This window comes from Cetorhinus maximus, chromosome 5 (assembly GCF_964194155.1).
Source record: "Cetorhinus maximus chromosome 5, sCetMax3.hap1.1, whole genome shotgun sequence".
In the NCBI taxonomy this organism is placed as follows: domain Eukaryota; kingdom Metazoa; phylum Chordata; class Chondrichthyes; order Lamniformes; family Cetorhinidae; genus Cetorhinus; species Cetorhinus maximus.
Window position 1 is genome coordinate 75,884,064 of NC_135883.1, and position 72,089 is coordinate 75,956,152.

Below are 72,089 nucleotides of genomic sequence, written 5' to 3' on the forward strand. Positions count from 1 at the left end.
CTATTTGGTTGCAAACGTTGGGGTCCTGAAGCCCACAGGAAAATCTGAGATAGAGGTTTAAATTTCAAATTCAATGTATTAGAGAAATGAAAGTTCAGCAATACCATAGAATAGGTAAAACAGATTTCACTTGATTACAGAATTGCTAATCATTGCTTTTCTGAAATACAAAAATAATAACATTTGTAAGCTCTCTTAATATCGCTGAACTAGGGTCAGCATTCAGTTTTGTATGAGAGAATCGTTTTTAAATTAAAGTCAGTGAGTAAGGCAGGAACTTCAACTGGTAACTAACTAAAGCAAAGGAAACAGAATGCAGCCATTAAGGGAAGTAAGACAAAATAGCGAGAGACATTATGTGGAATCGTCCCAGATTTGCAGATTAATTATCCATTCCCAGGAAACACGCCATTTCCATGGTGGGCAGGCTCTCATTTGCCCGCCACGCCATCACCTCGCCGCTTCATCACGCCGGGTGCTATATTTAAAGTGCAGCTGCACGCACACCTCTCAGTGCTTCCAGCCCACGACTGCTGCACAGAAGATATGGCCCTGGAAGGCAGCCCCCAGGTTCAATGACGCGTTCCTTGAGTGCCTTTTGGACGCAGTGGATGCCCGCCATGATGTCCCCCATCCCCACTTTGGCTACAGGATGGGCAGCAACATCACTAATCTGGCATGGGAGGCGGTGGCAGAGGTGGTCAGTGCCAGCGCCCTGCAAAAGAGGACAGCCACCCAGTGCTGCAAGAGGATGAATGATCTCCTCCATTCTGCCAGGGTAATTCACTCTTCTCATCACTCTCAACTCACACACTCACAAACCCATCACATATCCACAGGGATCTCACTCACTGCTAGTTCAAGGGACATCACCATTCACTTTCTCACACACACCTTCGTTGTCCTCATCCCATCCATGGGACCACTCACCACCTGCACAGGCTAGGCATACTTATCATCTGGCCTGGCAGGTGTCCTGCTTACACTTTCTCCATCTCTATTCATGCAGGACAAGCTGGCACATAACAAGAGGGAGATGTCGCAGACTGGTGGAGGAATGCCTGAAATCAAGGCCCTCACGGACTTTGAAAACAGAGCCATCCAGCTGGCCAGCGAGGATCTGGACTTGTCCTGTGCTGAGGGTGAGGTCGGTGCTGCTCTACCAAATGAGGATCCAGCAGTGCAACATCCATCAGACAACCATTCTGTGAGTGATGTGTCCTTTTCACAGGCTACTGCCATGCACTAATTATTTCTCCTTGCTTTCACCGGCACATCTGGGAAACAGCCGACAGAGTCCACAAGCCAGGGCCTCCAATCAAGCCCTGGGGGACTCTCAGAAGAGGAACCCGCTGAAACCCTCCCTAAAGTCCCATCACAGCGCTCACCCACACCCTCCACCAGCGCAGAGACACATACCTCGGCCAGACCTAGCTTTAGAGTAGCCTCAGGGTCACAATCCGGTGAGTACATTGTACTTTCTAATCCATAACAGACAGCAACAGGGACTTCCCAGGCCTCTGGCACTTGGAAGACTGTTGGGTGCCAGAAATTTGCTGAGTCTGAGTCAGATGAGGAGCCTTTGGACTGGGTCATTTCACAGTTGCTGGAGCTGCAAAGACAAGCTCGGGAACATCAGGAAGGAAGGGATGTCCACTGCACTCCTCAGATTGCAAGGCATGATGGAGGAGTCCATTTGCTTTCAGGGTGAGGTGATAGCACCGGCATTCCAATGCATTGAGGTCAACACTGGTAGGATGGCAGCTACCATGGACCTTGGTCAAGGACGTTTCTCTTGCACTGCTGCGCGGGCACAACTCCATCTCCGACCCATAGTTAGCCTCCAACAGTGTGTATGCGCAAGGGGTCCAGGGCAGCCCAATTTCACTCTAGCTACCCCTCCTCCTCCAGGAGTTAGCCACAGGCACCCATAGGGGGTAGGATCAGCAGGTGTACCCCCAGGGGCCATTCATCCAGGTGACTCTGGGAGTGTCCGGCCCATCTGAATCCCCTCTTCCTGTGAACTCAGCAGCAGCAGCTCCATAGGCCGAGGAGGGTGCCACTGCCACGCAGCAGGACCCCGAAAGCAGGCCGGGGCCCTCCAGGTCTCAGCCCTCTGGAGGACGCCCACCAAGGTCAGCATAGATAGGCCATAGCAATCAGCAGGCTGCCTCCATCTCCGCTGTGGATGTCCAGGGAGAACGAAGGCAGGGTTTGGAACTTTAAGAAGATGTAGTTGCAAGGGTGTTAATCACTTGTACATAATATTCACCATTGTCAATAAACTCCCAAGAATGTCTCCCTGCCTATGGCTCCTTGTTCTGATGAGCAGTGTTCGTGTCACTCAGATGTTAAAACTTTCTGCAGAAGATAAAGGCAGGTGTCTCAGTCCAGGGGTTCTCCCCTATGCTTTTTGCAACTTTCAGACCAAAGTGATGGTCCAGCCTCACACTCCCTGGACACATTACTGATGCCTGCAACTCGATGGTGCTTGTCATTGCTGCCAGAATATTGTGGGCAGGCGTCACAGAGTTCCATCATTCTCCCTGTGTGCTCTCAGCACCTTTAAGGTGGGGCTGGCGCCCATCTCTTCAGCACCTATGACCATTGATGCTGTGCTCCTGAAAGGGTCAGGTGCTAAAGGTGGCGAAAGGATCAGATGCGTCTAAAGTTTCATGGCTGCATCTCAATGATATGATCCTGATCACAGAGCGTAAATGAGCTGTCCTTGACCAGACAGGAGCCAGACTTTTTCAGAGGCTATGTGAAGATCTATGGAGCGTCCTCATTGCATGTCGTCATCATCCTCCTGCAATCAAGTGACTATTAGGGCCTCCACTGTGTCTCCAAGACAGGAGCATTACCACAGAGAGTATGTGTGCTGCCATAAGCCAGACTGGAGTCAAACTTTCACAAATGCAATGTGAGGCTCTATGGTGTCTCCTCACTGCATGACTGCATGTTGTCATCCTCCTCCACAAATCAAGCAGCTATGAGGGCCTCCCGAGTGCACCTGCCTTGTCTGGCCAGTGCGAGGGCCTCGTCGCCATCATCATCACCTTTGAGGACCTCTTCACCCTCATCACCATTGACATCCTCCTCATTCGACTTAATACAAGGTGACTTAATACAAGGTTTCCCTAATGTGTTGCCGCTTCCCTGTCCCTGATCCCACCGTGCTTGTGCAATATCGTCAACCACAGGGCAGCACTTACCCACCCCCCCACCTCCAACATGCCTCAGCTGTGAAGTCCAACAGGCGACTCTCGCCAGCGCTCTGCAACGTTACTGTGTACTCAACCCTGTGTTCCCTTGAAAGTGCAGCCTGCCAAGTGCACACATTTCATATGCTGTTGTGAAACACATTGGCGAGCAATCACTCCGTTGTGGGCAAACAATCCAGTGAGGGGGGGATGACTCCGGCGGGCTTGCCTTATAATGATGTGCAGATGTTTTACAATGAGATTCCTGATGTCCGATGGCTGAAAACATGGTCTACATCGATGGGCTGAGCAGACGATCACAAACTGGTTTCACGATGTTGTGAAGCTAACTTTTAGCCTCGTCACCATAATGTCCGCTCACGCTGTCGGACACGCCCAACGCCAGAGGGCATGGATGACTCCGCATATCGAGTAGGGTGCCCAGTATTCTTTGCTAGTATCATTCCTTCTGTACATACATGACCTATATTTGCAGTTTCAATGCAAGGTTGATACCAAGCTATGGGGGTTCTGGACTCACTGGAATGCTACAAAAATCACTCAGAGGGCTTTGATGTTGGGCTGTTTACAAGTAAATAAAGTTCGATGCGGACAAATACACTTACTGAATTTGGAATTGAAATGAATTGACACATGCACTTGAAACAGAATTTGTCAAGGGGCAAACTGGGAGAGGGCTGAGGGTTATTAATTGACTCATGAAGTGGCAAAACTTTAAACATGTAGCATGCTGGATTATATTGTAAAAGCAGTAGAGTTCAGGTTACTGGAAGAAGTGCAGTGCTCTGGTTAGATTGCTTCTGGAGGACTGAGTAATGTTCCAGTCAACAAGACCATCGATCCCCAGAGGTGGTGTAAAGAAAAGCACTGAGGTGATCCCTGGTGATAAAGATATGTCTTATGAGGAATCACTGGATAAGCCAGTGCTCTTCTGTCTGGAAAAGAGACAGCTCAGAAAGGACTTTACAGAAACACACAGAAGACTTAACAAAATAGAAGAAATAAAACCAGAATGATAATTTCAGATATGATAGGGACAAGAACACAGGTTCAGGACTGTGAAATAAAAATTTTAGGCAGACGCAAGGAAACATTTATTTATTCTTTATGCAAGTGATGATCAACTGTTGGAATGGTTGACAAGAAGCACGGTTGAAACCAATAGGCTGGACTTACTTAAGAAGATACTGCAATAAGCAATAAAAAAGATATTCTAGAAAAAGAGTAATGTTGGTACTGTGAGATCATTCGGGGTAAAATGGGCATAAGGAGATTTGTCCACTGAACTCATCCAGAAACCTTGGGCTGAATAATACACGTTGAACACGAACCCAGAAGGGTGGGGTTGGGGGGGCGGTGGGGGCATTCAGACTTCCGAGCGTGCTGCCCAAAGACACCAAATAAAGCATCAATTGGGCCAGTTCAGAGTGCTGGGTGGGTTCTGGGCTGCAGAATGGATGGGTTCTGGGCTGCAGGCTGAGAGGATTCTGCCCAATCAGGGCAGTAGGGTGGGATATCCAGCATTGGAGCTCATCGGCCCTGACCCGGATCAAGGTCACAGCACATAGATTAACGGGCCACTCTGGCCTTGGCAGAAATTGGCAGGTATGATGTGGTGGGTATCACGGAGACATGGCTGCAAGGGGATCAGGACTGGGAGCTAAATATCCAAGGCTTTACATCCTATCAAAAAGATAGGCAGGTTGGCAGAGGGGGTGGGGTTGCTTTGTTAGTAAGAAATGAAATTAAATCGATAGCAAGAAATGACGTAGGGTCAGATGATGTAGAATCTGTGTGGGTAGAGTTGAGGAACCGCAAAGGTAAAAAAACCATAATGGGGGTTATGTACAGGCCTCCGGACAGTAGTCAGGATGTGGGGCACAAGATACACCAGGAGATAGAAAAGGTGTGTAAGAAAGGCAAGGTTACAGTGATGATGGGGGATTTCAATATGCAGGTAGACTGGGAAAATCAGGTTGGTAGTGGATCCCAAGAAAAGGAATTTGTAGAATGTCTACGAGATGGCTTTTTGGAGCAACTTGTGGTGGAGCCCACTAGGGAACAGGCAATTCTAGATTTAGTGATGTGTAATGAGGCAGATTTGATAAGGGAGCTTAAGGTGAAGGAACCCTTAGGAGGAAGTGACCATAATATGATAGAATTTACCCTGCAATTTGAGAGGAAAAAGCTGGAATCAGATGTAACGGCATTACAGTTGAATAAAGGCAACTACAGAGGCATGAGGGAGGAGCTGGCCAGAATTGACTGGGAGATGAGCCTAGCAGGAAAGACAGTGAAACAGCAATAGCAGGAGTTTCTGGGAGTAATTTGGGAGACACAGCAAAAATTCATCCCTAGGAAGAAGAAGCATACTAAAGGGAGGACAAGGCAACCATGGCTGACAAGGGAAGTCAGGGACAGCATAAAAGCTAAAGAGAAAGCACACAATGCGGCGAAGAGCAGTGGGAAACCAGGGGATTGGGAAGCCTACAAAGACCAACAGAGGACAACTAAAAAAGAAATAAGGAGGGAGAAGATTAAATATGAGGGTAAACTAGCCAGTAATATAAAAGAAGATTGCAAGAGATTTTTTAGATATATAAAGGGTAAGAGAGAGGCAAAAGTGGAGATTGGGCCACTGGAAAATGACGCTGGAGAAGTATTAGTGGGGAACAAAGAAATGGCGGAGGAACTGAATAGGTACCTTGCGTCAGTCTTCACGATGGAAGACACGAATAACATCTCCAAAGTTCAAGAGAGTCGGGGGGCAGAGGTGAGTATGGTGGCCATTACCAAGGAGAAGGTGCTAGGAAAAGTGAAAGGTCTGAAGGTGGATAAATCACCTGGGCCAGATGTTCTGAAGGAGATAGCTGAAGAGATAGTGGAGGCGTTAGTGGTGATCTTTGAGGAATCACTCGAGTCAGGGAGGGTCCCAGAGGACTGGAAAATTGCTAATGTAACCACCCTGTTTAAGAAGGGAGTCAGGGAAAAGACGGGAAATTACAGGCCGATTAGCCTGACCTCGGTCGTTGGTAAGATTTTAGAGTCCATTATTAAGGATAAGATTTCAGAATACTTGGAAGTGCATGATAAAATAGGGCAAAGTCAGCATGGTTTCATCAAGCGGAGGTCATGCCTGACAAATCTGTTAGAATTCTTTGAGGAGGTAACGAGTAGGTTAGACAAAGGAGGGCCAATGGATGTTATCTAGTTGGACTTCCAGAAGGCCTTTGACAAGGTGCCGCACAGGAGGCTGCTCAGTAAGATAAGAGCCCATGGTGTTAGAGGCAAGGTACTAGCATGGATAGAAGATTGGTTGTTTGGCAGGAGGCAGAGAGTGGGGACAAGGTGGTCCTTCTCAGGATGGCGGCCGGTGACTAGTGGAGTTCCGCAGGGGTCAGTGTTGGGACCACAACTTTTCACTTTATACATTAATGATCTAGATGAAGGAACTGAGGGCATCCTGGCTAAGTTTGCAGATGATACAAAGATAGGTGGAGGGATAGGTAGTATTGAGGAGGCTGGGAGGCTGCAGAAGGATTTGGACAGATTAGGAGAATGGGCAAAGAAGTGGCAGATGGAATACAACGTGGGCAAGTGTGAGGTCATGCACTTTGGTAGGAAGAATAGAGGCATAGAATATTTTCTAAATGGGGAGAGAATTTAGAAGTCTGGAGTGCAAAGGGACTTGGGAGTCCTAGTCCAGGATTCTCTTAAGGTTAACTTGCAGGTTGAGTCGGTAGTTAGGAAGGCAAATGCAATGTTGGCATTTATTTCGCGAGGACTCGAATATAAAAGCAGGGACATGCTGCTGAGGCTTTATAAGGCTCTGGTCAGATCACATTTAGAATATTGTGAGCAATTTTGGGCCCCGTATCTCAGGAAGGATGTGCTGGCCCTGGAGAGGGTCCAGAGGAGGTTCACGAGAACGATCCCAGGAATGAAAGACTTAACATATGAGGATCATTTGAGGACTCTGGGTCTATACTTGATGGAGTTTAGAAGGATGAGGGGGGATCTGATTGAAACTTACAGAACACTGAAAGGCCTGGATAGAGTGGACGTGGGGAAGATGTTTCCATTAGTAGGAGAGACTAGGACCTGCGGGCACAGCCTCAGAGTAAAGGGAAGACCTTTTAGAACAGAGATGAGGAGAAACTTCTTTAGCCAGAGAGTGGTGAATCTATGGAATTAATTGCCACAGAAGGCTGTGGAGGCCAGGTCATTGAGTGTATTTAAGACCGAGATAGATAGGTTCTTGATTGGTAAGGGGATCAAAGGTTATGGGGAGAAGGCGGGAGAATGGGGTTGAAAAATTTATCAGCCATGATTGAATGGCGGAGCAGACTCGATGGGCCAAATGGCCTAATTTCTGCTCCTACGTCTTATGGTCTTATGGCCTCTTTAGCAGCGCAATGCAGAAATAGACCTCTCTGCATGAGGTCTCAGGCTCTTAAATCATGAATTTATGTCAGTATACATCTACTTCTTCGACGAAGCACTTCTAGCAGCCAAAGGACACTAAACAGCCAAGGTTTAACTCTGCCCTCAGACAACCCACCACTGCCTGATGGAAAAATGGGAAATATAGCTGGCATAAATCCCATTCTGAAAGTGCTTTATTCCATTCTGCACATTTTATGGCAGTTGATTGCCTGTTTAATGAGTATAACTAGCCTATTAACTTTAATCTGCATTGTGCAGATGGGATCTCCATTTCCAGACCCACCCGCTAACTATATTATTCCCGGCTGATGTGATGACACTGGGAAAGTGCCCTGATGTCTTCACACCCAAAAATAAACACATTGGCACGTGTGTGTTTTACTCCCATTTTCGGAGTGTATTATTCAGGCCCTTGAAACAGTATTGCCAGATAGGGCTAGATTTTACAAATTAAATTAAAATGAGTGGACAAATCATACAGGCTTCCCGAATACCCACATCCAAATTCCAAATCCATGTTCCCAGTGTACAAAGCTCTGCACTGGGAGCACTAATACATAAAATCTACCTCATATTGAATCAAAATTAAATTTATGCTCTTCACATTAGAAGCTAAATAAATAAAGAAGTTCAATATTTCTGTTGAAGTAGTACAAGTATGAAGCATAATTCAGTTCTTCATGCATAACAGAAAATATGCATACTTTGAAAGCTAGGAACAAAACTTGGTGCTCAGGTACTTAGGTGCCAGCTTTACCTCAATAAAATGTAATATATACTTCATTGAAGAACGGTGTGAAAGGAAAAATAAACGTGGCAGCCAAAGTACCCCGAATAAGCTTGGCATGTCTGCAGTGCTGTGTAATTCCCTGAAAGCTGAAATACATAGTAGTGAATTAGAGTAGGCATTATACAGTTCAAGGTCATTACATACATACACATATTTCTTAGAAAAATTGAGTTAGCCTGTCTTCCCTTGGATATTGACAGAATTACACAATGTCAACTGTGACCTGCAGGCCCCCGCTGTATTAGAGCAACTTAGTTAGATATCCCCAGCTACAACAAACCTTTTAAAAAAAATCTAATTTCATAGCTGCTGCAGTCAAATCCTGCTTCTCAAGCTACATTTATCTTTGTACTGTTACCAGAATTAATACAGATTTTGTTAGTCATGAGATCTGTTAAAGAGGTAATTCTGCCTTCACTTGAGCAGAATTGCATCAGAAACTGCACATAAATGGGTTTTTTTTGTCACACTTCCAGCAAAGTCCTGGCAATGGAATGGGTGCAGCTCCAAGGAAATAATCAGCCTAAATAATAAAATAAATATAACTTTTGATTTAGAAAGTGGAAATCATTTATCTTCAAAAACATCAACAACTCTCAAATTTTGTATTTGGAATGTTTTCAACCTTATTTTTCTATTATATAGACACTGATGAAAGTTTTCAGTATAGCAACACTTCCAATGCACAAATCTTACTTCCTGTTATCATGAATTTTCTTAACTTTTTTATGTCAGTGTTTATTAATACAACATTAAGGAAAAACTGTGGGTAGGTCTTTCTCTTCACTGCCTGGTGGAACAGATCTCACACTCTTTATAGGACCCATTTGGTTATCATGCCATTGAAATCCATGGAATGAAAATCAGGCAGGTTCTATAAAGGGGGTGCGATCAGTGCCAGATTAGCGGACAGACAATGACGAGGAATATCTACCCCTTATGTCAAAATCCTGTCATATTTTAGTTGCATCTTTCTGAGCAACAGGTATCATTGTTGCTTCCATCCCCAAACCTCCAATATGGAAGCAGAGAAGGTGAGGTGTCAAACTGCCTGGTGAAAACTAATTTTAAAATAATCTTTTAAAATCAATGCCTAGAAGATTTAAAAACCCCTACCCGATTCTCGGGCCTTGTTTTTTAAAAACTCATTCATGGGATGTGGGCTTTTCTGGCTGAGCCAGCATTTATTGCCCATCCCTAGTTGCTCTTAAGAAGGTGGTGGTGAACTGCATTCTTGAACCGCTGCAGTCCATGTGGTGTAGGTACACCCACACTGCTGTTTGTTAGGAAGGGAGTTCCAGGATTTTGACCCAGCGACAGTGGATGAACATCGGTATGTTTCTAAGTCAGGATGGTGAGTGACTTGGAGATGAACTTCCAGATGGTGGTGTTTCCATTTATCTGCTGCCCTTGTCCTTCTAGATGGTACTGGTTATTGGTTTGGAAGGTGTTGTCTAAGGAGCCTTGGTGAATTCCTGCAGTGCATCTTGTAGATGGTACACACTGCTGCTAATGTACATCAGTGGTGGAGAGGGTGAATGTTTGTGGATACCATGCCAATCAAGTGGGCTGCTTTGTCCTGAACAGTGTCAAGCTCCTTGAGTGTTATAGGAGCTGCACTCATTCAGGCAAGTGGGGAGTACTTCATCACACTCCTGACTTGTGCCTTGTAGATGGTGGACAGGTTTTGGGGAGTCAGGAGCTGAGTTACTTGTTGCAGGATTCCTAACCTCTGACCTACTCTTATAGCCACAGTGTTATATGGCTAGTCAAGTTTCTGGTTGAGGGAAACACCCAGGATATTGATAGTAGGGAATTCAGTAACGGCAATGCCATTGAACATCAGGGGGCGATGGTTAGATTCTCTCTTGTTGGAGATAGTCATTGTCTGACACTTGTGTGGCATGAATGTTACTTGCCACTTGTCAGCCCAAGCCTGGATATTGTCCAGGTCTTGCTGCATTTGGACATGGACTGCTTCAGTATCTAAGGAGTTGCAAATGGTACCGAACATTATGCAATCATCAGCGAACATCCCCACTTCTGACCTTATGATGGAAGGAAGGTCATTGATGAACCAGCTGAAGTTGGTTGGGCTGAGGAACTCCTGCTGAGATGACTGACCTCCAACAATCGCAACCATCTTCCTTTGTGCTAGGTATGACACCAATAAGGAGAGCTTTCCCCTGATTCCTATTGACTCCAGTTTTGCTCGGGCTCCTTGATGCCACATTCAATCAAATGCTGCCTTGATATCAAGGGCAGTCACTCTCAACTCACCTCGGCAGTTCAGCCCTATTGTCCATGTTTGAACCAAGTCTGTAATGATATCAGGAGCTGAGTAATCCTGGAACCCAAATTGGGAGTCAGTGAGCAGGTTATGGCTAAGCAAGTGCTGCTTGATAGCACTGTTGATGACCTCTTTCATTACTTTAATGATGATGGAGAGTCGACTGATAATTGGCCTGGCTGGATTTGTCCTGCTTTTTGTGTACAGGACATACCTGGGCAATTTTCCATATAGCCGGGTAGTTGCCAGTGTTGTAGCTGCACTGGAACAACTTGGCTCGGGGAGCCGCAAGTTCTAGAGCACAAGTCTTCTGTATTATTGCCAGAATATTGTTAGGGCCCATAGCCTTTGCAGTATCCAGTGCCTCCAGCCATTTCTTGATATCACACGGAGTGAATTGAATTGGTGAAGTTGGCATCTGTGATGCTGTGGACTTCTGGAGGAGGCTGATATGGATCATCCACTCAGCACTTCTGGCTTAAGATTGTAGCAAATGCTTCATCCTTATCTTTTCCGCTGATGTGCTGGGCTCCTCCATCATTGAGTTTGAGGATAGTAGTGGAGCCTCCTCCTCCAGTGAGTTGTTTAATTGTCCGTCACCATTCATGACTGGATGTGGCAGGGCTGTAGAGCTTTGACTGATCCATTGGTCGTGGGATTGCTTATCCCTGTCTATCACTTGCTGTGTATGCTTTTTGGCATGCAAGTAGTCCTGTGTTATAGCTTCACTAGGATGACACCTCATTTTCATGTAAGTCTTGGTGCTGATCCTGGCATGCCCTCCTGTACTCTTCATTGAACCAGGGCTGACCCCCTGGCTTGATGGTAATGGTAGAGTAGGGGATATGCCAGCCATGAGGTTACAGATTGTGTTCGAGTACAATCCTGCTGCTGCTGATGGCCCACAGTGCCCCATGGATGCCCAGTCTTGAGTTGCTTGATCTGTTTGAAATCTATCCCATTTAGCACGGTGGTAGTGACACACAACACGATGGAGGGTATCCTTAATGTGAAGGCAAGACTTTGTCTCCACAACTACTGTGTTGTGGTCACTCCTACTAACTCTGTCATGGGCAGATGCAGGTTGGTGAGGAAGAGGTCAAGTATATTTTTCCCTCCCTTGTCTTCATTGCAGTATTTTTTCATCCCTCTCTCCATCTGTCTTTATGCAGGACAAGATCTTCCACAAAAAAAAGGACAGAGCAAAAACCGGAGGGGGGACCCCAGAGTTGAGGACACCCTCCCCCACAAGGAACAGGACACATAGCTGGCTGGAAGGGACAGAGATCATTCATGCACAGATGGTGGGTTCGGCTTCTGCCAATAAGCCAGTGAGGGTGCATGCAGCATACATCAGCCACATGAGGACAATGACTATGAGTGACTTTTAATGTTGGAGTCTGCCTAGTGAGTCACTAATTATCTCTTTGCTCTATTCCAGCTATCAGCAAGAAAAAGTGAAGGACATTTTCCAGCAAGTGACTCAGCCCCAGCCCCCAGACCAGCTCAGATGAAGATGCAGAACACCTACCTGATGAAGACCCGTCACTGTGTTCACCTACATGCTCCACCAGTGCAGATACATGCACCTCGGTGGGATGTAGCCCTAAAGTAGGCTTGGGTTCACACCTCACATAGAAGGCAGAGGCAGTGTCGGCCAAGATCTCTGACACTTGGAGGATGGCTGGAGACCTGGCCCTGCTGAGACAGAGTCCGATGATGGGCCTCTGTACTGGGCCCTGAGGGAAATATTGGAGATGCAAAGACAGGCAGAGGAAAACCAGGCAGAGTTATCAGAGGTTGTCACCAACTAGAACGAAGGATGGAGGAGTCCGTCCACCTTCTGTCTGATGTTGTGTCTCCGACATGCGAGTACATCAAAGTCCCCATGGAAATAGTGGTGGCCACCTTGGAGGCCCAGGCCCAGTTTCTGCTGGATTTGCTCTCAGACCGTGCTCTAGCCATGGGTGTGTTCCAGCAGTAGCTAGGCAAGAGGGCACCTCATCCTCCTTCCAAGTGCCCCTTCTTCTCAAGCAGTCATGGAGGGGCCCTTGGGTACCTAGAGAGAGGAAGAGCACCAGCCAAACACTCCAATGGCATCCGGGTGGATGCTCCAAATCCCCTTTGCCTCTAACCCCATCAACTCCAGCAGGTCAGGCCGAGGAGGGTAAACCAGCCCCAGAGCAGGGGGCCCTTGGCAGGCTGGGGCCCTTAGCAGGCTGGGGCCCTCCAGCCCTCAGGCTACCAGAGGACACTCGCCAAAAACATCTCAGACAACAGGGCATATTGTTATGACACTGCAGTTAGTAAAGGCTGAGTTGTTTAAATCCCAGAGGGAAACTTGAACAACTGTCATAACTTATATTTTCAATTGGAATATTTGAGATGCAGGTTTGAATTCAGGAATAAAACCACCAAGCCTCAAGAGGTTTTTTTATATAAAACTAAATTAAACATTTATTAATTTAACAACAAATTAAACACATACATATTCAACATAATAACTTTTAAACAAATCCCCAAATTAATCACTCCCAGGTAAATCTTCACCAAGACAACAATAACCCATAAAACAGGATATTACGCTTGGTGTGTGGGCGTGTACCCAACAAGCCTGAGCATAAAATGATGCGGGACGATGTCGGGCATGTGTCCCGACATCATAGCGCAGTCTTGCGATATTTCGTTAGGCGGGCGCGCGCCAGAGTCGGCTGTGTGCCCACCGATAATTAACAGGCCTATTAAGGCCATTAACAATCTAATTAAATTCAAATTTACGCTGCCCGTCCAGCCTTACAGTTGGCAGGCAGGTGAAAAGGTCAAGCGGCCTTTACGTTTTTTAGGAAACCTCATCCACAAGTGGGATGAGGTTTCCTGCAGCAAATAAACATTAAATAAAAACTTTATTTTTGAATTAAAAACCTGTCCCAGCTCATGTGACTCTGTCATGACATGTTTTATTAAATTTTTATTCTCCTCATTTTTGTTTTACACAGCTCCGTGCCTCAGGGAGATTGAAGTGCTCTTTCTCGTGCATGCGTGAAATGTGCGCTAGGCCCGGCCCGGCCCTCCTCCCTCCCCCCGCCTGCACAGGCAGCGCTCAGCGCAGCTGCTTGTGATCCACGCAGGGTGGGCACTATTTGTCCCGCTCATGTGAAATCACAGTGCGGAGCTGATCGCGGGTGGCGCTCGGCTTCCCGACTGCTCCTGCCTATCCCCGCCAAGCACCCCCGCCAAGGGCAAAAATCCTGCCCATAGACTTTAAACAGACATCAGGCAAAGCACATTTGACCTTACAAATTCAAAATGAGGTTCCTTGTAATTTGGTTCCTTTGCAGACACAGTTGTAGGATTGCAGGTTGGTTAGATCTTCGACGCCCCTGCCTTATACACACAAACTCCTTTCTGTTTATACCTAGCTTCCCCTTTGAATTTTCCATTGTATTACTAGGTTTTTAAATTTTACTTCTCCTAACAATATTCCTTTCATTCCACCAATTTTATTAGTAATAGAAACATATGGCTTGGCATGTCCCAGCTAGATGCAAGATTTTGCCCATTCTTTTGAATGGTTTATTTTACAAATGCAAATTTGCACTTGACCTTTTAACGTCCTTACGATTATCTAATTAACATCTCAAAACTACTATACATCGAAGAACCCAGGCTAACTGGCTTCAATCCAATTAAGACACACACAGACGCACACATAGGGCAGAATTTTGCTCTTGGCAGGGGGGCTTGGTGGGGGCGGGCGGGGGCAGTTGGGAAGTTGACCACCACCCGTGATCAGGGCCGGACCGCGATTTCACGCTGGCAAGCTAATTAAGGCTTATGCGGGCAGTGGAGGAGCGTGAGTGGGGAACTTCGCGCATGTGCGCGAGTGCACGCTTAAAAACCTCCCTGAGGCACAGAGCTGCCTCAGGGAATTGAACAGTTTTTAAAAAAAAACGAATATTTTAAAAACGTTATAAAATATGCCCCCTTGTATGACACTGTCACATGATCAGGGACATGTTATAAATGAAATGTAAAATATTTTGTTTGATTTTTATTTGCTGTTGGAAACCTCATCCTGCCCATGGATGAGGTTTCCTAAAAAGTGCAAAGGCTGCTTGGCCTCTCCTCCTGCCCGCCAACCATAAGGTTGGATAGGCAGCGAAAAGTTTAAGTTAGTTATCTTTTTAATGGCCTTAATAGGCCTTTTAATTATCGGCAGGCGTGCTGCCAATTCCCGCACGCCTGCCGACCAAAATATTGTGCGACTGCGCATTGACGTTGGGACGCTCACCTTATGTCAACGTGCGTCATTTTATGCGCGAGCAGGTCAGGTGCATGCCCGCCTGCTGAGGTAAACATTTTGCCCATAGACATTCACAAAGACACCGAACCTACCACAATTCCAATTTAACAATAATTTCCAATAACATTATAGACACTAATACCTCTTTATGACAATAGCAGTCAACAGGCTGCCTTCACCTATGCTGTGGGTGTCAGGGCAGCACCTAGACATAGCAGTAGGGTTATAAAACAAGTAAGTTTTGAATGCACAATGGTGGCATGGGCATTCAATCACACTATATGCTCTTCACTATTATAAATATATTTTGCATTTATCCCTCTCCTAGTTTCAGGTAATCAATGGCTAATTGATGTGAAGCAAGGTCCCACGTTTATTCCAAGGTCCAAAATGTTCCACCCCCACCCCCCCTAGCTCCCATCTGGATCCTCAGTTCCATTAACTCTCACTCAATCTCATCACAGTGATTAAACTTTATTTCCACTTCTGTGACATGAACAAAGGCACTTCATATGTGACAATGATGGCTGAATAATACACCTGTGACCCTTGGATTCCAGGCAGACACTATTTAGCCTCAGGGGAATTGCTCATCAAGGTTAGTGATTATCCTGATGCTGTCGCACTGACGTCTGTAGTCTATGGATGGCACAAGTATTTGTCGTGACGAATGTTAGAATTGTTTGTCCAAAGCCTACTTTGCAATGGTGTTTATTTTATGACAGTGAATGTTTGGTAAAAGTAATATTCACCATCAAGCACCATAGGCTTTCATGCCTCGAGGCAATTTGTTATTGTCTCTGCGTTTAAGACTGAACATTATTTGTTTCTCAGTACCCACTCTCCCCATGCATAATGTTGAGCGATGGAAGTTGATTTCACTTGGTGACATTAGAAATGTTTGCTAGAGGGGAGTGAGTGTGTGAGGTCAGAGGTGTGTGCTCATCCTGATGAAGCTGTTTCTTTATCTGTGAAGATTTTACTTTGCTCCTGAACACTGCCTAGCAGTGCTTTATGGGATCCTTCCATAAAGGCACAGTACATAACTCGATATGGAATTCATTGCACTCATTGACTTAGGGTAGATAGAAAGGATTGACCTTTGACAACGTCAAGGACAGTAATGCTACGAAAGCAATGCTTTGGCGCATCTTCTGAATCCTCAGCAGGACCTATGAAGGGAAGAAGTTGTCATTGACTGCTATGTCAATACTCACTGGGCCGCATTTCTCCCAAGTGCCAAGTTATTGCAAGACAAAAACTTGGCAGGCTTTCGATGAATGCTGGGTCATGAGTGTTTGTAAATAATTAAACTATGGTCCTGCTGAACCACTCTCTGTAAGAACAACACAAACATAACTCACAGCTTTGGGTGTGTGATTTGTAACAGATCACTGTGTCCTGATGTCTGAAGGCATATTGGGGCTCAAGAGCAAGGTGAGGCCTCTGCATTATTCATCCATGAGAGCTGATGAGTGGAGAGATGGTGCTGTCAGGATGCTGCTCCCTGTTGAGATGGTCAAGAGCTAACCATTGACGAATGTTTTTCTTGTTAGTGACGCCTTGTTAAGCTGCTGTCATACTGACATGAGTGTATCCATGTGTGCAGTGGTGTTTCCGCTGCTTGAAGGCCGCCATGCCCACTGACTTGTTGATGCCATGGTTTGTGTAGTTGCCTAAGGAGGTGTGCTAATGGAGTGCTAATCACGTTCCGCAGCAGCCGATATTCCCTAGGCTACTGTACCTTCTAAGGGTGACCCCACCTTTAGGACAGAAGGTAACTTATACAGTTTCCGTGATCATTGTGAGATTGATGACCTTTCCTGATGTGTTGACGCTGAGAGTGAAGCTTTTGTTGTGTCCCTTGGATTGAATCCTGAAGAGAACTTTCGTGTAAACTTGTCTGCACCTTATTCCTCTTGAAACCTTGTAGCTATGAGGTTGTCCTGGCACATCTGCCGTGTTATGCCGGTGCAATGGCATCTTCATGTTGCTTGTCTGAATCCTCGCCCTCCTCAGGTTCATCCCCTATCAAGTCTTCCTCATCCCAAGAGATGTCCAGCTCCTCAATGTCTCGCTATGGCAACACATCCACCCCTTTTGCAGCACTAGGTTGTGCAGGGCACAGCAAACAACGATGATGCGTGACACTCTCTGTGGTGAGTATTGGAGAGCCCCGCCTGATTAGTCCAAACATTGGAAGTGTATTTTTAAGAGGAGTCTACTCTATTAAGGACCTTGTAGCGGAGTGTGTGGCATTGTATCTCCCCTCAGATGCACTCTGTGGCCGACAATTTGCATCATTAGCTATGTCTCCTGGGGGCACCCCTTATCACCAAGGAGATAACCCTCTAAGCACTGAGGTCCCTCAAATATCTCTGGCACCTGGGAGTGACTCAGAATGTACCAGTTATTTGAGCTCTGGGCACCAACACAAACATGTTGGATTTGCTTTCTGTGACCACAAATTAGCTGGACATTCAGAGAGCGAAATCTTTTTCTGTTAATGAATCTCACAGGCTGCTGCCAGGGGGCTCTCAAGGCCACATGTGCAGCTGATGGTGCCCTGCACATGCGGGAAACCTGAGATTGCTGTGAATCCAACAGCTCTGGCAGCCTGGCTTGCTTCATCTGTGTGAAACTGCACGTAATGGTGAGCTTTACTAGAAAGGACATCTGTCACCTCCTTTATGCATTTGTGACGCCGATTGTGAGATTCCACAAAGGTCCCCAGTGGTGCCCTGGAAGCTAAAAAGGGAACATTCAGAGCAATCTGCATTGCCTGTGCTCTCAGTTCATGTAGTGTGAGTTCCTCACAGAGAATGTGGTAAAAGTGAGCTACCACACCCCTAGACAAGTGAAGGACTGACTTACGCTCATTTCCATGTATGAGCTTGTCTTCTGTAAACCCTTGGTTGCACCAAACATCTTTGTGGATTTCGCACCCCCCGCCCCCCCCACAACAATCCTGCCTCCTCGTCAGCACCTGGGCTTCCTGGGACCCGGGTGATTCTTGATCCTTGGTCTTGTCAGGACTGTGCCAATTGGCAATGGGCCCTTCTTCAACTCATTCAAATCATAGCTATGCATAAGGCAGCATTGTCTACAGCCTGCATTCTCCACTCCTCTTTGTTTCTGTGAATGGATACAATTGAGCAATCAGTGGCAGTTCCCCTTGAATGGTCTCCCCTCCATATCAAGGCAGGAATCCAGACTCTAGCCCCTGACCTGCCCTCAGTCTGTACGTAGCATACCAAGGTCACCTTTTGCAGGATGGTATCATCCTGAAGGACGACAGGTGGCTGAGCATTCCCCTGAGATCAGACTGTGCATTCACAACAAGGGTCTTAATTAGGCTCAAAAACATACAGTCAGGCCTCTGCTGGTTCTACTTCTCCACTGGCCTTGACAATAACTATTGCTATCCAATCCTTGCACTTATGGGATGACTGCAGGCATGGTGCCTTGAATGCCATGACCAATACAGTGGGAACATTGAGGCTTGTAGGGTCCATGTTGCTTCTGCGCAGCAGACGTGACCCCTGACTGTTTGACCCTACATCCATTCTCACATGCCTCGGTAAGGATCAGCGCCAATTAAGATCATATGTACTGCAGCACATAAACTTAATGGATCATCACCTAAATGTGCAACATTAGTAAAGGAGCCAAGCTCATTCATTGTGCATTAGACCCTCGAGTCCAGCACTCAGTTGAGTCATGCTCTCCATGGTTTGAGCAGGAAATTTACAGGTTGCCCCTTCAGTCGACCCAAAATTGTTTGTCTGAACTCCTCCCAAATGCCCTGAGACCCCCTCCTCGATTGAATTTTTCTAGGTTGCTTTTCAAACTGGTGGATCAAACTGCGTCAATGTTAGGTGAATGTGAAAATGGTGCTGTTGACTTTTGTGAATGAGACCAGATTCCAGCAACACCCCATCACCCACCAAGTCACTCCCATCCTCCTCCATACCCACTGCCTCCTACTTCCCATTCCTCTTGTCACTATCCAGCCTCCCCCTGTTACCCTTGACCCCATCATTGTTTATGTGGATATTCCTGTTCTTCCCCCTGAACCCTTTAATGTTGGTGTCTCCATGCCATTTGTCAATCTCCCCTTCTCGAGGTCACATGCACCCTTACGTTTAGCCAGCCCCCACCACCAACCTGCCATAAGACCATCAATGACCCCATGACTTCTCAGCTACCAACATACAGGATCCAGATGCCTTCCCTGAATGTTACGGTGCCTTCTGCCTCACAATACCATGACTCAAACCCCTAGGATCAAATGCCTTAGGTGATTGACCACACCCTGCACACAATGCTGTGCATGACCATCACTGCACAGAGCAGCCTTCGCCTGCCCAAGAGTGGAACCAAGACATGCGTACTATGCAGGGCCTTCTAACATGGCCCATACAGCCCCAGGACAGTCTCTTCAATATTTCTCCGACAGCGTAGCCTCAGCCACATGACTGTCTCTTCAATATGCCCCCAACAGCATGGCATCAGCTCCAGGACAATCTCCAACTCTTCCGTGGATGGTCTTATAACTCTGGCCCCCGGACAGCTTTTCACTACCCCACTCTGTTCCTTGACTACCCCTTAGTCCTGTCTCCATCTCACCCCTCCCCCCTCCTGTTCCCCCACCACTCCTTGTCCTGCCTCAATACCCACCCTCCCTTCTAGTGTCAGCCCATGCTGTCCTGTCTCATGTTCCACCCCCAGTCCTGCCTCCATCTCATTCCTCCCCTCTCATGTTCTGCCCCCAAGTCCTGCCTCCATCTCACCCCTCCCCTCTCATGTTCCGCTCCCCAGACCTGCCTCCGTCTCACTCCTCCCCCCTTGTCTTCCGCGCCCCCCAATCCTATCTCCATCTCATCTCTCCCTTGTTGTGTTCCATCTCCCAGTCCTGCCTCTGTTTCACCCCTCCCCTCTCGTGTTCCATACCACCAGTCCTATCTCCATCTCACCCCACCCTCTTGTGTTCCACCCTGCCCCCCCAAGTCCTGTCTCCGTGTATCCCCTCCCTGTTAGTCTTGCCTCCTGTGCCCAGCTTGGCGCAGCTTGTGCTACAGGCACCAGATATTTCACAGCTATGATTTTAAAGGAAGGGAAAAACAGCACCTACTGATCTCCAAGTCATGGATGAAACAAAGCTCATCAGGTGCGTGCCACTTATATACAGTCATAAAATAGGCTGTTCTAATTATTCGCTGGTGGGGCACTTAATTTGGAGGGGAAATGTAATCCCAGCAGATTGGCCTTTCAATCAGTATTCATGAGATGCAAATGACTGCAAGTATGGTTCCTGACATAGATCAGCGGGAAACTCGACCCACCTTTAACCTGCCATCAAAATCAGGAGAATAAGATTCCAAACTAATCTTCCGCCAGCAGGAAATTGATTTTTTCAATTATGCCAAATTTAGTGCCCCTGCCCGCCACAATTTGGGAGTATAAAATTCCACCCGAAAAGTGGAATTACTTTGAATTCAGTATTTGCAGCATTTCTCCAAGATTCCGCTTGTATTATATAATAATGCATTGAGCATTAATGGTAGAATGTTTCTATCATTATAAAACAACCTCCGATTCACCAGAAACATTGCTATGGAGATTCACTAATGTATTTTAAAATGTTCATGGTTATAATAGGTTTTGATAACAACATTAATCACAAAAAGCAAAACTCTAATGGTATCAAGTAATTTCAATTTCAAGAGTAGATTACATGTGCAATTCATTTTAAAGAATATCTTATGTATGATTTGGATTTTCAGAGGGCCATGGGCTCTGGAGCCAGTGTGGTGGACTTTGAAAATTGTGATCCCAGAGGGCATCTCAAGATCCCGCCAGCCTCCAGAACAGCTTTGAATTTTCAAAGGCCTGGAGGGGGATGGGGAGGGAGCGCGGAATGCGCTCGCTGCCAGTTAACGACCCCTTAAGCTCCTTAAGGAGTTCGTTAAGGGGCCGTCTGTTCCTGAATGCAATTTTCATTTTTTTTCTGGTGAGCCTGAACGGCTGTTGGGTTCACAATGGGGCCCAAATACATTTCTTTGCAGTTGTCTTGGAAACAAATCTGCGAGACCAACACGCACCGGCACGAGTGCTGGTCCTTGTCATGCAAGGCAGCTGTCTTTCTCGTTCTACACCCATGACCTTCCCAGGAGCTGGCCGCTCTAATCGGTAAGGCAGTGGCAGTCCCCAAGATGACTGCCACCTCTCCCTTTGCCACTGGCACCTGGCAATCAGCTTCCATCTCTTGGAGGCTCTCGGGGGCTCTAATTGAGTGTCAAGCTCTCCTCCTGCTCAATTAGGCCATTTACATTTAAAAATCAAATTGCTAGAGCGACTCAGCCCAGACACGGGATGGGGACCCTGACTTCATCCGTTGTTGGCCACCCAACCTTGAATTGAAAACTCGGCCCTCAGCATTCGCCATCATTACATCTCCGGAACTGACACAACTTCTGATGTCTGCACCTTGCGCTGTTAGATGAAGAAACCCAAAAGTTGCTCTCAGTGATTCTATACTTCTCTAGAGGGTGCACGGTGAGGTCCAGACTACAATCAATGGGAATCACTTGTGCTCTTAATCTCACTCCAAGAAACCTTGAAAGTTATGTTCTATTTCTATGTTTGCTTAAAACAAACTTACCAATCTCACACAGGACTGGTAAACTAAATGTAGGTTTGATTTATTTGAAGATATAGTACAGGATTGCTCTGCAGATGGGTATAATGTAAAGATTCAATAGCTATTGTTAACAGGAAAGTACAGCTGCAACCTCTTCACAACACATGCTGCTAGCTAAACTGAAAGCTCCTCTGAACAATGTCTGCTGGTCAAATGGTTTGCGTCCTGGTTACTGATTAGCATTTTTAAAAAATCATTAATGGGATGTAGGCATCGCAGGCTGGGCCAGCATCTATTGCCCATCCCTAATTGCCCTTGAGGAAGTGGTGGTGAGCTCCCTTCTTGAACCATTGCAGTCCATGTGGTGTAGGTACACTCACAGTGCTGTTAGAGAGGGCATTCCAGGAGTTTGACCCAGCGACAGTGAAGGAGCGATGATATATTTCCAAGTGAGGATGGTGAATGGCTCTAGGTGGTGGCGTTCCCATCTCTCTGCTGCCCTTGTCCTTCTAGATGGTAGTGGTCATGGTTTTGAAAGGCTCTGTCTAAGGAATCTTGGTGAGTTTGTTCCTGCTGTGCATTTTGTTGATCATACACGCAGCTGCAACTGTGCGGTAGTGATGGAGGGAGTGAATGTTTGTGGATGAAGTGCCAATCAAGTGGGATGCTTTGACCTGGATGGTGTCAAGCTTTTTGACTGTTGTTGAAGTCACACTAATCCAGGCAAGTGGAGAGTATTCCATCACACTACTGACTTGTGCCTTGTAGATGGTGGACAGGCTTTGGGGAGTCAGGAGCTGAGTTATTCACCACAAGATTCCTAGCCTCTGACCTGCTCTTGTAGCCACAGTATTTATATGGCTAGTCCAGTTCAGTTTCTGGTCAATGGTAATCCCCAGGATGTTGATTGTGGGGGGATTCATGACGGTAATGCCATTGAAATTCAAGGGGCAATGGTTAGATTGTCTCTTGTTGGAGATGGTCATTGCCCGCTGCTTGTGTGGCATGAATGTTACTTGCCACTTGTCAGCCCAAGCCTGAACGTTGCCCAGATCTTGCTCCATTTGGACATGGACTGCTTCAGTATCTGAGGAGTCGCAAATGGTGTTGAACATTGTGCAATCATCAATGAACATCCCCACTTTTGACCTTATGATGGAAGGAAGGTCATTGATGAAGCAGCAGAATATGCTTGGGCCTAGGAGACTACCCTGAGGAACTCCTGCAGTGATGTCCTGGAACTGAGGTGACTGACCTCCAACAACCACAACCATCTTCCTTTGTGCTAGGTATGAGACCAACAAGGAGAGCTTTTCCACTAATTCCCATTGACTCCAGTTTTTCTGGGGCTCCTTGATGCCACACTCAGTCAAATGTGGCCTTGATGTCAGGGGCAGTCACTCTCACCTCACCTCTGGAGTACAGCTCTTTTGTCCATGTTTGAAACAAGGCTGTAATGAGGTCAGAAGTTGAGTGACCCTGGCGGAACCCAAACTAAGCATCAGTGAGCAAGCGATTGCTAAGCAAGTGTTGCTTGATAGCACTGTTGATGACCCCTTCAAACACTGTACTGATGATGGAGAGTAGACTGATGGGGCAGTAATTGGCCTGGCTGGATTTGTCCTGCTTTTTGTGTACAGGACATACCTGGGCAATTTTCCACATAGCCGGGTAGATGCCAGTGTTGTAGCTGCACTGGAACAACTTGGCTCGGGGAGCCGCAAGTTCTGGAGCACAAGTCTTCATAACTATTGCTGGAATATTGTCAGGCCCCATAGCCTTTGTAGTACCCAGCACCTTCAGCTATTTCTTAATATCACATGGAGTGAATTGAATTGGCTGAAGTTGGCATCTGTGATGCTGCGGACTTCCGGAGGAGGCTGAGATGGATCATCCACTCAACACTTCTGGCAGAAGGTTGTAGCAAATGCTTCAGCCTTATCTTTTGCGCTTATGTGCTGGGCTCCTCCATCATTGAGTTTGGGGATAGTAGTGGAGCCTCCTCCTTCATTGAGTTGTTTCATTGTCCATCACCATTTATGACTGGATGTGGCAGGGCTGTAGAGCTTAGACCTGATCCATTGGTTGTGGGATAGCTTATCCCTGTCTATCACTTGCTGTGTATGCTTTTTGGCACGCAAGTAGTCCTGTGTTAAAGCTTCACTAGGATGACACCTCATTTTCATGTATGCCTGGTGCTGCTCCTGTTATGCCCTCCTGCACTCTTCATTGAACCAGGGCTGACCCCCTGGCTTGATGGTAATGCTAGAGTGGGGGACATGCTGGGCCATGAGGTTATAGATTGTGTTCGAGCACAATTCTGCTGCTGCTGATGGCCCACAGTGCCCCATGGATGCCCAGTCTTGAGTTGCTTGATCTGTTTGAAATCTATCCCATTTAGCACCATGGTAGTGACACACAACACGATGGAAGGTATCCTCAATGTGAAGGCGAAACTTTGTCTCCACAACTACTGCATGGTGGTCACTCCTACTGATACTGTCATGGGCAGATGCAGGTTGATGAGGATGGGGCAGGCAGTGCTTTCTAGTTGTGGACCTGGTTCAAGAATGTAGCTTCTAAAAGAGCTCTGTAATAATGTTATCTGTTTCAAGTAGAAACCCATCCGGTATGTCAAGTCATTACATGGCTGTACTGGAACAGCTTGGCTAGGGGCGTGGCAAGTTCTGGGGCACAAGTCTTCAGTACTATTGCCGGAATTTTGTCAGGGCCCCTTGTCTTTGCTGTATCCAGTGCCTTTAGCTGTTAGTTGATATCATGTGGAGCGAATCGAATTGGCTAAAGACTGGCATCTGTGATGCTGGGGATCTCTGGAGGAGGCCGAGATGGATCATCCACTCGGCACTTCTGTCTGCTTCAGCCTTATCTTTTACTGTGATGTGCTGGGCACCCCCATCATTGAGGGTGGGGATAGTTGTGGAGCCTCCTCCTCCAGTGAGTTGTTTAATTGTCCACCAACATTCACGACTGGATGTAGTAGGACTGCAGAGCTTAGACTAATCCGTTGGTTGTGGGAATGCTCTGTCTATCACTTGCCGGGGGATATGCTGGGCCATGAGGTTACAGATTGTGTTCGAGTACAATTCTGCGGCTGATGATGTTGATAGTGGGGGATTCAGCACCTCATGGTTGCCTAGTCTTGAGTTGCTAGATCTGTTCGAAATCTATCCCATTTAGCACGGTGGTAGTGCTACACAATACAATGGAGGCAGGACTTTGTCTCCACAATGACTGTGCGGTGGTCACTCCTACTGATACTGTCATAGACAGATGAACCTGCAGCAGGCAGGTTGGTGAGGATGCTTTTCCCTCTTGTTGGTTCCCTCACCACCTACCGCAGACCCAGCCTTGTAGCTACATCCTTTAGAATCGGCCAGCTCAGTCTGTGGTGGTGCTACCGAGCCATTCGTGGTCATAGACATTGAAGACCCCCACCAAGAGTAAATTCAGTGCTTCCTCCAAATGGTGTTCAACACGGAGGAGCACTGATTCATCAGCAGAGGGGGTGGGGGGAGGCACGGTATGTGGTATTCAGCAGGAGGTTTCTTTTCCCATGTTTGACCTGATGCCATGAGAGTTCATGGGGGCTGGAGTCAATGTTGAGGATTCCCAGGGCAACTCCCTCCTGACTGTATAGCACTATGGTGCCTGGGACATGATCTGTATGATTCTGTGAGGATTGACTAGTCTGTGAAACGTTTCTCCCAATTTTGGCATCAGCCCCCACATGTTCGTAAGAAGGACAGGGTGGACAGAGCTGGGTTTGCTGTTGTCCTTTCCGGTGCCTAAGTCGATGGCGGGTGGTCCATCCGGTTTCATTTGTAATGGTTTGTTACAACCGAATGACACCTTGAATCTTTAGAGTAAATCTGTCTGTAGAGGCCATTACAGAGGGTATTTAAGAGTCAACCACATTGCTGTGGATCTGGGGTCACATGTAGGCCAGACCAGGTAAGGATGATGGCAGATTTCCTTCCCTAAAGGACACTAGTGAACCAGGTAGGAGTTTACAACAATTGACAATGGTGGCATGGTCATCATTAGACTTTGAGGGCAGAATTTTCTGCCTGCCGGGTGGGCGGGCCCAACCCAATCTCCGGCGGACAGGGAGTCAATCCCCACCGGAGAAGCGGGCCCTGCCGGCACATATCTCCCTGAGGCTAAGTGCTGCCGCAGGGAGATCGCTGACACTTTTAAAAATATTAAAAGTGGAAAAAAAAATCCTTAATATGTCCTCCTCATGTGACAATGTCACATGAGATGGGACACGTTCATAAATTACACTAAAATTTTATTAAACTGTTTAAAACCCTACATGAAACCTCATCCCGCCAGTGGATGAGGTTTCATGTTTTTTCTATTGGCCGCCGGGGCTCCTGGCCTGCCCTGCCCGCCAACATTAAGGTTGGACAGGCAGGTCCTTTAATTGCTTTAATGATCCTGTCAATGGCCTCAGTTGGCCATTGACAGGTCAGCGGGCCCACAGCTGATTTTGCTGCGCCCCCGCCTTCCTGAAAATTTAAATGGGACGGAATGACATTGGGGGATCCGCCCGATGTCATCCCGCGTTGGCGAGCGGGCCCCGCCCCCTGCTCGCCGACAGCAAAATTCAGCCCTTAATTTCAGATATTTATTGAATTCAAATTCCACCATCTGCCATGATGGGATTTGAACCCTGGTCCCCAGAGCATTACCCTGGATTTCTGAATTACCAATCCAGTGACAATGTCACGACACCATCACCTCCCCTAAGTCAGGTGACTTCTGCAGCCATTTTAAAGCACAGAGCCTTTGCAGTCCTCGCTGTTCCTTTCCTTTTTAAAACAATCCAGGGCATTACAGCAGCCAATGAAACTAATGATTAATATTCCACATTGCACCCGACACATTGCCATGACACCACACATTGGCCGGGATTTTCCGGTGCCGCCTGTGGGCGGGACCCGTCACGGGTGGGACAGAAAATGTCCCTTGTGTCACATTCACAATGTGGAGAGCCTGTTCCTTTTCTGGTTGAAGAACTTTTCGTTCTGTATTTTTATCCTGGTCTTCTTGCCACTAACCTTGTGTTTGTGCTTGCGCTTATGTGGGTCTCCGGTGCACTCCCTGTAGTTGCTGCCTGTACACTATATATACTTTCTGTTTGGTTGCATGTTACCTTTGGTCACACCTCTGGAACCAGATTTCCTGCATTGGCAAGCCCAGTGTCCTTTTACACCGCATAACTTAGAAAGATCTTGGAACGCAGGACTGCTTTGCGGTGGGTGCAGCGGACATCACTTCCCACACAGCTTGCTTGTTTCCTGTGTTCTGGCTACCACACCAATACTGGTAGCTACACCTAATGTTTGCAGGTGTTGTTGTCCAGCTACAATAGCTTCATAGGCCGGAATTTTACGGCAGCAGGATTATATGTTCCCGCTGAAGCCAACAGAAGTTTAAAATGGCTCACCACATTTTATGACCCCGCCCCCGCCGCGACAAGGCCGTAAAATTCCAGCCTTGTTTTCTATAATTTTTTAGCAGTGTGCCATGGTGCCAATATCATGACCTTTCTTTTTCTCCAAAAGATCCCTTTGGAATGTTTCAATTGGTGTTGAAGCTATAACCAGCTCCATTATTCATTCAGACAGCTCAGCATCAGCAAAATCACAGTCCTTGCCCTTATCATGGCATCTGCTGACGAACTGATCAATTGATTCTTGTGACTGTTATCTGTAAGCAATCAGCTCTAAACGATGTATTCTAAAGTTCACCTTTACATGAAGTTGATCCTCCAGCATGTTCTACAGCTTGGCTGTATCCTTCTCATCCTCCTCAGACAGGCCTCTGTCCAACACCTCATTTCCAATGATTATCTTTATTTTTACCACTTGTTTATCCAGCTCTATGATGGATAAATCTAAAAGGCATAGCTCCATTCTTTGTTTAAAAAGCCTAAATTGCATAGAACATCTGTAGTCTTCCAATTCATGCTGGGGAATTTGATGGTCATCTTCCTGATGTTTCCTGTCTTTTACGAATGCTGTCGACAGGGAATTTGTAGCTTCCTTACTCTGTAGGGAGATGTAGCAATGTGGCTGGTGTTTGTTTTTCATTTTCTCTCTCGCTCTTTTTTTTTGCTGAAACTTGGGTTTTTTTCTGTTTCGCGTGCCTTCTGTTTTGTGCGCAGGAGTAGCACCTGAGGATGTCGCGATGGCCCTGCCGCTTGTGCTGTCCGACTCAACATCGACTGCCCAACTTAAAATAGACTCCCCGATTCACTGCTGATCAGGCTACCCCACAAATCAGGTACTCACGCTCTGTGAACCACTGTCTGTAGTGGCACTGTGCCTCCCGGGGCCTTCAATGCATAGGCAGCTTTTGTACAGTACAAAATCTTGACCGTGGCTTTTCCTGTGATCTTCAAATCTTCATCATTTTGTTTAAGGGGAACAATTGCTGCCCATCACATTCTATTTCTATATTTGCTCAATACAAACTTACCAATCTCACACAGAACTGATAAACTAAATGTAGGTTTGATTTATTTGGAGTGTAGTACAGGATTGTTCTAAAGACAGATTTATTATAAAGATTCAAAAATTATTGTTAACAGGAAAGTATAGCTGCAATCGCTTCACACCACATGCTGCTAGCTAAACTGAAGGCTTCTCTGAACAATGTCTGCTGGTCACATGGTTTACATCATTACTACTTACTCATTGCCTTATTTTCTCTCAAAGCGATATCACTAAAAGTTATATCTTGTTGAATGAGGTGTAACTTGGTTTTTATGGCATACAATGTTTATAATTACTACTACACATCCTCACTGGTCCCAAGAGAGTGATTTTATATTTCTTAAATGTCAAAAAAAAAGACTGTTATGGTAAGGCATTTCACATATATTTAAAATAGCACTTTTTTCTTTAGAAGTTATTTTCATGACATTTTAGCTTTTAACTTAAATCCAGTTGTATGTCCCATTCATTTATTTCACTATCTGTAAAATTTAAAAATTAAAAGTGAAGGGGTTCAGTAAGTTTTACTTCCTGGTTTACTGTTTGTGAGAATACTTCAATGTGATTGGCTGCTTATCTGCTTGATGACATCACTGTTGATGGATACTTGGAGATCCCCCTGACTTGGCGCTAAAAAAAGCCTGACATTGGGAAAGGGGAAATCTACACTATGGAGCTGCTAGATCTTTATAGACAGCTTTCTTTGAGGTCAAGGACGAGTATTAGTGCTTCGCTGCTGACCACAAAATCCCGCCCATTGCACTTAGGATATTTCTGGCTTCTGCTGTAGTGCTTTTATAGTCATTAATTGTTCCATAGCTTCTAAAGGTGAAGAGTGAAACATTACAACATTAGATGCTCTAAATAACCAGGTTGACAGCTAAGAAGAAGATATTTTATTACAAAATGCAATGTTTTAAGAATAGCTTTTCATATTTAATCATTTATTACAACTTCCTTCCTGATTACGTAATATACCATTGACATTCTACTACACATGTCTGCTACTACTTTGATTTGTATTAATCAATGTAATCCATTCTTTTTTGTAATAATTGATGAAATCATACTTTTTCCTCTTTGATGAATGCTTGATAATTTGATTTCCACATTTATTACACAACATTTTTACATTTGGCCAAATCTCATAGGTCAATTTGTCTTGAATCATTATTATTTATTTGGGGTCAGAACTGTAACCCAACTTATTTCTGACCAGAAACATTATAGAATGTGATTTATTCGGGAACCTGGGCATTTTGGGTGTTCTTCAAGGATTCCGACGAAAGTGGGTGGGATGGCCTACTGCCAAAAAATGCTGGCTCATCAATTTTTCTCAGATACCTCGTTGGCTTCCTCCTTCCTGCCCCTCCATGTTTAAATGATGGTGGAGAAGAGGATTGGGAGGGGCGCAGACTGTATGATTTTCTGCAGAGCTTTCTTTCTTGTCCAATTCACTTTTAGTTTTTTTTATATCTTTGCCTCAATAAACCCCTTGTGATTAAAGCACATATTTTAATACCCCTCTGTGTGGAAAAATGTCTTCTAATATTTATTTCTATCTTGCAGTGATTATCCTCAGTCTGGGCCAACCAATAGTAATTATCTAGCCAGTATAAACACTCTTTCTCTGTTTACTTTGGAAAACTTTTCATTATTTTGGAAACCTGTATTAGATCCACTCTTAATCTTTACTGCTCCAATAAGAAAAACAATTCTTTGAGTTTTTCTTCATAACTATAATCTCTCATTCTTGATATAGTTATAGTGAATCTCCAATGCATTGTTCCCAACACTCTAATGTGTTTCCTTTAATGCTGTGCTCAAAAATGTTCCAAATACTCCAACTGTCCCCTCTCTGATGTCTTGCATAAATTCAAAATCAATTCTTTACTCTTATATTCAATGATACTACAGCAATGTGGTTGACTCTTAAAAGCCCCCTGAAATGGCCTAGCAAGGCACTCAGTTGTAACAAACTGCTACAAAGTCACAAAAAAGGAATGAAATCGGATGGACCACCCGGCATCAACCTAGACACTGGAAACAACAACGGCAAACTCAGCCCTGTCGACCCTGCAAAGTCCTCCTTACTTATATCTGGGGGCTAATGCCAAAATTAGGAGAGCTGTCTCACAGATTAGTCAAGCAACAGCCTGACATAGTCAACCTCACGGAATCATACCTGACAGATAATGTCCCAGACACCACCATCACCATCCCTGGGTATGCCCTGTACCACTGGCAGGACAGACCCAGCAGAGGTGGCGGTACAGTGGTATACAGTCAGGAGGGAGTTGCCCTGGGATTCCTCAACATCAACTCCTGACCCCATGAAGTCTCATGGCATCAGGTCAAACATAGGCAAGGAAACCTCCTGCCGATTACCATTTACTGCCCTCCCTCAGCTGATGAATCAGTGCTCTTCAATGTTGAACACCACTTGGAGGAAGCACTGAGGGCAGGAAGGGTGCAGAATTTACTCTTTGTGGGGGACTTCAATGTCCATCACCAAGAGTGGCTCGGTAGCACGACTGCTGACCGAGCTGGCCGAGTCCTAAAGGTCATAGCTGCTAGACTGGGTTGGAGGCAGATGGTGAGAGAACCAACAAGAGGGAAAAACATACTTGACCTCATCCTCACCAACCTACCTGCCGCAGATGCATCTGTCCATGACAGTATTGATAGGAGTGACCACTGCACAGTTGTTGTGGAGATGAAGTCCCGCCTTCACATTGAGGATACACTACATTGTGTTTTTTAAAAAATTCATTCACAGGAGGTAGGTGTTGTTGGCTGGGCCAGCATTTATTGCCCATCCCTAGTTGTCCTTGAGAAGGTGGTGGTGAGCTGCCTTCTTGAACTGTTGCAGTCCATGTGATGTGGGTACACCCACAGTGCTGTTAGGAAGGGAGTTCCAGGATTTTGACCCAGTGATAGTGAAGGAACAGCGATATAGTTCCAAGTCAGGATGGTGAGTGACTTGGAGGGGAACTTCCAGGTGGTGGCGTTCCCATCTATCTGCTGCCCTTGTCCTTCTAGATGGTAGTGGTCGTGGGTTTGGAATGTGCTGTCTTAGGAGCCTTAGTGAATTCCTGCAGTGCATCTTATAGATGGTACACGCCACTGCTACTATGTGTCAGTGGTGGAGGGAGTGAATGTTTGTGGATGTGGTGCCAATCAAGCGGACTGCCTTGTCCTGGACGGTGTCCAGCTTCTTCAGTGTTGTAGGAGCTGCACCCATCCAGGCAAGTGGGGAGTATTCCATCACACTCCTGACTTGTGCCTTGTAGATTGTGGACAGGCTTTGAAGAGTCAGGAGGTGAGTTGCTCTTCGCAAGATTCCTCTGACCTGCTCTTGTAGCCACAGTATTTATATCAAAAACAGAATTACCTGGAAAAACTCAGCAGGTCTGGCAGCATCGGTGGAGAAGAGAAGAGTTGACGTTTCGAGTCCAATGACCCTTCAACAGAACGAGCAACTCACCCCCTGACTCCCAAAGCCTGTTCACCATCTATAAGGCACAAATCAGGAGTGTGATTGAATACTGCCCTCTTGCCTGGAAGAACGCAGCTCCCACAACACTGAAGAAGCTTGACACTATCCAGGACAAAGCAGCCCGCTTGATTGGCACCACATCTACAAACATTCACTCCCACTACCACCAACGCACAGTAGCAGCAGTATGTACCATCTACAAGATGCACTGCAGGAATTCACCACGGCTCCTTCGACAGCACCTTTCAAACCCACGACCACTACCACCAGAAGGGCAAGGACAGCAGATAGATAGGTACACCACCACCTGGAAGTTCCCTTCCAAGTCACTCACCACCTTGACTTGAAAATATATTACCGTTTCTTCACTGTCGCTGGGTCAGAATCCTGGAACTCCCTTCCTAACAGCAGTGTGGGTGTACCTACACCACATGAACTGCAGTGGTTCAAGAAGGCAGCTCACCACCACCTTCTCAAGGACAACTAGGGATGGGCAATAAATGCTAGCCCAGCCAGTGAAGCTCACATCCCGTGACTGAATAAAAAAATATAAAACCCACCTGCTCATATATGATCCTTTCTATTTGTGCTTCTACCAATAAAGATCTATTGATTGCAGTGGAACTGAATATCAGGAGTTGTACATAATGGGCAACCAATCTGATTTTGTGCCAATGCCTGAGACAAATTTCTATCCCCATATCTCTGTTCCTCCACTTTATTAAGATCTTCCATTGAAGGCATAACTTCCTCCACCCCCACCCCCTTTCCGATTTCCCCCACTTTTTTTTTCCAATAATTTATATAGATTTTTTCTTTTCCCACCTATTTCCATTATTTTTAAATGTATTTCCATCCATTGTTTTATCTCTACCTTTTAGCCTTTTTCGATTCCTTCACCCCACCCCACCCCCACTAGGGTTATCTGTACCTTGCTTGTCCTACTTTCTACCCTTAATTAGCACATTCCTTAGATAATATCACCACCTTCAACACCTCTTTGTTCTTTTGTCTGTGACATCTTTTGGTTATCTCCACCTTTCACTGGCCCTCTATCCAGCTCCACTTGTCCAACCCCCCTTAACCAGCTTATATTTCACCTCTTTTCTATTTTTACTTAGTTCTGTTGAAGGGTCATTTGGACTCGAAACTTAACTGTGCTCCTCTCCGCAGATGCTGCCAGACTTGCTGAGATTTTCCAGGTATTTTTGTTTTTGTTTTGGATTTCCAGCATCCAGTTTTTTGCTTTCCTCTACCATCCTGTTGCCTAAGATGTACCATTATTTTTCTAAATTCATTCTGTGGAAGGATTCCTGAGTTGTCAGAGTATCCCTATAATAATATTCATAGCATCATTTCATGGTACAGATTGTTTTATTCATATGTCCTATTAAAGGTAATTTTTAGTGATTAGTGAATCATTTGAATGATCAGTGTTAGAGCTAATGGAAACTGGCAATGCCAATCAATCTTTAGACTTTCAAAGACCAAAGGGAGCATTTTGCCGCCTGTACAGTTGTTTTAATCAGATGCAGAATGCCAGTAATTGTACAATCGTTGAAATGCACAGAAGCTTTTCCCCAGGACTCAGTGAAGAAATGATGTGTCAATAGAAGGAAAATCCCAGGTTCAAACCTAATAAGTGCTGAGTGAACTTATCTTAATTGAGCAACTGAGAGGGCACAACAGTTGTTCTCTGTACCCCTGTGTGTGATTAAAGCCTTGCTACCTCCAAAAAGGAGACAAACTTTAGTGGCAGAATTTGTGCTTCGAAGCTGGAAGGTGTAGGGTTTGAATGCTGCTATAGACAGTCCTGGTGAGTGAATTTCAGAACTCTGACTATGTTTTCTGGGTAGACATGTCCTGGGTGTGGCTGACGCCTTCTCAGCATGCTGTTGGAAGCAGCTTTCATGTCATGGCCTACCAAATTATTAATTAGCCAACAAATCCTTCCCCTATTTCATCCTATTATCCAAGGACAGTCAGGATTTATCCTGAGTTCCCGAGAGTAGTGTTCTCAGCCCAACCATCTTCAGCTGCTTCATCAATGACCTTCCTTCCATCATAAGGTCAGAAATGGGGATCTTCGCTGATGATTGCATAATGTTCGCGACTCCTCAGACACTGAAGCAGCCCAGGCTCAAATGCAGCAAGACCTGGACAATACCAAGGCTTGGGCTGACAAATGGCAAGTAACATTCATGTCACACAAGTGCCAGGCAATGACCATCTTACTACAAGAGAGGATCTAACCATCGCCCTTTGACATTACTGTTAATATTAATATTAATGAACATATTGTTGCCTTCCAAATCCATTCCCATCTTTCTCAGAGCTCCATTTTTGAATCCCTCTAATCAAGTTTCTGCCCCTGTTTCAGTTCTGAAACAGCTTTTGTCAAACCAACAAATCACGGTAACAAAGGTAAATTTTCACTCCTCACCCTTCTCGACCTATCTGCAGCCTTTGACACAGTTGACCACACCATCCTCCTCCAATGCTTCTCCCATGTCATCCAGCTGGGTGGGACTGCTCTCACCTGGTTCCGTTCTTATCTATCTAATCATATGAGGGAATCAGATGCAATGGCTTCTCTTCCTGCTCCAGCATTGTTAGCTCTAGTGTCTCCCAAGGATCTATCCATGGCCCCCGCTGCTTGGCGTTTTTGTTTGACATCACAGCATTAGTTTCATGTGTAAGCTGATGACACCCAACTCTACCTCAGTGCCACATCCTCAACTCCTCCATTGTTGCTAAATTATTGGACAGTTTATCCAATATCCAATGCTGGTTAAGCAGAAACTTCTTGCAATTGAATATTTGAATGACTTAAGCCATCCTTCTCAGTTCCCTCTCCAAATCCTGTTTCCTAGTTACAGACTCCATTCCTCTCCCTGGCAACAGTCTGAAATTAAGCCAGTCTGTTAGCAACCTTGATGTCACATTTGACTCCGAGATAAGTTTCCAACCTCATATTTGTGCTATCACTAAAACCACCTGTTTCCACCTCTGGAACATCGATTTTGCTCCTTTCCCAACCCATCTGCTGCTGAAATCCTCATTCAAGCCTTTATTGCCTCTAAACCTGATGTTCGATAACACTCCTGGCTGGTCTTCCATATTCTACCCTCCAACAACTGGAGGTCATCCAAAACTCTGCTGCTCATGCCTTAGCTTGCTCCAAGTCCTTTTCACTATCACCCTTGCGCTCGTTGACCTATACCATCTTCCATTCAAGCAATATGTTGATTGTAAGATTGTCATCCTTGTTTTCAAATCCCTCCGTGCCCTTGCCCCTTCCCAGCTCTGTAATCTCCTCCAACCCCACAACCCTCTGAGATATCTCCTGCACTCTGATTCTGGCCTTTTGTGTGTCCCCGATTTTAATTGCTCCACCACTGGTGGCCATACCTTCAGTTGCCTAGGGCCCAAGCATTGGAATACCCTCCCTACACCTCTCTGCCACTACCTTGCTTTTCTCCTTAAAGACACTCCTTAAAACCTACCTCTTTGACCAAGCTTTTGGTCATCTGACCTAATATTGCCTTATGTCATTTTTTGTTTTATAATGCTCCTGTGAAGCACCTTGGGATTTCTATTATGCTAAAGGCGCTATATAAATATTAGTTCTTGTTTGCTGTTATTATTGTTGTTTGAGGAGCTCTTTGTAAAATTTGATTGCAACTAATGGCAGCGTGTTTCTTCGGGTTCTTGGCAGCCAAATCAGTAACCAGACTGCTAGAGGCTAGCACCAGAAAGACAAGATTATACTTTATTGCTTACTCTCTTGTGGAAATGAGGTGTGAAGTTCTGCTCCACTTGGCTCAGCATTAGCACCGCTCATACCCCTATACACAGATCTGGCGCAGTGTGCTTCCTTAAACTGGAATGAATCAAGGCCCATAGATTCATCCCATTTGCTCAGAACAATAAGCAGTGTCGCATCAGATTGCAGACTAAATTTTCTGCTTGAAATTCCTTTTCTTTAAGTGTGATCATCTCCTGGGTGACTGTTGCAGCTTTTCATGACCTGAGACTTCAGACACTCTATAGTTTTACTTAAAGAGAAAAAAATTCAAGGAACATCAAATTTGAGCCCCATACTTTGTTCAGTGGCCAGAATATCCACTTTGCAAAAATAGACAGTCACATTTTCACCGTGGTCAGCACATCAGTCTCAGATCAGCAGGCAGGATGAATGTATAATCTCACCAATTTGCTCTGTCAGGGTTTTTAAAAAAAATCTCACTACCACTCACAAGGAAATCATTTTCTCAGTATTATTGATATAGAAGTGATTTAATATTTGCATTCAGAGCTCAAGTGGCCAGCTTGTAAAAATGGATCATGTCATTCTGGTGATGGAGTTTCTCATAGGGCGGAATCCCTGCCCGTTGGTGTTGGGCATCATGGCGAGCGTGAGTGGACAATATGGCAGGAAGGACAAAAATTGGTTTCATGACTTCTCCACCTCCTCCAACAGTGTCCCAGAAGGCATCCCAGGGAAGCGCCACTGATTTTGGGGGCTGCAGCCTTCTTGCCTTTCGGGGCCATGTCTCCTGTCCAGTAGTCCTGGGCTGGAAGCACTGAGAGGTGTGCACACAGCTGCAAATTAAATATGACGTCTGCTGCCAGTGAACTGGTGTGTTTCCCAGGAATGCATGATTAATGAGGTGGGATTGGGATAATACGGCGCGAAAACTCGTCATTGCAGCCAGCAGGTAAAATGTCCTTCTTCCCTCCTGCTACCACACTTAGTGCAAATCTGGAAAGATTCCGCCCATCGATTCTCCATTGGGGAGGAGACAAACAATTACAAATCATATCAGAAACTGAAACACCAGAGGGTATTGCAACGACAGATGCTCCAGCATAAAAAAATATTTAAAGGGATTTTTCGTGTCCACTTTTACGGTTGGCGGATAGACCAATCGGGCAGGCGGCCTTTACATTTTTGCTCAAACCTCAATCCAGGGCGGGATGAAATCTCCGTGGGGAAATAAAATAAAAAGAGATATTTGGGAACTTTTTTTATGAGGTTTGCTTTAAGATGCTTGATTGTGCTGCATGGACATACTTTGCAGCATTTTTGTTTTGTTTATTCTGTGGAGGTCTGCAGCTCCCTGGGGCAGCTGTCTGCATTTAGGGAGCTCACTGGAAGCGCTCACCAGCACCCACGGTGACATTGGTGCCCACCCTCTTCTTGCCCCCACTGGCAGTGCTGAGCCTTTCTCAGCATGTGTTTCCCGCTGGTTGCCCGTTAATTGGCCAACCAGTATGGAATCGCGGTTGGGGGCCGATCGCGGTTGGGGGCCGATCGCGGTTGGGGGCGAATTTCCCATCTGGTCACGGACCCGCCAATCGCATGTGCCTGACAAGCAAAAAACTCAGGCCCATGTGTAAAAGGCTCTCATAAGCTTAACTTTTCTTAAGGGAATAACTATTCTGCTGCAACTTTGTAAGGTAATAGAATTGAAGTGAAGGAGAAAAGAAAACACTGAAAACATGAGTGAGAAGAAATAAGTCACCAACACAACATGGCGTGTATGGGTAACTATATTGTCCAAGCATTTAAATTACTTACTTACAACTGGACAAATGATGTTTGACACAAAAAATTGCTGGCAGACTGTATGAAAGATCACTATGTTTTAAAAAAATCATTATCAGGTTGTTGGTGTCGTCAGCAATGCCAGCAATTATTGCGTATTTGTTTGTTGATCTCAGTTTGATACAACTGAGTGGTAATGCTAGGCTACTTCAGAAGGCAGATAAGAGTCAAACATGTTGGTATGGGCCTGTAGTTACTTTTAGCCATGGCCAGGTGAGGATAGCAAATTTCTTTCCCTAAAACTAGTGAAATAGTTTGGTTTTTACAATAATCTGATAACTTTTTTGTCTCTTTATATTGATATCAGCTTTTCATTCCAAACTTTTCTCTTAAATGACATTCAAATTTCCAAACTGCCAAGGTGCAATTAGAACTCACATTCTCTGGAATACTAACCCAATAATTTAACCAGTACGCAACCTTACTGGGCAATTTGTGACATATGTTAGGCAGTGGACTTTATAAATTTTACGATGGGAATCTGGATTTATGTTTGTGATGAACAAGGAAACTACTCACTAAATTCTGGCAGTGGTTTTGGAAGAAAGACATGACAGCAGATACTGAATATTGTTGTGCCTCTTTTACAGGTCTAAAAACAGACACAACAAGGCCCAATTTTGGATTGTCCTCTGGTGAGTTTGGCATCGGCAGCTCACCAAGATTATTTAGATGAGGCCTCTGGCCCAATTTTAGGCCAGTTTCAGACCTCCTGGTTCACTTAGCACATGATCTAGTAATCTTTTCCAGGGCCTGTTGACTCTCTATGAAAACAAATGGTTAATAACATCTAACCTAATTCTTTGCCTATGTGTTTTACGTGCATTGGTTCTCTCATCTTCCTCTATTTCATATAACATATTCAACCAGTCAGAATCTATTGTCTTCCTCATTTTAGAAACCTCAATAAATATCACTGCTAAGCCTACATGTCTTGAATGAAAATAGCTCTAACTCCTTTAACCTATCTTGATAACTGAAAGACTGAGAATATGTATAATTTTGCTGTTCTTCCTCTATACCTTTTTCAGGCTCTCAATATCACTCTCAATATATAGGGACCAAAGCCACACACAATAATGAAAAGCTTCAATGCCAAGGTTATTTACAACCTTAAAATCCATATGTTTATCCATTTCCCCAGGCCTTCCCTTCCATCCCCACCCTGAGACCCTGAAAACTCACTTTTCCGTGAACTTCATGAACTTCCACTTCTGCCCATTGCAGCATCTATCACAGCAGGGACTAGAGAGCTGCTGGCCAAACAGATTGGCTCGCAGCTGTCTAAGGTGGGACTTTCTCCCGAGTGAGGGGCAGAAGCCCAAACTGCAGCCAAGTAATGCTCAGTGGAGCAGGAAATGACTGTGGGGCAGGCAGTGTTGGCGGGAATGTGTTTCCCACCAACTCTTTGGATAGAGGGATGGGAATTCCCGCCATCTGAAATATCGTGGCCTTTGTGCATAATCTTTACAGGATATCTCTGGAATGAATTGGGAGGAAAAGAAAGGTCAGAACAATAAAGGAGATGGGGAAGAGAGAAAGGGATAGAATGGATGGCAAAGGAAAGGAGGGGCGACAAGAAGGGATGTGAAAGAATAGGAAAGGAGAGGCAATGAAGATACAAAGGAAGAACAGGGAAGGGGAAAATTTTAAGGGAAATTAGTGAAATGCAGAGTAACATAGGGATGGATGAGAGCACAGTGAACAGAGTGGACAGGAAGGAAAAGGAGGAAAATGGAAAGGAAGAGATAATGAGAGAAAGAAAGGGAAAGGAAGCAAAGAGAATTGGAAGAGAGAGGAATAGACAGAGGAGGGGAAAGTAAGGATGGAGAGAGGAGGAGAGGAAAAGATACATTTGTTGATGAATTTGGTTTGGGCAGATGATAAAAACCATGACCTAGGAATTTTGAACTAGCAGGGATGGTGGAGGGGACACAGATGCTGCCAGACCTGCTGGGTTTTACCAGCATTTCCTTTTCTTATTACAGATGGAGGCTGCACTGGTGAGGTTTGAGATATCCCCCAGTATTGTTCCTTAGGGCTCATTTTAATTGAACTACGCAGAACTTCCGGTGAATCCTTGTTGAGGAAGGGTAGATGATTATCTTTTGAGCTGATGGTTGGAAGGGTGTGGGTGAAGGGGAGTTAGCAATATCAGATGCAGGAATTCCTAGCTGATCTGGGACAGGATAGCTTGCATTCTTTTAATGTGGCTTTGGGACAGCCACTCCTGCTCTTTGTCAATCCACATTCATGGGGTCCTTCCTGTTGGTTAGCGGTACATTGTGTTGTGTGAGTTTAGCAGATGTCGAGTGAAGTGCTGGGGTATTCAAAAATCGAAAACAGGACCTGCAAAATGCACAGGACCCTAACTTGTAACTGGAGCATGTAGAGTGATGTAATTGGTAAGTTTTGTGCTCTGACCATTAATTAACCACTCTTCCAGTTGTATTTTGCTCTCTTTTGCACTGGAATAAAATGTACAACAAATTTCTTTTGTGCTATGAAAGGAATGTAATGTATTCCTGCTTGATATTCAGTCCTCTGAATAACTCTGCAAATTTTGCCTATCTTTATTTTACTCTTGGGCACAATATAGTTCTGATTAATTTTGTGTGATTCACCCATTTGTAAGATGGAACATTTTTTAATACGATATCACTGGAGTCAGCAAAATTACTGCAAGTGTGAGTTAAACAATGCTTTTACAAAGCTGCATCAAGTGCCAAAGCCAGAATAAATTGCTCAAGGAACTGGTCTGTTTTCAATTGTATCCTTTTTTATTTTTCTTTGGTTGACCTAAGAAGCAAGACTACAATGATTCAAACTATGAATGGTTGTGACCAGTGATTTATTTCAAGTTTGCTTGCTAAATATTGTAGTTATGTGTTGCTCGTTCAATTGTCAGGCATGAAATATTATTGTAAAAGCATTGCATGGCACTTTCATGATTGAACTAATGCACTTCTTTACTCCTTACTTTGACTGCGACTTAATGCATTCCCTGAACGTGCACTTGCAAAATGAAGCCCTTACCACATGCAATCAGTTTTCACAAGGTTGAAGAAAAGATCTAACAAAAATAAAATGACAAATTGCCTTAAACTGCACCATTGCCCATTGAAAATAAGAGAATTTTCTCTGACACATGGATACTGACCAAGGTTCACTTCTCTTAATGTCTTGTAGGCACATGGTAGCACGGATGGCTCGACAAAAAGGACCAGGAGGCACAAAACGCTCACAAGATGCATGTCTAGCAATGAATGCAGCTAAAGTCGTGCACTGTGAAAACTTGGGGCTTAAGGGAATCCCACAAGTCTCTACTGCCCAGGGCTAAAAGACAAAGGGCAGGATTTTCTGCATATGGCCTCCGACGGGATCTTCCAGTCCTGCTGCAAGTCAATGGACTTCTGGCTCGGGTGCCGCCTCACCCGTGGTCGGTCCCCCCCGCAACGGGGCCGGAAAATCTTGGCCAAAGAGCATATTTTATAAACCATGGAAAGTCCCATAGATCAGCAAAACTGGAATTCTATTTAAGTATCTGTAGTCTTATTGGCAATAATATAAGGACATTGTTGTAATATCAGAGAATTAATAAACTGTTTCGTAAATACTTAGAATATTCATGAAAGTATAATTAAATCTGTGCATGGAGCCGGAGGACGTAGGTGAAGTTTTAAATTATTACTTTTCATCTGTGTTCACTGTGGAGAAGGATGATGTAGGTGTAGAAATCAGGAAGCGGGACTGTGATATAGTTGAACAAATTAGCATTGAAAGGGAGGAGGTATTAGCAGTTTTAGCAGGCTTAAAAGTGGATAATTCCCCAGGCCCAGATGAGGTGTATCCAAGGCTGCTATGTGAGGCAAGGGAAGAGATTGCAGGGGCTCTGACACTAATTTTCAAATCCTCTCTGGCCACAAGAGAGGTGCCAGAGGACTGGAGGATAGCGAATGTGGTACCATTATTCAAGACGGGTAGTAAGGATAAACCAAGTAATTACAGGCCAGTGAGTCTAACATCAGTGGTATGGAAGCTATTGAAAAAAAATTCTGAGGGACTAGATTAATCTCCACTTGGAGAGGCAAGGATTAATCAGAGATAGTCAGCATGGCTTTGTCAGGGGGAAATCATGTCTAACAAATTTGATTGAATTTTTTGAGGAGGTGACTAGCTGTGTAGATGATGGTAATGCAGTTGATGTAGTCTACGTGGACTTCAGACAAGGTCCCACATGGGAGAATGGTCAATAAGGTAAAAGCCCATGGGATCCAGGGCAATTTGGCAAATTGGGTCCAAAATTGACTTAGTGGCAGGAGGCAGAGGGCGATCGTCGAAGGTTGTTTTTACGATTGGAAGCCTGTGACAAGTGGTGTACCACAGGCATTGCTGCTGTGACCCTTACTGTTTGTAATGTACATTAATGATTTAGACATGAATATAGGAGGTATGATCAGTAAGTTTGCAGATGACAAGGAAATTGGTAGTGTCGTAAATAGTGAGGATGAAAGCCTCAGATTACAGGACGATATAGATGGGCAGGTAAGATGAGCAGAACAGTGGCAAATGGAATTTAATCCTGAGAAGTGTGAGGTGATGCATTTTGGGAGGAATAACATGGCAAGGGAATACACAATGAATGGTAGGACCCGAGGAAGTACAGAGGATCAGAGGGAGCTTGGTGTGCATATCCACCGGTCCCTGAAGGCAGCAGCACAGGTAGATAAGGTGGTTAACAAGGCATATGGGATACTTGCTTTTATTAGCCGAGGCATAGAATATATGAGCAGGGAGGTTATGTTGGAGCTGTATAAAATGCTAGTTAGGCCGCAGCTGGAGTACTGTGTGCAGTTCTGGTCGCCACACTATGAAAAGGATGTGATTGTACTGGAGAGGGTGCAGAGGAGATTCATAAGGATATTGCCTGGGTTGGAGCGTTTCGGCTATGAAGAGAGACTGGTTAGGCTAGGGTTGTTTTCCTTAGAGCAGAGAAGGCTGAGGGGGGACCTGATAGAGGTGTACAAAATTATGAGGGGCATGGATAGGGTAGATAGGAAGAAACTTTTCTCCTTAGCGGCGGTGTCAATGACCAGGGGGCATAGATTTAAGGTAAGGGGCAAGAGTTTTAGAGGGGATTTGAGGAGGGATTTTTTTCACCCAGAGGCTGGTTGGAATCTGGAACACATTGCCTGAGAGGGTGGTAGAGGCAGGAACCCTCACAACACTTAATAAGTATTTGGATGAGCACTTGAAACGCCATAGCATACAGGGCTACTGGCCAAGTGCTGGAAAATGGAATTAGAATAGATAGGTGCTTGATGGACGGCATGGATACGATGAGCTGAAGGGCCTGTTTCTGTGCTGTATAACTCTATGACTCTATGAAATTATGCAAACTGAAGTGGTTGGACAGAACACTAATCAATAGTAATTAGAAAAGATCATTCACTCTGTCTAGCTTGGAGTGATTTGTGTGTAAAGAGATGGATAATGAACCTAGCTTTGTCAAATCGTTCTGCTATCTAATTGAAGGTAATGTGCAGAAGAAAGAAATTGTTGTTCACAATGGCAGTCATTTCGCCTGCCTTGCCTCTTCCAGACACTGACCTTGAGCGAGTGTTCATATGGGACCTGGATGAAACAATCATTGTTTTTCACTCCTTGCTCACAGGGTCCTATGCCAGCAGATATGGAAGGATCATTCTAAATGCTTTGAATGCCTGTGCAACATCTCAACTCTTAAGGGGTTTCTGGAAAAGTATTTTTTCATCATGGGCTCTTTCTGGCAATTCTGGAAGAGGATGAAGAGGAAGAGGATCAAAGAAAGGAGTACACAGAGTTGGACCATTAGGGGATACAAACCATAGATGAGTGTTCACAGGAATCCTCACCCTCCCAGAGTTTGTAGATCAAGGACAACATACCTGCACTTCTCAAAACAGCAGAACATAAGCAAAGCAAACAAGGAGACAGGTTCATTAGTTAAGTTAAATTAGTTCAAGTAGAAATGTTCCAAAGTGTGGGGCTTAACCCACACCACATTTCTGCCAGTGTTATTTTAAGATAGCCATTTGCTGGTAATGTGTACAGAAACTTGGTGCAAATGTTTTAGCTGTGGTTTAGTTGGCAGTACTCAGAAGGTTGTAGATTTAAGTCCAACTCCAGGGACTTGAGTAAAAATCTGGGCTCACATTCCAGTGCAGTACTGAAAGATTGCTGCACTGTCTGTGGTTCCGTCGTTTGACTGAGATGCTAAACTGAGGCCCTGTCTGCCCTCTTAAAAAGATGTAAAAGATCCTAAGAAACAGGGGAGTTCTCCCCTGTGTCCTGGGGATCAGTAAACATTACTAGTCATTGGCCGGAATTTTCCGGCCCATTTGACGTCAGGCATCATGGTGGGTGTGGGGTGGGGAGGAAACAATATGGCGAGAAGGCCAAAAATTGGTTTCTCGCTGTCATTAAACCAGTTTGTGATCGTCCACTCCACCCGTCAATGGCGGGCCATGTTTCCCACCATTGCAACATCGGGAACCTAATTTCAATACATTAGCATCTCATTTTAAACCCTGCTCGCTGAAATCATCCCCCCACGCTGGATCATCCGGGCATGCCAGTGTGATTGCTCGTTGACGTGTTTCACAATGGTACAAAAGCAACGTGCACCTGGTGAACTGCACTTCGCTTGGGACTTTGAGGTTTGTTTGACTACCAGGCTTCAGACAGCACTCGCAGTCATCAGCGCCAGGCTTCACAGACAGCACCACATCACTTTTAGGGGGGTTCACAAGCAGTTCTCTACCTACCAGACCAGCTGTAAAGCGGGGTGGCTTTTCAACAGCTGCAGGGATATGGCTTGCTTGGGGAAGGGGGGGAAATGGCTTCAGGCAAGAGAAGAGGTTGCAGGGTGAGGGCTGTACTGGGGAAGTGAGATACCCCAAGGTGTGTGTGGGGGCACATGCTGATCTGTGCAAGTGGCATCATGATAGTGAGAGCTGAAGAGGCAGTCTCCAGAGGAGATGAGGCCATATAGTGATGTGAGGGTGTGTGTGAGAGAGTGAGTGGTGATGTCCCTTGAGCTGGCAGTGAGTGAGATGCCAGTGAATGTGTGCTGGTCTTGCGAGCGAGTGAGTTTAGAGCGATGAGATAGTTGCCTTCCCAGGCACCACGGATGGGATCATTCATCCATATTCTGCACTGGATGGTCAACCTCTTGTGTGCAGCATTGGCACTGACCACCTCTGTCACCGCCTCCCAAGCCGGAGTGGTGAGACTGATAGGTCTCCTGCAGCCAGAGCAACGGTGAGGAATATCGCAGTGGGCCCCCACAGTGTCCAGAAGGTGTCCCAGGGGCGCATGATGGATATCGGGGGGGGCGGGGGGGGGGCTGCACTGCTCTTGGCTTTTGGGGCCCTGTCTTCACCAGTCCCCTCCTGGGCTGCAAGCATTAAGAAGTGTGCGCGCAGTTGCATTTTAAATGTGGCGCCCTGCGTGAGGAAGCGGCGAGGTAACAGCGTGGTGGGCAAATCAGGGGCTGCCTGCCAGCGTGACAGCATGTTCCCTGTGGCCGCATAATTAATGAGGCGGAAATGGGATGATGGCGCGAAAACCCACCAGAATCGTACCATATTTGCACTAATTGCGGAAGCGGGCGATGAAAATGACATTTTGCCCGCCAGTCACAATGACAGCTTCTCACACTGTGTCATCCCAAACCTGCCATATTAATTCTGCATTCCCAGGAAATTTTGATGGCAGGCAGGCTCTCATTTGCCTGCCACACCATCACTTCACTCCTTCATCATACTGCGCCACATGTAAAGTGCAGCTGTGTGCATACCCCTCAGCGCTCTCAGCCCAGGACTGATGCATGGAAGAGAAGGCCCTGAAAGGCAAAAAGACTGCAGCCTCCTGGTTTAGTGATGCGTCCCTTGAGCACCTTTTGGGCACCGCGGATGCCTGCCGTGATGCCCTCTACCCCTGCTCTGGCCGCAGGAGGGGCAACGGCATCATTAATCCAGCTTAGGAGGTGGTGGCAGCCATGGTCAGTGCCAATGCCCTGCAAAAGAGGACAGCCACCCAGTGCTGCAACAGGATGAATGGTCTCATCCGTTCCGCCAGGGAAAGTCACTCTTCTCATCACTCCCTGTTCACACACTCACAAACCCAGCACACATCAACAGGGATCTCACACCTCAAGGGACAATACCACTAACTCTCACACACACCATCAGGCTCATATCCTCTGGAGCTCACATCCTCATCTCATCCATGGCTCCGCTCACCACACAAACATTCCATGCAGTGCCACGTATCCTGCTCACACTCCATCTGTTTTCATGCAGGAGAAGCCTGCTCACTCTGGGAGAGGTCCCAGATCAGGGGTGGAGTGGCCCACATTAGGCCCCTCACCCATTTTGAGGAGCGTGCCATTGTGCTGACTGGTGAGGACATGGGCTCTGCCTGCGGCGATGGTGTGGTTGGCAGCAAACACCCTCGTGAGGATCCTGCAACATATTATCCCTCTCTCAAGGCAACTGTGAATGTCCTCGCTCCTGCTTTTGACTCTGCTGCATGGAGCCTGTGTTGGTCCCACCTGGGAGGGAGCTGCCACAGCTGGCATCTCCCCAGTCGTCGCAGCCTCACTGGATGATACGGTCATTGGGAGAGGAGCGGAGGAGCCGGTGCCCTCATCCGGAGTGCCCTGGGAGGAGCCCGCAGAGACGACAGGCAGCTGCGGCACCAACGTGAGGTTGCCTCGGACCTCCCTGCTCACCATGGATGGATGGCAACGAGCTGGGAAGCTTGGTGTCCAGACCATCTCCCACACTGACAGTGACCAGCTGAGGTCATGGCTGATGTGAGGGCTTGCTGGTCAGAGCGCATCCCTAGGAAGCTCTGACGGGTCTCCTGGAGTAGGCTCTCCATGAGAGTCGCCACTCTCCCCATGGAGGACGCATGGCGCTCGGACATGTGACCCATTGCTTCAGTGAGCATCGGCGTAGACTCCTCCACCACAGACACCAAGCGAAGCATAGCCTCATGTATCTCCACCAGATGCTCCTGCACACCCGGCCGCATTTCCTGCAGCTGCTGCATCACGGATGACTCCAGAGGCACATCATCAGGCACCGACTGAGCATGTGCCTGGTCCCGTGCAGCCCTCTGACTGCTGGCGCCATGGGCACTCTCTGTCTCTGCCAGCTCCTCCAGCGACTGCAAAGTGCCCTCACCGCTGTGCCCCAGGACACTAGCCGATGTTCTAACTCCCACCGAGGTTCTAGTATCTGCACTGGTGCCTGCCTGGCAGAAATGGTGTGACGCTGGTGAGACTTCAGGGGCCTCAGGTGTGAGATAGGGCATCTACTGCTCCTCCTCCCGGCCGTGCTCTGATGATGCTGAAAGGAAGAACAAGAACAGTGGATCACGTGCACACACTGACAAACTTCATCCCTGTCCACCCGGCTCATTATGCGCTTCCAGAACCAATTGACATGAAAATTTTTGGGGTGGTAAATAGTAGGGAGGATACCCTTAGATTACAGGATGATATAGATGGGCTGGTCAGATGGGCTGATCAGTGGCAAATGGAAGTTAATTCGGATAAGTGTGAGGTGATGCACTTGGTCTGGACAAATAAGGCACGGGAACACATGATGAATGGTAGGACCCTGGGAGGTAATGAGGATCAGAGGAACCTTAGTGTGCATGTCCACCGGTCCCTTACGGTAGCGGGACAGGTAGATGAGGTGGTTGAGAAGGCATGTGGGATACTTGCCTTTATTAGCCGAGGCATAGAATTTAACAGCAGGGAGGTTATGCTGGAACTGTATAAAACGCTGGTTAGGCCACAGCTAGAGTATTGCGTGCAGTTCTGGAATCCACACTATAGGAAGGATGTGCTTGCACTAGAGAGAGTGCAGAGGAGATTTACCAGTATGTTGCCTGGGCTGGAGAGTTTTAGTTATGAGGAGAGATTAGATAGACTGGGGTTATTTTCCCAGGAGCAGAGGAGATTGAGGGGGGACATGATTGAGGTGTATAAAATTAAAAGGAGCATAGATAGGGTAGACAGGAAGGAACTTCTCACGTTGGTGGAGGGATCAATAACCAGGGGGCATAGATTTAAGGTAAGGGGCAGGAGGTTTAGAGGGGATGTGAGGAAGAATTTTTTTCACCCAGGGGGTGTTGGGAATCTGGAACTCACTGGCTGAGAGGGTGGTAGAGGCAGAAACCCTCATAATATTTAAGAAGTATTTGCATGTGCACTTGCGATGTCATGGCATGCAAGACTATGGGCCTAGTGCTGGAAAATGGGACTAGAATAGTAAGGTACTTGTTTGACTGGCGCAGACTCGATCAGCCAAAGGGCCTTTTTCTGTGCTGTAGACCTCTATGACTCTATGGCCCAGCAATGTTGCAACAATAACTAATTTAACAATGATCAGTGCTATGGCTGTTGGGAGGACAATGCAGACCTCACTGTTGGCCTTAAATACCTGGCCGTGGCACCCCAGCCTCACCAACACCAGTAGGCCATGGGTGCATGGTGCCTCTGCAGTTCAAGTGCCTCCTGCTCGAACCGGGTTAATAAGAAGAGCTGTGCCTGGCCGCCTCCAGTCCTTGCACGCTTGGAGGCGTTATAAGCATTCTTCTCCTGAGAAAGAGAGAAGACCATTCATTAAGGCAAATTGCACATGGACTCTTCATGCACCTGGCACGCCTCAACCAGAGTGGGACATATCAGACCTCCAGTGCCTCCTCTCCCCGCTGCTGCTGATCACTCAGACAAAGATGCTCAGCCTGCTCCCCACCCCCCCACTGCCCCCTTGGACCCATGCTGCCTACATCACATTAGGAACCACACAGCATTTCCTCCCAAAGCAAGGAGGCGCAAACACATGCAGCGTTGAGGGCAGCAGATTGGTCTTTGCCACGATGCCTTCAGGCTCCCCTTCTACCATCTCATCACCCTGAATAGGACATGTGTTGGAGTTCGAGTATGTGCTTAGCTGCACCTCCTGCAGGTTGCCCCCCAGACTAGTCACGTGTGACTAAGGCCAACACATGGTGCGGGGGAGAACCCATCTCCTCATGACCCATTCAGGCTGACCTCAGCATGGGCAGTATCTGCTTGGCCACCCAGCGAAGGAAAAATGGCGTCAATGATTCAAAGCAGTCATGACAGTAAGACTTGGGGAGGATGAGGGTGCCTCAGAGGGTAAGGCTACCTGCTGGGTTAAATACCCAATGCCAACATGGTACTCACCCTTCCAGAGCGCAACAAATAGTTGAAGCACTTATGGCACTGGATCCAGGTGCGCCGCACCACGTCCCGGGAGCTCACCACCTCCACCACCTGCTCCCAGGCACTTTTGGTCATGTGGGGGGCCCTCCTCCTCCCATCCAGAGGGACCAACATCTCCCATCATGCTGCCACCTCCTCGAGGAGGGCAGCAAGGCATTCATCAGAAAAATGAGAGGCGCTTTGGCCCCCCCCGCTGGCCTACCCTGCAGCCTGCCCTGCTGCTCTGGCACACCCTGCAGTCTGGCCTGCTCCTCTGCCCTTCCCTCCAGCCTGGCCTGCTCACCCAAACCCTTCTGGTGCGCCCTGGAACTAGCCATTGTGAGCAACCTACAAAAGGCTGCTAGGCCTTCTTTTAAACAGACTGCCGGGACGCCATTGGACCCGGCGGTCTGTGCACGCCCGCCGCCGCCCACACACTCCCGTTATCCACGAGAGTCGGCAAATACGCTGGGCGGGCCTTAATTGGATCATGGATGGCGATCGGGTCCGCACCCGTGCCCACTCCCGCTCCCCCCTCCCATCAAACGGAAAATTCTGCCCCATCCCATAACATAAATGACTCCTGTTGTGGTTCTCTGTGCTTGGTGACTACTTTATATTATGCATGCAGTTTATATTGTGGGATTGTTCTTGCTTTTGGTATTTTTCTGTTCTAATTCGCTTTGTATTTATTTTTAAACTCGCAATACTGAACTCTTATTAAACCAACAAGTGTGGCTGTATTCAAAAAACAAATTATATTCAATCCCTCGCATGATAACCTTTTGACTGTTCTTTACAAACTGTGTAACACCATTCAAGACCCGTCCTGCTCAATATAATGGTCTGGAAGATTGCATGGGACCATGTGTACCTTACTGTGTGGGAAGGGTTCACCAGTTTACTATTTGCATCAAGTATTTGACTTGCTTTTGAAATGCATAGGACACAGATGATGATTAAGTAAAATTGGCCTGATAATTCTTGGCACTAACAGCTAATGTATTGGTGAAGAAGGAAACAGACAGATGCCCTGACCTCCTGTGGGTTTTCCTCTTTATTTTGGGTGCATCTACGGTGGACTGGGAGACAAATCAACTGAGGAAACACATTGCCAGCTCCCTGCTGCCTCCCACCACTACCGAAACAGATGGCATCTGTTGAATAGATTGGTGGACAGTAATAACAGAATGATGCCATGGGCTGAACTTTTCCATTGAGGATTAAATCCTATTGTCAGGGTTGAAAGCAGAAGCCGTTGACGGAATCCTGGTGTGGCATCTTGCCAATGGAAGCCAATTAACAGACCTTGGCCAGGGTCATCAGAGGGTCGGCAGCTCAGCAGTGCCACTGCTAGTGGTGGTCACTGCTGATGCTACAGCACAAGGGAGAGGGTGCCTCAATGCTGAGGTGCCCTTGAAGCCTGGTGAGTTATTTTTGGGGAAGCTGGGGCCAAGAAAGCCTTAAGTAGTTCAATTAGCCAACCAACGGATGACATGCTTCTAAGGTGCCCGCCAGGGTCAATATGCCATGGTGGGTTAAGATATTGGACTCACCTCCCAATTCCTTCCCTTGCCATCATGTAAACCCACCACCTCCCAAAACACCTCCAATAACTGGGAAATATTCAGCCCTGCGGGCATAATTTTAACTCCGTGCAACTGGGTGGGTTTTGAATGAGTTAAAATTTAATCTATGCCTGTGTCACAATTTCCATCATTGTTGCTATAGCAATGGCTTCTGGAAGGGATATCAGTATGTTCACTATTGCCCAATATTGCAGGGGTGGGAAAGAAGTATTTAATTTTTAGAGGGCAGCCCTTAGGTGTGCAAGAGGTAGTGGCGTGTTCAAGTCATTTAAGTCCCGCATCAATGTTGTTGACTCTCAACTGTCATAGGCTCATAGAGTCATAGAGGTCTACAGCACAGAAAAAGCCCTTCGGCCCATCCAATCTGCGCCGGTCAAACAAGTACCTAACTATTCTAATCCCATTTTCCAGGGACCCAACACCGATCCCTGTGGAACCCTACTGGACACAGGCATCCAGTCACAAAACCACCCCTTGACCATCACCCTCTGCTTCCTGCCACTCAGCCAATTCGGGATCCAATTTGCCAAACAGCCTTGGATCGCATGGGCTCTTACCTTCGTTATCAGTCTCCCATGCGGGGAGCCTTGGTGGAGGGATCAATAACCAGGGGGCATAGATTTAAGGTAAGGAGCAGGAGGTTTAGAGGGGATGTGAGGAAGAATCTTTTCACCCAGAGGGTGGTGGGAATCTGGAACTCACTGCTTGAAAGGATGGTAGAGGCAGATACCCTCAAAAGCCTTGCTGAAGTCCAAGTAGACTTCGTCAATCGCATTGCCCTCATTTACACACCTGGTCACTTCTTCGAAAAATTCAATCACATTGGTCAGACATGACCTCCCCTTAACAAAACCATGCTGACTGTCCTTGATTAATTCCTGCCTCTCCAAGTGTGGATTAACTATGTCCCTCAGAATTGCTTCCAATAGTTTCCCCAGCACTGAGGTTAGACTGACTGGCCTGTAGTTCCCTGGTTTATCCCTTCCTCCCTTCTTGAATAACGGTACCACATTGGCTGTCCTCCAGTCCCCTGGCACCTCTCCTGTGGCCAGAGAGGTATTGAAAATTATTGCCAGTGCCCCTGCTATCTCCTCCCTTGCCTCACTCAACAGCCTGGGATATGTTTCATCTGGATCTGGAGATTTATCTACTTTTAAGCCTGCCAGACCATTTAGAACCTCCTCCCTTTCTATGCTAATTTCTTTAATTATATCGGCTCACTGCATTGGCCTGGCAAGCCAATTAGCTATCTCCTCAGGGCAACTGGATATAGACAATAAATGCCAGACTTGCCAGTGACATACACACCCTTAGAGTGGATAAATAAATAAAAACCAGTACATTATTAAAACAGAGAAACACAGAGCAAAAAAGCTCTAGTCAATAATCAGTTTTAAGGAATTAAATTTAGTTCCATTTTATTTGAACTGCAACTAGGGCATTTTCTCTGATGGCACAGAAAACATTATTAGCAGATCAAACGATTGGCATCTGAGTTAGCTTTTATAGTGCAGAAGACATTGCACCATGCACTCAAGGGAAAGATTGGAGAATGGATGGTTGGACTGGGCGTATCGCACAGTTCCTACAAGAAAACAGGGGAATTGTTCCTGTGTTCATCATACTGATGTTACAATACATTTTGATATTTAAATGAAGATGCTGCAAATTTGGTGCAGGGCAGCTCAAGCCAGCCTAACAGATGAGTCACCACCCATATGAGTTTTCTTTGCCCCTATTCTGTCCTCCTGCACTAATGCTGCCAGTCATGTGGAACTAAGTATTCAGCCCTATCATTTTTATCATGGTCTGTTCATCAATAATCACATGTCATAATTGTTTTTATTTTAGTTCTGGTAAAGATTTTGTGTAGCACTTAGCTGGGTATCACTGTGTATATCAACCTTCAGAGCTGAATGCCACCAACATCCTAACATTAATCAGCACAGCAGTAGAAAGACATATCAAGTAATGTTGTCAGAAATAATTGTGATAAAATTACAGATAGTTTATCAAAATGCCATTTTTTCGATATATCACATCTATCAACTACATAAAATAATGTCACAGTACCAATGTTCTCACTGTGACATTATTTTGAAATTCTTTTTTAAAGAGGGTTTTGTTTCTGAAATAGAAGAATCCATACTGATAAAGTTGTCATTTCTATATCCAACTACTGCTGTTTGCTCAAACTGATCGAATGTTGCAGCAAAGAACAAGAGGGGAAGTGTTGAAAAAGTGTGACCTATGTCATCTCTCTGAGCTGTACTTCAGATGTGTGCAAAGGATGAACAGTGCTGACCACAGATAGAACACAGTTCCCAAACTGAATCAAGTAACTAATGCGAAATAAACAATACCTAAACCTTGTAAGGCAGGGAATATGAAATCATTGGGAACAGTGGACTGCATCCAGCAGGTGCACTGTATGCGAATCAATTGCTTTTGACCAGATAAATGTGATTAGAAACCACATTCAACTCCCAATTCATCTTGGAGTTGTTGGACAACTTCCACTTTTTTGTTATTGAAATTTCCACTTCTTTCACTCCCTGCAATTCCTCCTTGTTTACTCCATCTGTTTTTCTCTTTCACTTCTGTCTCTCTCTCTCCCCTCTTATTAGTTCCTCTCAGTAATTGTAGACAGGAAGAGGCAGAGCACGAGACTAAGACAAGCTGGTGGCAGCAGCATTGGGGTTCGGCTTATTTGAGACAGCAGCATCAGTGACCATTGCATCAATCTTAAATGGGAAAGATGCTGCCTTATGCTGGAGGGGAGACTTTTGAGGCCTCCTGTTCTCTTCCCTTGGAATCTCCTCAATGTGATATACCTGCTGGCTGATAAACTAGTGCCATGTGGCAGCCTCCAGCTGCCTGACCCTCCTCTTCCCAAACTGGCTGCTTCAACCATAACTCGCATCTATCAAGCAACCTTAATATAGAAACATACATAGAAAATAGGAGCAGAAGTAGACCATTCGGCCCTTCGAGCTTGCTTCCGTTTTCTCCCCATATCCTTTGATCCCTTTTGCCCCAACAGCTTTTTCTAACTCCTCCTTGAAAACATACAATGTTTTGGCCTTAACTACTTTCTGTGGTAGCGAATTCCATAAGCTCATGACTCTCTGGGTGAAGAAATTTCTCCTCATCTCAGTCCTAAATGGTCTACTCCGTATCTTCAGACTGTGACCCCTGGTTCAGAACTCCCCCACCATCGGGAACATCCTTCCTACATCTATCCAGTCTGGTCCTGTTAGAATTTTATAGGTTTCTATGAGATCCCCCCTCATCCTTCTGAACTCCATCTCAATCTCTCCTCATATGTCAGTCCCGCCATCCCAGGAATCAGTCTGGTAAACCTTTGCTGCACTCCCTCTATAGCAAGAACATCTTTCCTCAGATAAGCAGACCAAAACTGCACACAATATTCCAGGTGTGGTCTCACCAAGGCCCTGTACAATTGCAGCAAGACATCCCTGTTCGTGTATTTGAATCCTCTCGCAATGAAGGCCAACATACCATTTGCCTTCTTTACCACCTGCTGCACCTGCATGCTTACCTTCAGCAACTGGTGTACGAGGACACCCAGGTCTTGGTGCACATTCCCCTCTCTCAATTTGTAGCCGTTCAGATAATAATCTGCTTTCCTGTTTTTGCTACCAAAGCCGATAACCTCACATTTATCCACATTATACTGCATCTGCCATGCATTTGCCCATTCACTCAGCTTGTCCAAATCACCCTGAAGCATCTCTGCATCCTCCTCACAGCTCACTCTCCCACATAGCTTTGTGTCATCTGCAAATTTGGAGATATTACATTTAGTTCCCTCTTCTAAATCATTAATATATATTGTGAATAGCTGGGGTCCCAGCACCGATCCTTGTAGTACCCCACTAGTCACTGCCTGCTATTTGGAAAAAGACCCATTTTTTCCTACTCTTTGGTTCCTGTCTGCCAACCAGTTTTCTATCCATTTCAATACACTACCCCCAATCCCATGCGCTTTAATTTTACACGCTAATCTCTTATGTGAGACTTTGTCAAAAGCCTTTTGAAAGTCCCAATAAATCACATCCACTGGCTCCCCCTCATCAACTCTATTAGTTACATCCTCGAAAAATTCCAATAGATTTGTCAAGCATGATTTCCCTTTCGTAAATCCACGCTGACTCTGTCCGATTCTGCCACTGTTTTCCACGTGCTCAGCTATTAAATCTTTTATAATGATTCTAGAATTTTCCCCACTACTGACATTAGGCTGACTGGTCTATAATTCCCTGTTTTCTCTCTCCCTCCATTTTTAAATAGTGGGGTTACATTAGCTACCCTCCAATATGTAGGAACTGTTCCAGAACCTATAGAATCTCGGAAGATGACCACCAATGCATCCACTATTTCTAGGGCTACTTCCTTAAGTACTCTGGGATGCAGATTATCAAGCCCTGGGGATTTATCGGCCTTCAATTCCATCAATTTCCCCAACACCATTTCCCTACTAATACTGATTTCTTTCAGTCCCTCCCTCTACTAAGCCCTGTGTTCCCCAACATTTTTGATATGTTATTTGCGTCCTCTTTTATGAAGATAGAATCAAAGTATGTATTTAATTGGTCAGCCATTTCTTTGTTTCCCATTATAAATTCCCCTATTTCTGACTGTAAGGGACGTACATTTGTCTTCACTAATCTTTTTCTCTTCACATACTTATAGAAACCTATAGTAAAGCTTCAAAAGGTGCTTCACAGGAGCATTATCAAACCAAATTTGACTCTGTGCCATAATTTCCTAAGAAACTAACTTGCATACTTCTAGTGATTATCCCGGTGTTCCAGTGCCCTCAAAACTGATGGGACCAATGGCCAGCCCTAGAACATTGGGTATAAGTATGATTAAAGGCTCAGAATATACATCTACTGCCATGGTGCCTCATGTTCCCTGCTCTGCTTCTCCTTGACCTCCATAATAGTAATGATGAATAAGACAATGCCCAGAGGGATGGCCATTACAGCTAATTGCCCTTCAATGCACATTGAGGGGATCCTACAATTAGTGACTTCATAGGACTGTGGTGAGGAAAACAGAAGATGTCGGTTAGAAGCAAGCAAACAAAAAAAATGGATGAAAACAACAATTCTAAATTGCATAGATGAAGCTGCAAAGGTTGAATAGACCTCCCAGGCTGAGAGTAAGGCTGAAGCTATAAATTATATCGCGAGTTGGTGATCTTTGGTTCACCTGCACCTGGGCTCTTTTTTGGAATGCCATGAGAAGGCTAACATAAATCCAGGAAAATCATGCTCTCAGCTGTTTTGATTGAGGAAGGGTCTACGTTCATGAACTTTGGAAGATTTTTGTAGGGGCCTTGGCAAAGTTTGGGTGATATTGCACTGATTAAGTCCATCCCTACATCCATGCTGCCCTGGTTGTAACCTGTATAGCTGGGTGGCTACCTCCTCTAAATGTGGCCATCCTTTGCTGTTGGTGGACCTTCAATGCCAAGTTGCTGAGAAGTACAATTCTGATCCCATTCATCCTTAGTTATTCTGTCTGAAAAGTAGCATTCAGAGCAATCATCAATTTTTTAAGGGCTACTGAGGCTGCAGATCCCATACCAGAAACTTCAGCAGACTCCCAGTGCATCATGTCCTGGGGCAGTCAAAGCATCAGAATGCCCTGACCTTGTATTGTGGGCCGAGGCCAATGCATTGGCCTCAGACACATGGAGCTTCTGAGAAGCAACAATCCTGGGCGTTGGTCCTAGGATCATATCTTTTCCTCGACGTCTTTTATGTTGTAATGAAAATTGAAAATGAACTGTGTTTCAATATTTTTTACTACATTTTTTTAATGAAAAATGATAATCACTAAATAACAGAACAGGTGGTTTTACTCAGTTAAATAAATGCCCATTTCACATATTGGACTAGTAATTCTCAGAGTCACAAAGTGATGGACAAGTGTAGGCATGGTCTACATTGGGCTTTGCTTTCAAAGAACCCCAGCCCATTGTGGCAACATCGGCATCCTCCTGCAGTTGGAAGCACAACCTGTTGATTTCTAGTTTGCTAACTGAACGCAATAGGATCATTGGTGATTATCCAGGAGCAGGATGTCTAGCTTCCCCGTCAGCAACATAGATGGCTAGACCAGTTTGGATCAAAAATGAAGGATAAATAACAAAAGAAGAAAGTAATCCAAAAAGAAGGTCCAAAAAGAAAAAGCATGGTGCTTTGGTGATGCGGCTGAGACTGGTATGTCTTCCTTGTGCTTTTGTGAAATGCCTTAGAATTCTTATGTTAAAATGTTATATAAATTTGCATTGTTGTTATTGGCACCACATGAAGAATGATATCACGGACAGAGTTGCTTTTCTCTGGGAGGAGTAAGCGAACATTTGAAGGGAAAAACGATACCTTCACCAGTTGATTGATATAAATGTGTTTGCCCTGTGCTCATTGGTTTTCTTGTTTTTAACGTGGATTTAAGGCCGGAATTTTTTGTCCGTCGGACAGGCATGCACCCGACCCGAACGAGTGTAAAATGACGCGCATTGACAAGTGTTACGGTGTCATCGCGCACTTGCGCGATATTTCAGCATTGCGCCCGCCAACAATTAAAAGGCCTATTAAGGCCATTAAAGCAATAATAAAGGTCAATTTTTCTCTGCCCATCCAACCTTATGGTTGGTGGGTAGGTGAAAAGGCCAATCACCCTTTGGATTTTTTGCGAAACCTCATCCACGGATTTCGATCAGTCATTAAAAAAAACATTTTCAAACTATTTTCTAACAACAGAATCACATGAGGGGGCATGTTTTTTAACATTTAAAATTCTTTATTTTTATTTTTCAGAATCTTCATCTCCCTGAGGCAGCTTTGTGCCTCAGGCAGCTTTTCTTGCATGCACCTGCGCACTCGCCCCCCTTGTCCCCCAGACACAGGCAGTGTTGAGAGCTGCAGCATACGTTTCACACCGGGCGGGCCTTAATTGGCCCGCCAGCATGAAATCACGGTCTGGTCCTGATGACGGGCGCCTGCTGGCTTCCTGACGGCTCCAACTTGTCCCCACCGAGCCCACCTGACGAGGGCAAAGTCCTGGCCTAAGTGTTTTTCGAGGAAAGATTTTATTACATATATATGGGCCTGAATTTTTCAGGCAGTGGGCAGGCTCAGCAGGAGTGGGTGAGGACGGTCGCGGATCTGATCACCGCCAGCGATCAGCTCCGCGCCGCCATTTTACATGGGAGGGCCAATTAAGGACCGCCCAGCGTAATACATGAGCTGTAGTGCTCAGCGCTACCTGTGCAGGCAGGGGGAGGATGGAGAGTTGGAGTCAGTGCTCTTTCGCGCTGGTCTAAAAATGTATTTAAACATGTCCCCTCATGTGACTGTATCGCATGAGATGGGACATGTATGTTTTTATATTTAGGAAATTAAAAAAATTTATTTTATAAAAGCTTTAGGAAACCACATCCCGCTCGTGGATGAAGTTTCCTAAAAAACGGGAAGGCCACTTGGCCTTCTTGCCTGCCTGCCATCCGTAAGGTTGGACGGGCAGTGTTAACAATTACACCAATTACTTTCTTAATGGCCTTAATAGGCCATTTACATATTGGCAGGTGCACAGCCAACTTCAACACGCGCCCGCCAAACAAAATGTCGCAGGCCTGCGCGATGACGCCGGGACACATGCCCGACATCATCGTGCGTCATTTTACGTGTCGGCATGTCGGGCCTGCCCCAATTTGCATTGTTGTTATTGGCACCACATGAAGAATGATATTGCAGACAGAATTGCTTTTCTTAGGGAGGAGTAAGTGAACATTTGAGGGGAAAAAACAATACCTTCACCAGTTGATTGATATAAATATGTTTGCTCTGTGCTCATTGGTTTTCTTGTTTTAATGTGGAGTTAAAGCCGGAATTTTTCACTCGTCAGGCGGGCATGCACCCGACCCGAATGAACGTAAAATGATGCGCAATGACAATTGGGCGAGTGTTACAACGTCATCGCGCGCTCGCAGCCTGCCCCTGCACGCCGACAGAAAAATCCTGCCCATGTATCTTTTATTCATTCATTGGATGTGGAAATCACTGGCTAGGCCAGCATTTATTACCCACCCCTAACTGCCTTTGAGAAGGTGATGGGCTGCCTCCTTGAACCGCAGCAGTCCATGTGTTGTAGGTACACCCACAGTGCTGTTAGGAAGTAGGATCCAGGATTTTGACCCAATGACAGTGAAAGAATGGCGATATAATTCCAAGTTAAGATGGTGTGTGACTTGGAGGGGACCTTGCAGTTGGTGGTGTTCCCATGCATCTGCGGCCATTGACCTTCTAGGTGGTAGCAGTTGTGGGTTTGGAAGGTGCTGTCTAAGAAGCCTTGGAGTGTTCCTGCAGTGCATCTTATAGATGGTGCACACTGCTGCTACTGTGCATCAGTGATGGAGGGAGTGAATATTGAAGGTGGTGGATGGGATGCCAATCAAGCAGGCTGCTTCATCCTGGATGGTGTGGAGCTTCTTGAGTGTTGTTGGAGCTGCACTCATCCAGGCAAGTGGAGAGTATTCCATCACACTTCTGACTTGTGCTTAATAGATAGTGGACAGGTTTTGGGGAGTCAGGAGGATTCCTAGCCTCTGACCTGCTCTTGTAACCACAGTATTTACATGGCTGGTTCAGTTCAGTTTCTGGTCAATGGTAACCCCCAGGATGTTGATAGTGGGGGATTCAGTGGTGGTAATGTCATTGAATGCCAAGGGAAGTTAATGAGATTCTCTCTTGTTGGAAATGGCCGTTGCCTGGCACTTGTGTGGTGTGAATGTTAGTTGCCACTTATCAGCCCAAGTCTGGATATTGTCCAGGTCTTGCTGCATTTGGACATGGACTGCTTCAGTATCTGAGGAGTCACAAATGGTGCTGAACATTGTGCAATCATCAGCAAACATCCTCACTTCTAACCTTATGATTGAGGGAAACAGCTGAAGATGTTTGGACACTACCCTGAGGAACTCCTGTAGGGATATCCTGAGATTGGGATGATTGACCTCCAACAATTTGTTTTTGGGATGTGGGCATTGTTGCCCATCTCTAATGACCCTTGAGAAGGTGGTGGTGAGCTGCCTTCTTGAACTTCTGCGATCCACGTGGTGTAGGAACTGTGCTGTTAGGGAGGGAGTTCCAGGAATTTGACCTAGTGACAGTGAAGAAACATGATATAGTTTCAAGCCAGGGTGGTGGGTGGTTTGGAGGGGAACTTGCAGGTGGTGTTGTTCCCATACGTTTATTGCCCTTGGCCTTTTCGGCGGCAGAGTTCATGGGTTTGGAAGTTACTTGCCGTTATTTTAATTTCAAGTTTAAGAGGAGCAGCAGAATGCTCACTTTTTCCACTTCAGCTATTTTCTTTCTCCTGATCAATAGGAGCATTCTTCTCTTATTCAGTACCCTGTTGTTCAAGGTCGTAGTGTAAAAAAAAATCCTCTATGACTCTGCAATCAATGACAATGTGCGAAATACAACAAGCAGGAACTATCACAGCATTTTTTGAGATCTGTTTGCAAGTGGCTCAAGATTGGTATAGGCACCTGCAGTGACTTTGCCTGAATCCCAAAGGCTTTCTTAGCAACAACCTGGGTGGATCTATGGGCTTCATTATATTTTTCTTGGGCATCATTTACTGTGTTTAAAAGGCAATTGCCTGACAGGTTCTTTTTTTTAATAAACTATGACTTAACAATTCTTAAAAGAAAATGTTGCACGGCTTGGCTTGCAAAAATCAATTCGATTATATGTAAAGGAGGCTTATTCTAACTTACAAATCAATCACTAAATATCTTTTGATTTAAATGTATAAATTCATAACTACTGCTGCTAATCAGTAAGAGCTACCTGAGCATCAGAGGCATAAGAAATGGCAAGGACTTGGAAAGGCCAATCAGAGTTCACTTTTCAGTATTCTATCCCTCGAGCAATTTTGTGTTGAGCAATTTTCAGGGCCAATCTCCCTCACATTTGCTCCCTCAGAATGCTTATTTTCCTATAGTCAATGCAAGAATGGAAATCCCATTCTAATGAATCAGCACTAACTTCATAAGATCTCCTGCCTTATTTTCTTGTAACTGTGCCAGAAGTGCACTGTCAGCAAATAGGTCTTAGGCCTTGGGGTCAACCCCAATCAGATCATGTAACCTGAGCATAGGGCAGGGAGCAAGCAGATGGAGGCCAAAAGGGGGCCTGTTGTCCTTTTTCCCCAGGAGGTACAGTATATCATTGGGGCTGGAGAACTTCTGGCTGCTGCCACAAGCCCTGGCACCATGTTGACCTGCACTGACTTTGCATATCCGGAACTGTATCTTCTTCAGCTGGTCACACACTTGTACATAGCAAGCGTGGTGTATCTTTTTTGACAAAATTCTAAGGACTGACTGTGGGAGCTTTCCGTGTAACATGATCACCATTAATAGCGTTGTGCACTCTGGGGATCTAGAAACATGATAAAATTGCCACAATGATACTTTGGACTCATTTCAAACAGAATGAACTTGTCAACTCTTCTGAAGATTGCATGTCATCTGGTGAATATATGCCTGGATGGAACCATGGGTATTGTTGTATATGTTCCTCACTCTTGCTTTCAAGGGAAAAAGCATTGAGAGTGATGTATTTCACATCCATTGGCAAAGCTGTTTGGGCTGCTGATTCAGGCGGCATGTCATCTTTCAGAAACTGACAGTTCTTCTTTATCTTTTCTGTATCTTAGTTTTATCATGCAGAGTTCCTCAACCAGGCCTTGACAATAACTGCAGGACCTACCAATTATTTTCCTTCTTGCTGGGGCAGTCAAGTATCTAAGTGGGTTTGTCTTTCGTAATTGCTGGCCAAATTCTAGCTCTACTCGGTTTTCCTTTACCTCCCATGTCTCTGTTATGATTGACAGTTGAGGGCTCCGCATTGGGAAACTCATGCTGCAGAGAATGGAGTTCTTCAGCCAGGACCGTCAAACTTTAGCAACTCAACACATTTGTATCTCAGCATCAAATTCAATGGCTGAGATGACCTCCAGTTTGCAGTGTAAATCACTAGAATTCGGACTAGAAATGCTGTCATATGAACATACGAATTAGGAGCAGGAGTAGGGCATTCAGCCGCTCACGTCTGCTCTGCCATTCAATACACGATCATGGCTGATCTGATTGTGGCCTCAACTCCCACATTCCCACCTACCTCTGATAACCTTTGACTCCCTTGTTAGTCAAGAGTCTATCCACCTCTGCCTTAAGAATACTTAATGGCCCTGCTTCCATCATTCTCTGGGAAAAGGAGTTCCAAAGACTCATGACCCTCTGAGAGAAAAAAATTCTCCTCATCTCTGTCTTAAAATAGGAGAACCAATTTGCATATTATTTAATTAACCTAGACATAAGGAGAGATAGAAAATGAGGTGGAAATCTGCCATGAATGTGCCTCGCCCCAAAATGTGTCCCTGAAATGGTATTATAATGAAGCCACTTTTCCATTACATTTAGCGAGTAAATGTAGTGCCAGTACGTCTTCCCAGTGACTATGAATTGTAATGTGAATATTCAGCCAATGTGTCCTGGAGCACAGTTCCTTTCATTTATTGTGTTCAGTTGTTACATTGCTGTACTCTTCCAATGCTGGGAAATTTAAATTGTGACCCGTTAGATTGCCGCTCCGCTTGTACATTCCTCCGACTCGATGCTGCTCCGCCTTTCTTCCGGGACCTTCTGAGGCTCAGATTTCCCAAAAATGCGAGAGCTCCATGGTGTAGAGTCAGGGAAAGACAAGACATGCCCCCTTTTTAGGCACTAGCTGCCATATGGTAAGTTTAAATGCCCAGTTTGAATGTCAGTAAATGGGTAAATGGATGAATGAGTGAATGGGTAGGGTACGCAAGATGGATGAGGTAAGTGGGTAGGGTGAGTGAGATGTGTCAGTCGTAGGTTGGCAGGATGCGTGAGGTGGGTAAGTGGGTTAGGTAAGTAGGTAAGTGAGTTGGGTGGGTGAGGTAAGTGGGTAAGTGGGTAGAGGTAGGTGGGTGAGCTGGTTGGTGGATGAGGTGGTTGGTGGGTGAGGTGGTCAGTGGGTGAGGTGGTAGGTGGGTGAGGTGGCAGATGGGTGAGGTGGTCAATGGGTGAGGTAGGTGGGTGAGGAGGCAGGGGAGTGAAGTGGTAGTTGGGTCTGTGGGGTAGTCAGGTGGTTGGGGGCTAGTTGGATGGTTGGCGGTAGTTGGATGGTAAGGGGGGTGGGCAGGTGGTGGGTGTTGAGTGGATGGAAGTGGTTATTTGGCGAATCAGTGTGATTGGGCGGTGGGTGGGGTGGGTGGTGCAGTTCTGTAGAACCCAGGAGTTAGATGAGGTTTTACTCTGACTAACATTTCCTGGGTAACTCAGGTAAGTACATTGGAATGTCCGAAGTCTCTGACTCAAACCCAGAATTGAAGACATTTGCGGAGGGTCCCGGGGAGCAGCTCAAACTTCCTGGGCAATCCCTGCTTAGGTCAGCGCATTAAGACTTCCGCAGGGTCCCGTCACACATCATGGGTTGTATGTCCCATCTCTGACGATCCTAAGGCCAGAAGATTTGTGCCAGTAACTCTTCCTCCTGACTCTAGTCCTTGCTCCTGCTGCGATTTTAAGATTCCTTCTCCCTCGAATGATCCCGTGCTCCAATTTTAAAGCAGAAGGATTGGAACTAAACTGAAAATTGGGAGGGACAGTTCCAGTTTATACTGGAGCAGGCAAGCACATTCCTATGAACTATTGCTGGCCACGAATGATTCACTTTGCTTCACCACTTCATTGCTGTGATATTTAAACAACAACCTTCTCTCCTGACTCCCCAGTTTCATTCATTATTGATTTAAACTATTCATCAGATTGACACAGAAAGAAAAGATGTTCTCGCCCATGGAGAGGTACTTTGTGTGCCATGAGCAGACATTGAAGGCAATGGGCTCATGATATTCCTTTTGAGTTCGTAACATGCAAGAACTCAGTATCATCAGTGGGAGCATCAGCGACTGGAGTTGGGAGAAAAAGCTGTATTTAAATGTTACATTTCTGGAAGAATGGATCAAGCACAACTGTAGACCTCTTAGGACTATTTCTTTGTAATGTAGTTTGAACAATTCTTTCATGCCTGAGGCAGTTTTCACAATAATTGTTGCTATATACATATTGACATATACATTTACAAACACAGAACTGGTAATTGTGGAGCAGAATCCATATTGAACCTAGCCACCAATTGCTTCAGTGTAGCAATTCACTCTAACTTACTGGAGTCCCAATGTTGCAAGATCTCATTCCCAGAGATTTGTGAGTACCACAAATATTTAGGAGTGTTGATCTTCTGAACTGAGTATGTTGAATTCTGCACCTGATTCTTTGATCTGCAATCCTGTTGAGTGAAACTTCACAGTGGAGTCTCACAGTTACAACACTTGGGAATGTTACTTTAAATACATCTGTATTTTTGTTTCTTCAAATATGTTTTCAACAGTCACACTAAAAATGAGAAAACTTTCGCTAATGTATGTTCTTAACCATGCTGTGTCTAATGTTCAAACTTAAAAAAGGAATATTTTGTGTGAGTTTCATGTGTTCCTTGGGCTCTGATTGTTTACATTAGCTACTGTTTGCTGATATTAAACTTAACGTTCTGATGTGTGCTAATGCGATTGGCAGGAAATTTAAATTGACATTGGCAAGATGGACACACGAGTTTTGAGCATAATGTATTTTTGTACAAATGTCACTGAAGTGTGTTAAAGCAGCAAAAAAAAGTCAACAATGCCAATTTTGCAGGTATGGGCAGTGAGTAATTAATCTCCGTGGTGTGCATCAGGTTTCCTGACAGCTCAGCCAATAAATCATTTTTTAAAATTTCTGTTTATCTGGTACCTTTTGATTACTTGCTCTCGCAAGCAAAATGACTCACGATTGAAACATTTAAAGAAATGACAATGCTCATTTCACTTATGTTGTAACACATCCATATGGCAAATCCTTTTGCAAGTGGTTTTAAGAAAGCTAGGATAAAATTGGAAGGTGTAAACAATTATATTGGAGCTCAAAGACAGTATGCCAATTGCTAGTTTTATATTCCAGCACATCCGCTAAGGTATTTGACCCTATTTCTACAAGTAGAAAGGTAGAGAGACAGGTAGAGAGAGCTGTTTCTAAAGCATACAGTATTCTAGTCTTCATTAATAGAGGCATAGAGTACAAGAGCAGGGATGTTATGATGAACTTAGATGAGACACTGGTTAACTTCAGCTGGAGTATTGTTTACAGTTCTGGGCACCACACTATAGGAAAGATGTGAACGCATTGGAGAGAGTGCAGAAGAGGCTTACGAGAATGGTTCCAGGGATGTGACATTTCAGTTATGAGGAAAGATTGGAGAAGTTGGGACTGTTTTCCTTGGAGAAGAGAAGGGTAAGAGGAGACTTGTTGGAAGTTTTCAAAATCATAAGGGGTGTGGACAGAGCAGAAAGGGAGGATACGTTCCTGCTCGTAAATAGATCGAGAACCAGAGGGCGCAGTTTTAAAGTGTTTTGTAAAAGAAGCAAATGCGAGGTGAGAAAAAACTTTTTCACACAACAAGTAGTTAGGATCTGGAATGCACTGTCTGGAAGTGTGGTGGAGGCAGGTTCAACTGAGGCATCCAAGAGGGCATTGGATGGTTATTTAAGTAGAAACAATGTGCAGGGTTATGGGGAAAAGGCAGGAGATTGGCATTAACATAAAATGCTCAGAGAGCTGGTGCAGACAGGTGCTACACCATAGCAATTTTGTGATTCTGTGATTCTGTGAAGTAACTGCCCAGATACAGTGCTAAAAATTGAATTACAGGAATGTAAGAATATAATACTTCTGAGCTCCAAAATGGTAGGATATATCTTCCAGTGAATAAGGTTGTTGCACAGAATTGGAATGGAGTTGGAGATTGGAAAAAAATGCCTCTTATCCACATTGTTAGATTTGAATTACTTTCCTCCAGGACACAATTTTTGGATCTAAAATCATCTCATCAAAAAGGAGCCATAACTTCATTGAAATATTCTAATGCATGGAAATTAAATCTGGCACGATTTTCCTTCTGTTTTGAGTCTGGCACTTACTTCGCCCATCTGGAGTGGGCCTAAAGATTGTTCCATGATGGCATCCTTACAGGGCCTGAGGTTTCTCAGCCATTTTTTTGTTTTTCAATATATTTTTAGAGATGGCCTTCTGTGGTACATTTTTGCTGGTATTTTAATGAAAAAATCTTGTAATTTTTTAAAACTTGAGTTTACAATACACAGGCCTAACTTTTTCCCTCATCAGGCACATGTGCCTGGGAGTGTTCGGGAACGAGCCCCTGACCATGGTCGGCCCCTGACCGCGATTTCACGCTGGCTGGCCAGTTAACGGTCAGCCAGCCTGAAACGCGTGCTGAAAAGCTCCGCACTGCCGGGGTGGGGGTGGGAAGAGGGTGGGCGATGAGGTCACCGCGGGCGCCGGTGAGCACTGCGAGAGAGCACCCTGAACGCAGACAGCTGCCTCAGGGACCTGCAGACCTGCAAATAATAAAATAAAGCACAAAAAGCTGCAAAAAATATCCATGCAGCACAATCAAGCACCTGAAAACATACCTCATAAAAATGCTGTCCCCAGATATTTCTTTCTATTTTATTTCTTAATGAAGGTTTCATCCTGCCCTTGGATGAGGTTTCATCAAAAATGTAAAGGCCGCCTGGCCGATTGGACCATCTGCTAAACCGTAAGGTTGGACGGGCCACAAAAATACACATTCAGTAGTGATGTTAATATGTGGAACCTGGGGCAAATGTTTTAGCTCGATGGGCGGGCACGCGCCCGACCCGCTCGGGCATAAAATGACGCGCGTTGATGTTGGGCAAGTGTCCCGATGTCAATGCGCAGTCGCGCGATATTTCAGTCGGCGGGCATGCTGCCATCAATTAAAAGGCATTTTAAGGTCATAAACTATTAATTGACTGACATTTTTCACTGCCCGTCCAAGGTAAAAAGGCCAAGCGGCTTTTGCACTTTTTAGGAAAACTCATCCACGGGTGGGATGTGGTTTCCTAAAGCAAATAAGAATAAAGTAAAAAAATTAAAATGTAATTAATAATATCTCCCTGCTCATGTGACAGAGTGACATGAGGGGACATGTCTTATTACATTTCCCATGTCTTTATTAATTTTTTTTAACACTCTTCACCTACCTGAGACAGCTCTGTGCCTCAGGGAGATTATCAAGTGCGCACTCGCGCGCATGCTCGAAGTTCGCGCTCGCCCCGCTTGCACTCCCCCACCGCCCGCACAGGCAACGCTGAGCACTGTTGCTCACGTTTAATCGGCCCGCCAGCGTGAAATCGCCTTCCAGCCTTGATCGCTCGGCTTCCTGACCGCCCCCGTCGGGCCTTAACTGTGAGCGGCAGTTGGCTTCCCAGTTGCCCCCGCCCGCCGCCACCGAGCCCGCCGACTAGGGCAAGATTCTGCCCCCTGAAGTAGTTGACTATTATCTGCTAATTCACCAGAAAACCAACCGCAACTGAAGTAGAACTTGAAAAGCTGGAAAACAAAATAGGCAATGTTAACTGTCCAGGTTGTTTTTTATGCTGAAATCCAACTTCTCAGCCCATGTATTGGTTTGTCAGCATTTCACAAGCCAAAATAATCTTTTCATTAGGTTTGGAAATATCAATATGAATCAATCAGATCCTTTGACAGGGACAACTGAAAGCTACCAGAACTAATCAGACCAGGTAGTCAGAGAGCTAAACATCGATAGAACCAAGAATTTTATTCTGCTCTTGGTTGTGCACAAAGTTAAAATAATTGACTTTGGCTGCACAGTAGAATTCCTAGGCCTTGCATCCACAAATCTGCTGCGTGGAAGCCATGCACAGAAAGCCAATATTGTCAGCAGTTTTGGTTTGGCCACAATTCTTGATATTGTTTATGGGTTGGAATTTCCTAGGGGTCCTAACAATTACATTATGCTTGAAACTTGTGTATCCATTTTGCCAATGTCAATTTAAATTTCCTGTCAATCTCATTAGTACACAGCAGAACATACAAACATACGAACAAGGAGCAGGAGTAGGCCATTCAACCCCTCGAGCCTGCTCTGCCATTCAATAAGATCGTGGCTGATCTAATTGTAACCAAATTCCTGCCTACCCCCAATAACCTTTCACCCCCTTGTTAATCAAGAATCTATCTAGCTCTACCTTAAAAATATTCAAAGATTCTGCTTCCACTGCCTTTTGAGGAGGAGAGTTCCAAAAACTCACAACCCTCTGAGAGAAAAATTTTCTCCTCATCTCTGTCTTAAATGAGCGACCCCTTATGTTTAAATAGTGACATCTAGTTCTAGATTCTTCCACAAGAGGAAACATCCTCTCCACATCCACCCTGTCAAGACCCCTCAGGCTCTTAAAAGTTTCAATTAAGACACCTCTTACTCTTCTAAATTCCAGCAGTTACAAGCCTAACCTGTCCAACCTTTCCTCATAAGACAACTCGTGTATTCCTGGTGTTAGTCTAGTAACCTTCTCTGAACTGCTTCAAATGCAGTTACACCTTTCTTTAAATAAGGAGACCAGTACTGTGCACAATACTCCAGATGTAGTCTCACCAATGCCTTGTACAACTGAAGTATAACCTCCCTACTTTTGTAATCAATTCCCCTCACAATAAATTAAAACATTTTGTTAGCTTCCCTAATTACCTGCTGTTCCTGTATACTAACCTTTTGTGATCCATGCTCTAGGACGCTCAGATCCCTCTGAATCTCACTGTTCTGCAATCTCTCACCATTTAGATAATAAGCTTGTTTTTTCATTCTTCCTCCAAAAATGAACAATTTTACCTTTGCCCACATTATACTTCATTTGCCAGATCTTTGCCCTCACATTTAATCTAACTATGTCACTTTGTAGCCCCTTACATTCTGTTCACAATTTACTTTCCTATCTATCTTTGTGTCATCAACAAATTTAGCAACCATTCCGTCAGTCTCTTCATCCAAGTAATTTATATAAATTGTAAAAAGCTGAGGCCCCAGCACTGATCCCTGTGGCACACCATTCGTCACTTCCTGCCAGCCAGAAAAAGATCCATTTATGCCAACTCTCTGCTTCCTGTTAGCTAGCCAATCTTCTATCCATGCCAATATCTTACCCCCTACACCATGAGCTTTTATTTTCTGCAATAACTTTTGATGTGCCTCCTAGGAATCTAAGTACAGTACATCCACTGGTTCCCCTTTATCCACAGCACATGTGACTCCTTCAAAGAACTCCAATAAATTGGTTAAACATGATTTCCCTTTTACAAAACCATGCTGACTCTGCCTGATTGCCTTGAATTTTTGGAAGTGCACTGCTATGACATCTTTAATAGTAGCTTCTAACATTTTCCCTATGGCATATGTTAGGCTAACTGGCCTATAGTTTCCTGCTTTCTGTCTCCCTTCCTTTTTGAATAAAGGAGTTCTATTTGCTATTTTCCAATCTAATGGAGCCTCCTCTGAACCTAGGGAATTTTTGGAAAATTAAAACCAGTGCATAAACTATCTCACTAGCCACTTCTTTCAAGACCTTAGGGTGAAGTCCATCTGGACCTGGGGATTTGTCAACCTGCAGCTCCAACAATTTGCTCCATACCACTTCCCTGGTGATTGTAATTTTCCTGAGTTCCTCCCTCCCTTCCATTTCCTAATTTACAGCTATTTCCGGGATATTACTTGCATCCTCTATAGTGAAGACTGGGGCAAAATACCTGTTTAATTCATTTGCCATTTCCCTACTTTCCATTATCAATTCCAATGATGCACTGTCTACAGGACCAATGCTCACTTTATTAACTCTTTTCTTAATTAAATATCTATAGAAATTCTGACTATCCATCTTTATATTGCTATCTAGCTTTCTCTCATTCTCTAATTTTTCCCCCTTATTAAACTTTTTGACATGCTTTATATTCTTTCCAATCATCCGACTTTGTGTAATTATATGCTTTTACTTTAAGTTTGATAATGTCATTAACTTTTTTTAGTTAACCACGGATGGTGGGCCCTCTTCTTGGAATTTTTCTTTCTCATTGGAATGTACATATTCTGTGTATTCTGAAATATCCCTTTAAATGTCTGCTACTGAAATTCTATTGACATACCTCTTAACCTCATTTGTCAGTTCACTTTAGTTAGCTCCTCTTTCATGCCCTCATAATTGCCCTTATTCAAGTTTAAAATACTAATCTTGGATGCATTAGTTTACCCTCAAAATGAATGTTAAATTGAATCATATTATGATCGCTGCTACCTAGGGCAGCTTCACTAGGAGGTTATCAATTAATCCTATCTCATTGCTCAATACCAGTTCTTGTAGAGCCTGCTCTCTGGTTGGCTCCAGAATGTGCTGTTCTAAGAAACTATGCCAAAAACATTCTATGAACTCCTCATCTACGCTACCTTTGCCCATCTGATTTTTCCAGTCTATATATAGATTGAACATCCCCCATGATTATTGCTGCACCTTTCTGACAAACTCCATTATCTCTTCTTTAGTACTCTGTCCTACTGTGTAGTTACAATCAGGAGACCTGTACACCATTCTCACAAGTGCCTTCATGCCTTTATCATTCCTCCTCTCAACCCAAAGTGCTTCTACACGCTGATTTCCTGAAATTAGGTATTTCTTCTTGTCATTAAGCTATTAATGCATATAATATTTTAGAAAATATTTTTCTTTTAAAATAAAGGTTTAGTCTGTGGGTGTGTCTTAATTGGATTAAAGACAGCTAGTCTGGGTGCTTTGATGGTTACTAGTTTTGATATCTTTGTGAGATAGTGTGCATTTGCATTTTTTGAATAGAATATTCAAGAAGTAGGGTAAAAATGGACCTATCTAGCAACTACCAAGCAATATGTTTATATTACTAATAAAATTGTTACTATGAAAGGGGTTTTATTGTTAGAGAGGTTTAGTTCAGAGGTTGTGGATACAATGAGAATTAACATTTAATGGGCAGTAGTAGGCATAAGACAACCGTTTGGGTGTGCAGAGCAGTGGCAATGAGAGATCAAAAGGCAGCTGCAAGACTGCAACTGGCTCCACAAGGAACCAAAGTGAAAAGAGCCTCATTTTGAATTTGTAAGGTGAAAATGCTTTGCCTGGTGTTTGGTTAAGTTTATGGGTTGCTGTTGCCTTAATGGAGATTAGTTTGGGAATTTGTTAAAAGTTATGATAGTAGTAACTTGTAGCCATGTGTATATATATTTTAGCCTGTGTAAATCAATAAAATGTTTGATTAGTTTAATGTAAAACCTCGAGAACTGGTGGTCTGATTCCTGAATTTAAAGTCACATCTCAAACATAACATTTAAAATTATAGGTTATGACAGTTGTTTAAAGGTTCCCTCTGGGATTTTTAAATAACTCCACTTTACCAACTGCATCGGTCATAATAATTGGGGGCTGTGCTGGGATAAATTATATTTCTAATTCCTTGATTGATTAGGAATTGGTGAATGTTAAAGCTTATGAGTATGGCAGGCACTTTGAGTTCAGGAGTTGGTGAGGTATTGTAGAAGTGGTGAGACTGCAAGATGGCTTTGGCAGTTCCTACAACTTGTCTAGGAGTAGAAGAGATAAGTCTGATTGGGTTGGAGAAAATAACCAGAAGTAAGCTAACAGAGTTGGCAGATAAGTTAAAATTGGGGTTTCCTGCTGGGGCTAGGCAATCAGATATAGTTAAAAGTATAGCACTGCATCTACAGTTGGAAATGAAACCTGACACTAGTGAGTCACAGCTGGAGGTAGTTAGGCTTTAATTACAAATAAAGAAGCTTGAATTTGAACAAGCAAAGGAACTGAAAAAGCTTGAATTTGAAGCAAGGGAATTAGAAATTGTGAAGATGGAGAAGGAGAAAAGAGAAAGAGAGAGAGAGAGAGAATTCCAGCTGAAATTATTGGCAGTAAGAAAAGAGATGTCAGTAGGTGAGGAAAGATTTATCTCCAGAGTAGAACCCAATGGGGATATGTTTAAATTTGTACAAGCTCTTCCAAAGTTTGAGGTAAAAGATATTGAAGCATTCTTTATTTCATTTGAGAAGCTAGCTAAGCAGATGAAATGGCCACAGGAAAGCTGGACATTATTATTACAGTCTAAGTTATTAGGTAGGGTACATGCTTCGCTTTCAGAAGAAATGTCGGTGAATTATGATGTGGTGAAAAAAGCTATTTTGAGTGCATATGAGTTGGTTCCTGCAGCACACAGGCAGAAATTTAGGAATATGAGAAAACAGTCTTGGCAAAGTTATATTGGGTGGAATTTTCCAAGCCTGCTGGTGGCAAATATGGTGGGGCCCACTCACGATGGCATGAAGGCATGTCGCGATCTTCCACTCAGCCCACCAACGGTGGGGTGCGTATCTGGCCATCGGTCAGCGGGGAGCTAATTGTAATACATTAGCATATAATTAAAAGGCCATCCCGCCAGGCTATTGGAACCCCACCATATCGTCCATCCACGTTGGCGGGAAAGCACGCTGACGTGTTTCAGAATGGCACGCAGGCCTCCACTTTGGGGCAACTGAGGTAAGTGAGCAGCAGCACTTGTCTGTTTTTTACAGGCCTCAGGAGCATCAGGGGGCGGGGGAAACTGCTGCCTGGCCCCGCAGGTGACTGCTGAGGGGTGGGGGGTGTCTGCGGTCAAGTGTTGGCCAGCCTCGGAGGTGACTGCTGAGGGGGGGAGATGGGGTCAAGTGCTGCCCTGGCGTTGCATCTCGCGCGCAGGCAATTGAGGTGGGGGGTGCAGGGTAAGCTATGGAAGTGGCCA